This window comes from Epinephelus lanceolatus, chromosome 13 (assembly GCF_041903045.1).
Source record: "Epinephelus lanceolatus isolate andai-2023 chromosome 13, ASM4190304v1, whole genome shotgun sequence".
NCBI lineage: Eukaryota > Metazoa > Chordata > Actinopteri > Perciformes > Serranidae > Epinephelus > Epinephelus lanceolatus.
The window spans coordinates 34,658,968-34,720,050 of NC_135746.1; the positions used below are offsets into that span (position 1 = coordinate 34,658,968).

The window sequence follows — 61,083 nt, forward strand, 5'->3', positions numbered from 1 at the left end:
GTCATTAGTATCCATGCCTCGGGGGTGCCGAAAACAAGCGAGCATTGCCCGTTTAAAATGTCTCTGTCGTCGTGCATGCCCAGCTGCATCACCGTTAAATCCAGTTTAGCAGCTTCCTTAATTTGGTCCTCCATTAACGCGAGTAGTGGCAAAATACCTCAACAGCATCGTTAATGTGGTCTGTAGGATCTGTAGCGGTCGCCATTGTTGCTATCCTCACCAGTTGCCCCCAGCTCCCAATAATAGCATGAAAGTAGCAGGACCTTTACTTTGACAGAATTAAAGACATTTATTTATTGAATAGATTCTGAAAAGAGACAAATTGGTGCTAAAAAATTAACTAGAATGCAGGAAATTATTAACCTGGAAATCCAGATGCCCCACCCCCAGCAAATTCTAATTTGCACTGCACGGGAATCTGGCCCCGACGAGCAGAGCCCGGTGAATCGCCATCGGAACAATCAGGTCTATCTGACAGAGGCGGGCTCTGGGCGGGCGTAACAAAATGAGGACAGCGCTGTGCCATAGGAGTCGAAAAGTAAACAGTCAAGATGGCAGCTGCCGAAGGACCGCATCCATTCAATTTAGTTTTGGAAGAAACGCTAAGCAAACTACAACTATCTTTTTCCTTGAGAGAGGAACAGAAGACTGCCCTAGAAGCCTTCGCTTCCAGGAAGGATGTTTTTGCTGTTTTGGTGACGGGATACGGCAAAAGCATAATATATCAGTTAGCCCCACTGTTCTGCAAACAAATGGGGCTTAGTGCAATGAATACATCACCTTGTTTTTTGCTCTGATTGGCCATCGTGCTATCAAATTGCGTGCAGTGGCATTTGAGATGCCTCAGTTAGTGCCGTCCCTTGGGTAGGAAGGGTGTATCGGTGAGGGCCAGACTCAAAATCTTTCTAGATTTGAGTCTGGATTTCCAGGCTAGGAAATCATGTGTTTGATACTCAAAATTTTCTAGCGGAAGACCCCCCAAAACCCCTTTTCATATGTATTCAAACTCCGCCACTGTTGTGCAGATGGAGCAATACTCTGGCCATACAAGTACAGGATGACTCAGAGCACTGTAGTATCCAATAAATAGATAACATCAAATGCAATTTATAAAATCAGATGTATTCTGTTAAAAAAAGTGACTCAGCAAAGTTAAGTCATCCATTATCTCTACCTGCTTATCCTTAGGAGGGTCTGGAGCCTATCCTCAGACAGCAGTGGTGTACACCTTGGACAGGTCTCCAGTCTAACACAGGGCTAACACATAAGGATTTAAAATTTAGAGTCTCCAGCTCACCTAACCTGCACATCTTTAAGGTGGCATAGCAGTACTGAAACAGGATGTCTTCTCATCTGCCTCAAATCATGTTGACCTTCAGGCATTAGGAGAAATATCTTTCTGAGAGCTGTAAGAGGATTGAAGATAATCATTCTCCTCCATGTGTGGCATCAGCTGCCATTAGCTGAATTGTCATCAAATACAACTTCCTCCTTTATCTGTATCTTTAAACTTAACCTCTTCAAATCCTATTTTAAAATACTGAAAAGGAAGTATGCAAGAGCTCAGCTAAAGAATGTAATCCTAATCTGACCCTCAACCTAATAAATGGTGAACTGGAACCCACAGACTTAACCCCTTAAGTCAAAGAATTGTGGTGACTAATTCCAAAGGGTCTGAGATGTATTTTAATTACTTTCAAATTATAAAAAAAAATCAGATGCCCCCAAATATCATTATATTGTACATGAGGAAAGGACAAATGTAGTTTGTATCATAATATTAATATCATTATAACTAACTGCAATTATTAAAACGAAATGAAATCTTTTTTTAAACACGACAAACATTTGAAAGGATATAATATTGTAAGGTATTTACATACAATATTATTTTGTATTATTACAGTATTTACAATGTATACAGGGGTATATGCAAAAATGGATGAGGCAAGAAACACCATAAAGTGTATTAGTAAGGTGTTTTCACCACAAGCCAACAGAAAAGCGTCAGTGCCAGTGGTGGTTGGTGATTACTGGTGGGACTGCAGGCACTGAAGGCTTCAGCTGACACACTTACAATGCCATTGCCTAGCTTGGTGCGCCAAGCTTTGACTCAGACAAAAGAAGAATGTTACATCAACTACCGAATCAGAAAAGCAAACACACTCCATCCAACAGTTCAGACCGGATACTCTGTCTTTTCTCTCACCAAGCAGAAGGGTCTAGAACATATAAACCGAAACATTTAAAGGGGACCCAATGTGCTGATTTGCAGGTTCATACTGATTATCATACATAATATTTTAGGTTTCTACTAGAATATGTTGTCAGGCTTTAATGTTCAAAAACACTTTCTTTTCCTCATCTTGTCTGTGCTGGAACACCTGTGTTCACTCTCTGTTGTAACACCTGTCTCATTAACCCCCTCCCAAAACAGGCCAGTCTGCTCTGATTGGTCAGTACATCTGGGTCTTCCATATCTGCACTTTTGGCATCTCTGCACCACTCAGTCCATATTCTAAACCATCATTGTAGCTGGAGAATGATTGTAACGGATGTGAAAAATCACCAATAAAAGCTTCTAAACCAAAATCTTCACAACTGGAAAACCAAGATTAGATGTTTCCCTGATGTTAGCATGTCTCTACATGTAGCACTGTATACTGCAATGTAAACACTTGCAGTGGTGTGCCTGAGCAGATGACCATAGAAAGAAATCTGTCATCAGCTGACATCAGTTTCTATATAAATACATATATATACATAGGAGAAGGAGAAGCATCATAGGTTCCCTTAAAATCCAACACAACAGCTGAATTCATTCAGAGTTTTCATAAACACAATAAAATATATATTTTTTAAAGATATATTTTCAGGCATTTTAGCCTTTAATTGACAGGACAGACAAGTGTGAAAGGGGGAGAGAGAGAGAGGGAGTGACATGCAGCAAAGGGCCACAGGCTGGAGTCGAACCCGGGCCACTGCGGCAACAGCCTTGTACATGGGGTGCCTGCTCTATCCACTAAGCAACCAACGCCCCAACACAATAAAATGTTGTCTTGACTTGGTTTCCTTGGTTTGCATTTCCACTTAACAAAAGTTATAACAATGCAAATATCTCTTAACCAAAATAAAAAGTGTCAACAGTCTAGAGTTTAGCCTCACGCTACTGTTGACCACTCATGTTTTTGTCACTTGCTGCCATCTGGTTGGACCAGACCAATGGAGCTGGAAACAGCAGATATTCTTGCCAGAGAATTTTTCCAATTTGTCCATTCTTCTGATTGCTCCTGTTTTTTCACCTGTACACGTTTTTTGTAATGTTGCTGCATGCGGTGATCTCAGAAAATAACTTGTGAGCACATTGTTATCAATACTAGTAGAACTTGCCAGGTAATGCTAATTAAACCGAAATTGTAAAAAAAAAAAAAAACCTCCCTATAAACCAGTTGATGGCCAGGTCTTGAAAAATGTTGGGACATTTAAAAAAAAAAAATCTTATTTTGGCCTCATATAGCTAAAAGATCAGCAGGTCATCGGTAAGCTTCCTTTTGGAACCATGAGTATTATTCAAAACAGAACCACAATCTGGACAGCAATTGGTGAGATATTATGCCCTGGACCAAAGTGTTGGCCAGAGACATGATAAACAACAATGAACATTGCTTGTTCAAAAAAAAAAAAAAAGAAGAAGAAGAACTGTCGAAGAGAAACAATTGAACAACTGGGAGACATTTTTAATACCAGAGAGATTAAAATGGTGAGAGAAATGATAGAAATGTTGCCAACCAATTACACATCATCCTTTAACTAAAAGCACCTCTTCTGTCCTCTTCTGTCAGTGTGTGTGTGTGTGTGTGTGTCAGGCTGAGCTTGTCTTCCTCTACACCATGTGAGAACTGTGGAGCCAGCCAGCGGCATTTCAGACAGATCGTTTGATCCTCAGCCCATAGCAGTGGAATACGTGTGTGTGTGTGTGTGTGTGTGTGTGTGTGTGAATGAGCACACATGCATCACTTAAGGTCATGTGAATCCATTCACTGTGGTTCTCGACTTCCTTCACTTGTGTTTGGGTGACGTCTACGTCAACACAGTGTGAATTTTTAATCACACACATGGATCATCATTTGTCTTCATATCAGCATAATTCAATAAAGCTGTAGCTATTTGCAGCTCTGTGACTGACCCCAGAGCAGCATCTTGACTGCATTTATGTTGGATATCTTTGAGGAAGTATGAACACAGAAACATCAAAACTGTCATCTGAGTTTATAACACATGCTGTTTAACAAGAATGTGCCAACAGGTGCTGTGCAAACGCCTGCTGCATGTTTCATTCAGGCTGACCCAATGAGTTATCTTGAACAATCACACACACAGGCACACACACAACATACATATGTGTACATAGTATCTCAAATATGCAATACTTACCTATGAAACGTGTAGTCCAGTGCCACAAGTGCAGTAAGGGGGCTGGTGTCTAATGTGCTTGTGGTGTGAAAATATTTCTGGATGGTCGACTGATCTATGCCTATTGCAGTCATTGTTGCATGTCACATAACATGGACGTGGAGCTGAAGTCCTGGGAAACTATATCCTTTGAATTTCCACCATTCCCTGTCTGTAAGAATACAGGCCATGGAGGGCACTGGTGGTGGGAAGGCAATGCAATTTCTCTTTTAACAGCTGGGAACAAGGGTTGGACAGGACCTGGTACACCCTGGTGCTACACTTTGTACCAGTCCTAACACCTCAGCCCACCAAGAACCACCCAATCTGTCTCACGCCCTCTCTCTGTCACAGTGCCTCGCTGAGTTTCTTCCCCCACAAAACATGACATCAAAGCAGTCTTCTGATTTGACTGATCTTATATTCCATATGCTATGCTATGCCATTCAACAAATGTGTGAATCTACACCTAGGCTAGACACATGATAATAGACCATTTTCACAGCAGACATGGTGTGTCACTTACAAAAACTAATTATTAGTCCATTCTAATGTGTCCATATCAGCCATTTTACAAAGTTGGGCCACATATACAGAGGCATTTTTACATTGAAAACTAGAATTACTGCCTCAGAAAAATAGTTAAGCAGCACGTACAGTTTACACCATGTCTTTGAAAACATGGATGCTTCACACACATCTTCAACCCCGCAGCACAGAAGATCTATACAATCAGCACAGTTTCATGGTGGACACCCAAGATTAGTGTCACCAATTCAGTATCTGACCAATTGTCTCCCCTTCCATTCCTGAGTTATGATGTTGAGCAATGGCCAGAAAAGGGTGTCTGCAGAACATTATGATGTTACAGTGACCTTGACCTTTGACCACGTCCAAGTGGACGTTTTTCCAAATTTGAGGAAATTCCTTCAAAGCCTTCTTGAGATATCACATTCACAATAATGAGACGGAGACAAGGTCACAGTGACCTTGACCTTTGACTACGTCCAAGTGGACATTTTTCCAAATTTGAGGAAACTCCTTCAAGGCCTTCTTGAGATATCACATTCACAAGAATGGGACGGACACAAGGTCGCAGTGACCTTGACCTTTGACCACCAAAATCTAACCAGCTCATTGTTGAGTCCAAGTGTGTGTTTGTGCCAAACGTGAAAAAAAAGAAAAGAAAAAAAACTTAATGTGTTCTTGAGATATTGCATTCACAAGACTGAGACAGTCACAGTCACAGTGACCTTGACCTTTGACCATGTCCAAGTGGACGTTTTTCCAAATTTGAAGAAATTCCTTCAAGGCCTTCTTGAGATATTGCATTCACAAGCCTGAGACAGTCACAGTGACCTTTGACCTTTGACCACCACAATCCAATCAGTTTCTCGTTCAGTACAAGTAGATATTTGTGCCAAATTTGAAGAAAGTCCCTGAAGGCGTTCTTAAGACAATGCGTTCACAAGAATGGAAGGGGCAGTCATTTAACGTGACATTACAAGGCATGGTTGTACACAGATAGTTTTAACTGTACACAGTCTCATGTCAGCATGATTACAGAGTCAGGCTGAGAGGTCCATGTAGAAAAAGTGGTGGAAAATAGTAACCATTTAAGTGAGTGAATGGCCCATTATGTAGAGACAAGGAGAGGCCACACATGTACTTGCTGTGGTCAGAGCAGAACAGCGTGATGATGTGTTTGTGTCTTAGTGAGCATGAATTGATTTATTTGTGTGCATGCATGGAGTTTGTATTTGATTACAGGCTAGAGAAAGCCTGCCCTGCAAGTGAGCAAAAATATCTGCATCTCGTGGCAGCTTTCTCAGTTTTTGGCTACACCTGTTGGCTGCTGCTGTAATTCATAGTTGTTTACTGGCCACTGGTCAGAGAAGCCTGCAAGGCAAGGTGTTGATCTATGTCAGCAGTCACACACAATCTGTCCCGAATCAGGCTGTTTTCATTCACTGTCCATATGAATTCCTACAAAAACAAATGCACCGGAATTTGTATATAGCCCATGTAACTGGGAAGGCTGATGCTGCACTGATGGGAGTAAAGAAGGAAGTAGTATAAAGAGTGAAAGTCCATGTTAAGAGGCAGGTTGGGCTGGTGGATGGGTCAAACAAACACAGGACTTTCCCACAGGAGACTGATGTTTGTCTTCACATTTGAAAGAAGTAAACTTGTGTTATTTTAAGGTACGTCATCACCATGTTATTTTTTTCCTAAACCTAACCTTTGTAACTTTACGTTCAGTACGTAGCTTTACAATAAATATGTTACATGAAAACACCAACCATGTTTCTTTTCCTAAACCTTACCTACATAACTTTACTTGCCCAAATCTAACTTGTATAACTTTATATTGAGTATGTAATATGATGATGCCATATGTGGGGCACTTAATTCTTTAGATATCATATGTTAAATGTGTATTTTCGCAAGATACCATACAAACTGTTGTATGAGAATATGTTGCACTGATGTGTGTACAACGCAATAGGACTGATGACCCAAATGCAGATGCTGAAGCAAAACCAGTTGAAGAAAAAAAACTTTACCAAACCAGTGTCCAAGTGAACAGGCTCACACTGAAGCAGAATAGGCAGAGAAACAAGCAAACAAATCCAGAGGAGCAGGTTTTAGGAGGGCGGGTCCAGATGTCTGAAACGCAAGAGCACAACATGACAAACTGGCACTAAACTGGTGAAGGACTGATGAGGAAATGAAATGCAGGTGGGGATGATTTGGGAATGTTAACAGATAAGTAGGTGGATGCAGGGGTTAGGTGACGTGAGGCCTGTACTACGAAGCAGGATTTGGAGTTAGCGAGGTAACTTCAGGGTTAACTCTGGGTGTTCAGTACCACCAAACTGGTTCTCTTTTTACCGGGATAAATCACTGTGGCAAGTAATGCTAAACAGCTAACCTGCTCCGGAGCAGGTTAACTTCAGGGTATCGGATCACAGCCTGTCAACACTCCGATCCCTGACTAATCAGATCACTGAAGAAAACCCCCCACAAAAAAACAGTATATATTAGTTAGGAGAATCGGTTTCAAAAGTTTAAAATAAATACAACTTCCGTTTTTCCATTATTATTTACTCCAAGAAAAAGTCAAGTATTACACGTAACTCTGGGCTTTGCACTTCTCACCTGGCAAAAAGTCAACAGTAAATCATTATTATCAACTTGTTGTCATGTTGCAAGGTGAGCTCAGGTGAACCTGCAGCAGCACAGAAAAATCCACGAGAGTAGTTGTCCTGTGTTTCTTGCATTTGAATCACCCGATATAAATGGGCAGAGTGAGCATTTGAAGTTCACTAATGTGTGTGTGTGTGTGTGTGTGTGTGTGTGTTGATGTGAGTCTATGGCTGTGCATATATGTGCCCATGAATACCCCTTTGTCCAAATGATGTAGTATCCCGTGGGTGCCAAGTGTCTGCCCAGTGTTTCAAAAGCCTGGTCAGAGGGCCTCCGAGCCTCATTATGAGCCTGACTGCCATTATGTTGTGGACACACATACACACTCACACATCTACCCATGTATGGATTCTAGTATGAACTCAAACCTGAGACCAGTCCTCAACTAAGACTGATCTTGGTCTAATTCATATCTTAATATTAACCCATGTCTAAGGACTGAAGCTGCAGAAGAACAGGACTTAGGTATGAGAACACCCACTGATCCAAGCACTGATCCAAGCACCCAGCCAAGAGAGTCCTGGTCAGGGTGCCAGTGCCGAGGGCACCACCAGGGAGGTGGCACCCAAACAGCCCAGCACAAACACTGCATATCTTCAGCAGCGAAAGATCCAGCTTAGCAACAGCTTTGTCTCCGTCCTGTTGGCCAAACTCAAACAGCACAAACACACACATGCACAGATGCACAGGGAATACAGACACACACATTATCCATACTCTCAATGATAGGCTTTTCATGTATAAAACATGCAGGGACACTGGGAGCTAGGAGACATCTGGGGATACTGGGGGGTGTTATATAACACTGGCTGTTAAGATGAATGAAAAGCCCTTTAACAGAGCTGAATATCTGCTGCCGCAGGAGTCAGAGAGAAAAGGTCTCTAGTAATTGATTTTCCAAGGAAAACATCTCCCACTCCACTGCTCATTGGAGCGCTCCCGACCCAGCGCTGTCCTTATTTCAGCATCAACATTAACATAAAGTTGAGAATATTTTCTCATTGCTCTCCACCAGGATGTTTCTGGTCATCACAGATCTTTGTGAGTGTCGACCCACGACCTTGGATGTAAAGATCAGCTTGAACATAGAGATTTAACAGACTCTTAATCTGAATAAAATATGCTTTCTGCTCCAAGGCCAAGTGCAACTAACTTGACGTGCCAGATGGTTTGTTACGGAACCATCTGAGCAGCCGTCATTGGAAACTGTTTGGAAAAGGTCAAGCACTTTAATAATACACTTGGCAAGTGATTGGAAGAACTGTCTATTACGAGTTAACTTCAATCAGTCAGATCAACAAACCATAGCGAAGCCAGTTTGTAAATCAAACTCTTAATGAAGCCAGTCAAGAGAAAAGGGACAACATTTTTTCCAACCAGTGAACCTTCAATGCCGTTCTTTGCTCTTCTGTCAATGAGGAAATTCTCTCCAGTTGTGGTATACTTGATGCTACTGTAGCATCAACACTAACCTAACCTAACTAGGAGTCACCGTTGTTGTTTTGACCGAACCGTTGCCTCTCTGTGTCGTCACACACACCTAAACCATGCCCATAGTTGATAGTAGCTCCTCACAGGAAATGAGATTGATTTTTTTGTGATCTTGTGATCTTGTGATTCTGCGATTCTCACATCTGGCTGCCGTGCAAGTTAAAAGTGCACCTGCTTCCCTCTCCAAGCTGCCTGCTCTATGGTAAATCCTCAACACTACACTGTGACCTCGGTTGTACCATCTCTGGATCTCTTATTGGAATCTTAAAATAAAGGGGAAGTCCACCAAAGTCAAAGTCAGTTTACTAGTCTGTGAAAGCGGACGTATAATGTATGCTTTGGCTCAATAAGAGCTTTGTCACTTGAGAAAATAACTCACGTGACTTCACTCTACTATCAAAGCTTGAGCTTGGAGTATGTGTCTTCTCATTTTCGGCAGTTTATTCATGTCCAGGGATGTACAGTCCCTTCAGTATCATCTGTGTCTGGCCCAGGACTTCTCCTTGGCATTCATGAGGCATCCTAATCAGATGTCTGAAACTTTTAACAGGAAGGAGCAGCAGATTTACTCTGAGCTCTTTGTGGATGTCCGATCGATGCGCCTAAGGCTGAGCTCAAAAGCTCAGCTGCTTGTACCAATGATTTTTTTCAGTTACTGTCATATGACCATTGGTGAGTGATGGAATGTTGGATGATGAATTTTGTCTTCACTAACAGTCCCATGACTTTGTTTCTGTCAAAGCCGTACCTTGCATATCTGCACTTCCTGAAGAAAACCTTGAGATGCTTGAATTCCAGTCAACCATTTCCCAGCAGAGTAAACGGAATATCCCTTCTAAGTGCAGAGATTCAGGTTGTAATGTGCTGTGCTTTATAAACAGTAAAAGAAGACATCCCAGTGTCCAATGGAGTGGGTGCTGGATCAAGGATATATCTTTCAGAGTAGACACAAGTAGTTCCCAGTAAAAGGATTTTGATCATGTGTAATGTTTCCAGCCAGCTGCTTTTCCTCAGACTTCTGCTCAACAGCTGAAAGTCCCTGTCTTAAATACCCATGATGCCTGTAAGTCATGTGGCACACCACGCCTATTGCAAAAATTCATCATTCAATAATAGTAAAGACCACATGATATATTACTTGTTATAAGGTTAGATATATAGACAGAGGTGACTCTAATGGATAGTATATATGATGTCTACGAGTCCTTTTATAACACTGGGGGTACATGATTTGTGTATATGTATACTGTAAACTGACTTTATTTATGCATATGTGGCCTTAATACTGAGATGTATTTTCTTGCTGTATTGTGACCAGTGTTGGGGGTAACATATTACTTTTGTAACTTTTTCAGTTATAGTGATACATTCCTTTTTAGCCATAACATAGAAATATAACACGTTACCAACAGGATTTAGGGTAATATTATTACATTTACAACATCAGGTGACACGTGTCCGGTGTGTTTCCACTCATATACCTACAATGTATCCTGTTCTGCTTTTGCATCCTAAGGTTGAAAGCAGCGAGGATAAGTAGTTGGCCTCCAGTTTGGTACACTCCGGTACACTGGGAACCAGCAGGTGTAGTCGTCATAGTGACTTGATCGCACGCCATTCCATTTGTTGTGCTAACCTCAACATTTTTAATTGTGTTTCATATCAATATGCCCACAAATATTTATCCATATCTCATAATTATCAGAGCTTGATACTCTGCCTGAACCTCCCTGTGTCTGAGGCTACTCATTTATTTTAAATCTTATCTTTTTACATCATCATGCTATTATTAATATAAGCAGGGGATTTTAATACAAAGTGGTAACCACTGTATATGAATGCATGAATGGGTTAGACCTGCGCAGCACTGGATTTGAAATGAACTGTAATAAACTGGTGCTTCTGTGCTTTGATGACCTGCTGTGAAACAACATCCATTTAAAATGCCTGTTAGTTCCTCTGAGGTCATTTTGGTGAAAGTAACACAAAAGTTGTGTAATAAGTAACTTTTTACTCTTTACAGAGAGTAATATAAAGTAACTTCTGACTTTAAATTGGTAACTAGTAATATGTTATATAGTATATTTTGAGAGTAACTTGCCCAACACTGATTGTGACCAATGATGTGCAGCAGTTGTGGCATATCAGATGTGTTTTTTATATGCATTTAGTATATTTGTGTTCAGATCCATTTGTTTCTATTCTACTGAGCTGTGCTATCCTATTTAATGAAAAACTAGAGTAGTGCCTGTTCAGAACAGGCCTATTTTTGACCTCCACTGTTGCTACTGGCAGCCATCTTGGCCATAAAATGAAGACAAAGACGACAAAGCTCATTGAACGTTACATTGCTGATGCTTGAAATGTTCAACTTTCCTACAATGTAACATCTACAAAACGTGCAAAACAAAAGATCTGAGTCATGTGGCTGACAATCAAAAATATTGACGATTAGGTTCTAGAGAATGTTTTGACACCAATTTTTGTCATTACAAGTTCAAAAACCACAGACAGGTATGAAAAGGTGGATTTTGCATATTTCGCAGTCAGAAGTAGGCGTGGCCACAACGGACAGAAAGGTAGTTGGCTTTATGTGCCATGAACTTAGTAACAGGTCTGTATGTCTGTGTACGTGCTGTTGTGTACGTGTGCCTGTATGCACTTATGTACTGTATGTGCAGTTTGTTTCTTCCTTCCTTCCTTCCTTCGTACCTTCCTTCCTTCCTTTCCTCCCCCCTCCTTCCTTGTGACCTTGCTTCTTGCTGCCAAACTCTTTATAGTTTTGTGCTTTATGACTGCAGAATGGTGGATAAAAACACAGAACCCAACATTCACACACTGCCAATCTGAGCCTTTGTGGCCGGTGAACAAAGGCCAGAAAAAGTGAATAAATAGAATTTTTCATTACAGCATCAACGCGCTGTCATGGCTTGTTTTCTGTTATCATCTTTTTTCATAGATTTATAACTTTATCTCATATCTGCTTCATATGTCCATGTCTTATTGTTTTACATTGCATTGGCTTTTCTGAAGTCTTCAGTTGTTGCAGTGTGTGTTTATGTGTGTGTGTGTGTGTTTCTTCTCAGGGGGTAAAATGCTTCGAGTTAAATCTACAGGAGATTTGTTGTTTTTTATTGAAGTTGTCTGGTAACTCTGCTGCTTTAGGGCCCCAGGAAATTAAACCACTGTTAGAAAAGTAGTATTTCTAAGAGGAGCACTGCGGGTTCAAAGACTTTGTCTGGAATCCGGAGTCTCAGGGGTGATTTGCTACCACTGCAGACATGTTTTGACTCAAATGAAAACATTGGGTTTGAAATGAAAGGAGTGCAAATATGTTTGTGTATAGTAATTCCTAAATGATTTGTTTTATTTCCTTTTTAAGCTTGGACAACCTCCCCCGAAATATGCACCTGTCCAAATCTACTTGCGTCAATGAAAAGACGCAAGTAGACATGAACAGGTGAGCATTTATCCTCAGCAGTGTGAACTGGTGTAGATGCATTTGTCTGTAAGTTGCAAACATTCCAAATGTGTGCTTATCCTAAGATTGTGTTACTTTAATTTATTGACATATGGAGATAAGACAAAAAGAAAGAAATGAAGGAGAAAGTATTAAAGTGACACTCACATTAACTTATCAGTGTCTGCTGACTCATTCATGCTCACTATTATTGGCTCATTGAGGCATCATCTGTTTGACTATTCAGTCACAGGTTCAATCAAGTGTTCTGGACAGCTTTTATAGACGCTTAGTTTTCAGCAGAGGTGGGAAAAAGTCATCATTCTGCAAGTCACAAGTAGGTCTTAAGTCTTTGCACCCAAGTCCTGAGTCAAGTCCCAAGTCCTAAACTTTGAGTTTGGAGTCCTAAACAAGTCATGATGTGCTCTTTTACATATAAGAAAATCATGAATGCTTTTTAAAATTTGTATTTATTCGTTAAAACATGTTTGTTGGAAGATGTTGTGTCTCCAACAATTTCCCACCCACATGTTTTGCATACTGCAATTCATTTTTGTTGACCACCCATAGTTTTGTACTCAAATGAAATTGTCTTTGGTATCATTTTTTCCAACTGACACTCAATAATGTAAGGTCGGTTCTTTATTCTTCTCTCCTGCAAGTTGATTGGATGCTGTGTTTCAAACTAAGTGGGGAATTAAGTGTCATTTTACTGGGAATGAAAAGCATTAATGTTAGTTGATTCAGGAAATGAATTGGTTCATGGCACACTTTTTAAATATCATGATTTTTAATCTTCACACTTGGGGAAAGGTATCAAGTATTTTCAAGTCAAAAGGCTCAGGTCCAAGTTAAGTCACAAGTCACTGATGTTGAAGTCCAGGTTGAGTTTCAAGTCTTTGATTTTGTAAAGTTGAATCTAAAGTCATATAATTTGTGTCTTAGGTCTGACTCTAGTCCAAGTCACGTGACTCTGTTCACCACCCCAGTTTCCTCCCTGTGAGGTTATGGCTTTGGTATTGTTGACTTGTTACGTCTCTAATATTCTATACAAGTGTCTCTGTCTATCTTAAAGACCATTCATCTAAATCTAACTGTATAACTACAGCATTTGGTAGAAATGGTCAATTCCTTGACATAAATTTCTGTGACTGACCTTGAGTTTCTGATCAGTTCTGAGATCAGTCAGAAGCTGAGCTGTAACGCAAACACAGCGCAGGGACACTCAACTCATATCATTAGGTACATTCTGTGTTATAGCGTGTGCCCTAATGAGTAAAGCTGATGTTTGTGGCAAATAAACAGACTGCTATAGACTTCCAGCAACACAACAATCAATGCAATAGGCCATGTTTGCTGTGTAACAGTATAGACCAGTCTGCACAGCAGCAGTCTGACTCTTTATTAGTTTCATATTTCCACAGTATCACTCAGGTTCTTCAGACATGTGAGCCAGCCATGGGATATCCCGGTCAATAAAACATTTTGAACCTCATAACCTCAACTTCTGTATTCACTTTACAGCTTTCCTCCTGGATCCTTATCATTTCCAATGTTCCAAAAACCCAAGGATCCATAAAGTTACACTGTATATCATGAATGGATCATTAAGAGGATTACTGGGTGCTGGGCATAGGTGGCAGGGCCCTCTTGAAACATGCCTGGGGAGTCTTGACACTGTCTGTGGTCCCTTGTCTGACCTCCAGTCTTTTGATCTAGTCATGCCTTTTCTTAGGTTGGTATGTTTTCATAACAGAGATCCAGGGAAGCATTATTCCAAGCAGAACATGTGACATTCTATTAACAGCAATATGAAATGTTCCGCTTCAGGGCCCTGGAACTTAGTCTTTGGTAGGAGTTCATAAATATTGTTAACAGCCACCTCAGTGTCCATTAAGAGGTGGGACTAAGACACACATGTGCAAGTCACAAGCAAGTCTTAAATCTATATCTTAAAGTCTCGAGCACATCCCAAGTTATTGTGGTGAGAATAAAGCAGGTCAAGTCAAGACAAGTCAAGTCATTGCTCAGGTCAACGATGTTACAAGGCAAGTGATGAAATTCTGATGATCCTGTCAAACAGTAGCTTTTTAGCTAAGTTCTGACCAACCAATAAGCTAATAAATTGCTGTTCAGATACATTTGTGGACCTTTCTTTGTGGATTTTGTGGTGACAGATGAAGTTGGATGTTGTGGTGGTTGTGTCTCTGATTTTTGAGCTGCAGATCTTGCATACCGCTGTTGTCTTCTTACTACCATCAATAACATGATCCTTGATTCCAAATCGTATTGCTTTTTAACTAGTCTGAGTGGGCGGAAGTTCGCTGCATAGATCAGCCTCTCATTGGGCGGAACGAGCCACCCGCTGAAGTCCCACCCTACCACCTCCGGTTGTGTAGGAGTTTTCAACCGTTTTCAACACGTCCTTTACTAACTTTTGCGGGGTTTGATCTTGCAGGGATGTAGCCATTTTTCTGCCATGGTTCTGTCCTGTAGGCGATATTTTTGTGGGTGTGTTACACCAAAACCTGTTTCCCCGGCAATATTTTTGCAAGCGCACCATTGCTGTGGCACCGCCCAGAACGATTGTGATTGGTTGAAAGAAATACAAGCAGCCAGGGCGTTTTTTTCTCCAATCTTAAATTGAGAGTCGGCCCAGCCAGACCTTTCTTTTCTTGAGAAAGGTCTGGTGAGCGAGACTACTTTTTAACTAACCCCCTCTATGGGTGCCATTCCATTGTTCCAACGGCTCATAATTCTTAAGTTCTAATAGTCTGGCTAATGTCCCATTGGACTGAAAGGCCAGTGTCCCAAAAACAAACACACATTGTTCTGAAAGGGCTGCTGCTCTATAAATACCTTACACACTCTCCCAAGCACAAGCACATGGCTAATTATTATGCAAAATGATGTCACTGAATCATCCTACGCAGGCATGACTAGCCCTATTCTTCCTCTGATTAGCTTACCCTGATGCTTTTACCGAAACCAATCTCACTCCTCATGCCTAAATCGAACCAAACCAACCAACAAAGGCAACGAGCCAATCAGATGGAAAGTAGGGCGAGTCATGTCTTTGCTATAGTCAAAGGTCTGATGACATCATTCTGCATGACAATTAGCTATTAGAGATTAGAGATTGGATTGTTAGAGAGAGTGCCATCGGTGAAACAGGCATTTGTTTTTAGGTCACCAGGCTGTTGGACACATGGACTTTTGCTCCGATGGGACATTTTTTGGACTACTGAGGTTTCGGAAAATGAACCACCCGAATAATGGCCAGTCTTAGATAGCTGCCCTGTGCATTTGCCTCTGCTCGTCTACTGCGTCCTAGTAGGTTGTCAGGTTTACACACATGATCTTTGCAGATGATGTTGTCTTGTTGGCTTCATCAGACCATGACCTTTCACACACACTGGGGAAGGTTGCAGTCAAGTGTATGTGGTCAGCACCTTCGAGTCTGAGGCATCTCCACAGTCCAGAGTCATAATCCTGAGTACTGTGTGTTTTTAGGTTTAGGCATGGAAAGCAATTTTGTTCAGGAAAGATCATGGTTTCAGTTATGTTAAGAAAGTAAATCTGCCCTGACCCTCAAGTCATTGGACATAACAAAATCCAATCTGTCGATACACATCTCTTTTCAACTCTTTTTCTTAATTTAATGGTTGTTGGCAAACAAAAGGTCACATAACCATAACCATTTGGTATATAGTAGGATGAGTAAGATTTCTGGTCTGTAACATAAAGCTGAATCCAGAGGGGTTGCTAACTAGTGGTTATTGGCAGAAGTAGATAAGCATTGATGGTGGATTGATAACTGAGTAGGCCATGACATTCAGCCTATCAAGCCAGTTGAGCCAGCCGCTGTAGTTCAACCTGTGCAGACATGATGTAGATATAAGGCTGGGTCATAGTGCAGAGTAATTGCTCTTGCTTGGGTGAGAGCAGGATTTCAAGGCAGTTTCAAGGTGCATTTGGTCAGGGTTAGAGAATGGTGTCGCCTGTCAGAGGGCCCAGTAGATTTATAACTGCACAGCCTGATAACCATTACAAGGCCTAATAACTGGTCAAAACATTTTATAAAAAGAATACTGAACTTCAATAGGAATGCTCACCCAACTTTTGGCATATTTCATTCTGTATTGATAATTGGCATCCAGCATGTGGTTTGCACAATCATTACATGCCAAATACAAAGAATTCTGAAGACCTGAAGAGATCAGTAATAAAGATCACGGCACATTTGTGAAAAGAAATGTAATGAGTAATGGCTATTTCTCATCAAATGACCAAGGAAATACTAACAAATTTAGATTTACTTCATAAAGCAACAGCCAATCGGTCGGCTAAGAGGGAGCACCTCATCAAGAGGGGTAGGTTTCTAAAAAGCCTTTATTTTGTTGTTTGCTACAACAGAAAAGAAAACTGTGCATCACCTTGACATTAAACTCACACACACATACACACACACACACACACACACGCACAGAAAACCTACTCACCAACCCCACCCACCACCACCCCACAGCACACGCACACACACACAAAGCTGATGGGGATCTGTGTGTATGTGTGTTAGTGTGCACTGAAGAACTTTATTGAGCACTGCCTTGACCTCAGTACCTAGTAACTCCCTACGTTAAAGATGATAAAAGAAGGCCCTCTGCTGGACACAAACCCTGGTTCTGAGACCACACACACATGTACACACACACATGTACACACACACACAAACACACACACAATCACATAAGCACAGATTGTGAGGGAGAGGATTAGTTAGAAGCAGAGTGTAAGCTTCTCCAAGACAACCTGGAATCTCTTCTGAATGAACCCAAACAGAGCGTTCCAACACGGGAACCAAACAGACCACTGCAGCGCTGATTATTGGTGTGTATGTGTGTGTGTGTGTGTGTTATGTTCTATAGTTTTGACAATAATTTCTATCAGCTTACTAACCAGACTTCTACTAACCAAATGTAATAGCTGAGATGTGGATACAAGGTGGCAAATATATAGGTCACACAACTAGTCAGACTATGAGAGGAGTTGGAGAAAAGAAAACACAAACTTACTTATAAGAGAAAACATGATGAACACTAAAATTATTAAACTCATTATTCAACCAACAGTTGTAAACATCCATTACAGGCTCAGAGATGGTGCCAAATCATTCCAGTGAAAATTTCTTTTCCACCACATACACCCAAAAAGTTTTGTCTCATCACACAACAGCCCCTTTTTGTGTGAACCCAGTGAAACACTATAAATTCCTTTGAGAAAAGTGTGTATCACCTTTGAACAATTATCATGTCTCACCCCGCACTGTGAGGGCAGACTTTTCACCCCACCTTTAAATTTGCTGGTTCAGAACCATTGTAAATCCCTTTTCCTTCAGATGTGGTCAGACGACCTGTTGGGCACACAGGTTCAGTTCAAGCTTAGCATACTCCAGCCTCTACCTGTGGCTGGTTGGCATGTCTGCGAAGAGAGACTATGTGTGTGCTCGTGTGTGTCCAGAGCACCAGTTCTTTCTTTTATTTTCTTCCAGCCTGTCCTCTTTCTCTTCGTGTCTCTGTACATTTATGAGGATTCATAAAGCCTTAGAATAAGAGTGATTTTCTTTAAAATTCACTTCATGTCAAGTCTGGACACACCTTCCAAAAAGCATAGTTGTCAGTATTTTGTAAATTCCTCTGAATGGTTAAAGGAATACTTTACCGGTGAATGAAGAATCCAAAAACAAAAAAATTCTTGATAAAGTCATAAAAGGTCCGTGTTTCACAAAAGCAAAACTATGGCATAGCAAAATGTATCAAACCAACAAACCTTTCCAGTGGGGAACTGAACTGAAAATGGAACTTTCCTATGCTCTCCTCCAAGCCAGACTCCATTAACAAAAGCAGTAATTTTGCCTCACTCAACAGGGGAGCTGCAGGTCTGCTGCTGCCTCAATCCATCCGTTTTTTTGTGTTATTGTGGTGTTTTAAAGGGTTAGTTTGGACTCACCAGTCACACAATACAAACAACCTACCAGTTGAGGCAGCTGTAGACCAGCAGCTCCCATGTTCAGCAAGGTAAAATTGTTGTTTTTGTCAATAAAGTCTGGCTTTGAAGACGGCATAGATATGCTTCACTTAAAGTTAAATTTAAACACTTCTAGCAATAATGCATGTGTTTGGGGAGTACTGAGTATACAACTGGATAAATGAGACTTGGATTATACTGCAGGATTTGTGTGAGAGTTTGTAAACAAATGTTTTGCTATAGTTTTGCTGTTGTTAAAAACCCTTTCTACTTCAGTTCATCAAAAATCTTCTCAGTTTTTGGATTCTTCATTCACCGTGGGAGCCATGCTAGAAAAACAAAGTTTTTTTCACAAATTCAACATAACACAGGTTGAGTAATTGATATACAAATGGTCATTTGGGGGAGTGAAGTATTCCCTCAAGTACTGTGGAGTGTAGTACCTCCTGCAGCCTTTAGGGGCCACAGTCATGGTTTTATACTTTGAATTATTTCACCTCAGGTGTTCAGAATATCAACACAGCGCAGTAAATTTCTTTGTAGCAAATGTTGATCTGGCTGCTTTATTCTCAGGTAAATGAACAACTCTTTGCTGAAATGCTGCTGCCATTATTCAGCCTGTGAATGCTCGACAGACCCTGAGACAGACAGTCTTCACTGATGGAGGCATAAAGCCCTAGTTTACTTTCAACACTTTAGTTGAAGTTACAGCCTTGCACAGACTGAGCTGCATGAGGTTTCCCTGCAGAGCACAACATTACCTTCTGAATCTGTTGTGTGAGAGGCTTAATTAACATTCCCTGAGTGTTTACAGTCAATTATTCAACACAGTGGCTTTCTGTGGGAGCTACTCATTACTCTAATGCTGTCACAGAGGGAACAAATCCTCTCTTTAAGGGAAAGGAATCCCCAGGGAAAAGATTTTTGAGTGTCATTTTGAAAGCCTTTAAGTTAAGTACTCTTCTGTATGATATCCACTAATCCTGAAAAAATCATCTGAGCAAAAGCAGAAAGAGAAAGTGACCCCGTTTAGTGTTGCGGTTCAGTGCCTCGCAGCTGGTGACAATGTGCACAGCCAAGCTGTGAGATGTGGGATGGAGTGTTGAGCTGTTTAGTATTTAAAGCCCACGTAAATATACAGAAACCATTTAAGGACTCTGCACTGCACCGTTTCCCACACTGCTGAGGGTATACAACCTTCCCTTGCCAAGGTTTACAATTTGATAAGTGCATGCATGTTACAGGGTCATTGTGCATATCCGCTGGTTTGATATAAAACAAACCAACTGCCTCCCTGCCCACACACATGCATACACAACGTACAGACACACTCACAGGGCACGTACTGTATGGACACACAGAGATACACACACATTGAAACCCTCCCACCACTAAACAAGCATGTAGCTCTGCCGCTGCCGAGCAAACATGCAATTACACCTCGTTCTCAGATGCTCCTACTTCCTTTTTTACACATTCACTCTTTTTTCTCTTCCTGTCGGTTCATCTGTATGACCACAGGCGGTGTCACATGTGGCTGAGGAGACGCCATGAGGGTGGATTTACACTGGGACATTAACATTCCTGATGGTTTGCTCTGGTTACTGTGAAGGAGCTGCTTACAACTTAGTTAAAGTCTGGGGTGAGAAGTAATAAGCGAAGAAAGGTTCTTACAACTGAGTTAATAATAGACAGGAACTGTATTACATATTGCAGGCAGATCCAGGATGACCCTCCCAAAGAGTAGGCTACAAGGAGTCTTGGAGCTTACTTAGTCAGATAGGACCTGATCTGTCTGTTATATAGTGTGGAGCAGTATGCCAAGTGATAGAGGCTCAGTGAAAGTCAGTTGGTCATCAATCACGATTTCGAGCAGACTGGATACTAATGTTGTGCTGGGCTGAGGGACTGGCTGGGATCAGCCTTAGCGAGGTGCTGGGTGTCATCAGCATAGTAGTGGTAATAAAAGACTTATTACAGACACATACAGACACACATGGCTGATTATTTACTGCTGAATTACAGCTCACAACTTGTACCAATGGCTGACGCTGCTCCAGTGTGAGTGTTTTTGCTGGCTAGTGAAACATTCTGGTGCAGACTATTTACTGGAGTTTACCAGTCGCTCATGCAGCAGTTCTCGGCTTTCAGTGTCCAATAGTCCACCACTTACATTTTCATCACGTCTCGTCTTGTCAATGAAAATGAAGCATAGATTTGGTTGCTTGGTTACTATTATCAAGATCTATTTTTAGCTTGTTTTTGTCATGGAAAAAAGGTTGCTGACGAAAATTTTTCGTCACACTTCTCATCAACAACACCGGTGCGGACACAAGTATGCTCAGGCAACGTAGCACATGAACCACTAAGCATTAGCAAAATGACGAGAGGCTAGCAGGTAAAAGCTTTCCCTGTGATACAAACACTCTGCTACTGCCCTCCATTGGCCTGTGACCACATTCTCTGTGGGTCAAAAAAAACAACAATAACTCTCAACACATTTTGTTTTAAATGCTGCTCTGAATTGTGCAAAGAAGTGTGTGACATCACCTTCATCCAACTGAGCCCTGCCCACCTGGAAAGAGCACAGAGGAAAAACAGAAATCTGATATGCAAAAAAAATAAAGTTTTTTGTTTTGCTAACACTGAGAGGCCATTTGGGGAAAAATAATATCTCAGAATGGACAGCATGAAGATTATGAAGTGAGCTGAGTGAAGGTGCTGCCATTACATCTCTCACACTGAATCAGAAATCATAAGCAAAAATAAGGAAAGGAATCTGGAAATGCACCCAAACCAAACCTGCTGTCGTCCACAGAGACAGACAGAGTCAGCACATATCCCAAAGCTCCACCAAACCAAGGAAGATCAGTAGCACTGCAGCAATGGTTAGAAAATACAAGGGCTCCATGGGGCTTTCTATATCTGAAGTCCTTTTTTCAGTAAGACTATAATTTACACTGATGACCAAGACGTGACTCAGTACTCCTACTGGATACATGATCATTGCATGTGTGAAGCCTCCTCTCCAGGTCCAGTGCTCCTTGCTACATCTCAAGTTCAGTTTTAACAATCCTGTTAGATCAGTACAAACAAGCAGAGAGGAAGCAGAGGGGATAACATCAGATTATTGACGAAGAGCTGAACTTGCCAAATCAGATCAGCAACAATATGCAATCACTTTATACTATTAGTGCTGAGCCCTAAACTAGGTCCCAATGTGACATTCTCAGTGGTATTTGCTGCTCTAATTGGATTAACACCTCAACACATATGCTGCCATTTAACAGGGAGCTAAATTGGGGGCAATTAGATTCACTTAAAAATAGAAACATTAATGGTGTGAAACAAAACCGTGATTTCTTTAACTAGTTCCCATGAAGTTCTTGCTTCATTTACTGATGCCGATTTAGCCACATTACACATGTATTGTGAGTTTGGGATGTGACTGCCAAACCTGTAAATCCCAATTTATTTGCCTCAGTCTTCTAATCATTGCTGCAGAGAATGGAACATTTGTGCAACAAAAATAAGAGGAATGCTGTACTGAAATGTTTAAGTGTTACCTCACAGTTTTCACATGAATGATGTTCATTTCACTTTATCACTGATGTTTCTAGTTTGTTTGGAATAACTGAAGTGCACACAGAGTTGATTCAAGTGGAGGTGTGTACTTCACACTAAATACAAAGTGAACTTTAGAGGCAGGGCAACGGCCAGCCCACTCACCAGAATAAAACGGTGCCATTGTGCATTTCCACAAACCATTGATATGTTGCATTTGTGTGTTTCACACATAACAGCATTTCTATGGTGACACTTTTCAGATTACATGTATATGTTTCTCACTGGGAGAAGGCGGGGGTGATGTGAGACCTCAGTGAGACAGCCTCCAAACAGCAGACAACAGAAAATGTGTATTTTTTAGAAAGAGTTCAGGATATTTCCAGCTGTTTTTGTTGTGACAAAAGCTGGTATTTTTATGAGAGTTCAGCACAATTAAAGATGCATTTGCAGCAACAAAAGCAGGTAATTTTGACAATAGTACAGGACATTTCCAGTCCTCTTCGTTCCAAACAAACCGCGTATTTTAACCATATGTTTTTTGTGCCTAAACCTCACCAGACGTTAACCACAGCATTGTCACAACATAATGTAAAGTTTCCAAATATCCACCACATATAAAATGTAGAAATGTAAGATCCATGGTGTGCAGAAACCAAGCTGTAGCCACCAAGGCTGAAAAATGAAGCCAGTCCAAAAGTGCCAAAAACTGCAGTTCCTCTAATGGCCACTTGAGGCTGACTCCAAAACAGAGTCAATCCCCATAGACCCCCATGTTAAAATGCCTAATTTCACAGCAGAAATAAACACGTTTACAGCCTGGTACAAAAAAAAAAAAATTTGTCTTCTGAAGCTAATTTCAGTATTTATGACAACTGTATGGGGGAGAATTTTTATACAACTCACCCGTTTACATTTTATTATGGCTTAAAGGTACTTGAAGGGCTGTCTGGGAGGTGTCACAACAGTCTGTGAGTCAAATCCACCCCTAACTCCTCCACAACTCTACCCTCTCGTCTAAATATGATCACTTCTGGCTCCAGAAAACCAGGATGGGTACAACCAAAATGCCAAACTCAAGACTTCTAAACTGTCCACAAACCAATGGCTGACGTCATGACAGCTGCATCCATTATTACAGCTTATGGTTGAAACGTCCCATGTAAGTTATCAGTTATAGGCTGAGCGGTAAAAGAAGTACAGCACATGCAAGTTGCACACATATGGTCTGTGCTTAGACTGATATTCAGTACCTACAGCTGGGGTGCCCAGTAGCTCACCTGGTAGAGCAGAAACCCCATGTACCACAGGGTGTGACCTTGCTGCAGCAGCCCAGTTTCAGTCCTTTACTGCATTTCTCTCTCTCCCTCTTTCACTCTTACACTGGCCTATCAAAAAAAAGCCAAAAAGCCAAAAAACAATAACACTATACCTATAGCTAATATCTGTCTGTAGGCTACACAGAAGCAAATAAACACAGACTCCTCAAACAATAGTTAAGTTTTTGCAAATTAAAGGTGCTGCATGTGAAATTCAGAGCATTAATACAGCAGCAAACTATGTTATGTAAAGATATATTGGAGTAATGGCGTCCTGACCCAAGGTGGTTAGAAGTACTGTATATATTATCAATCTGCAACAGTAAAGACATTTTGAAAGTCACCTAATTCTGCCCTGATATATGCCCTTTATTAAGGGATAGGCTCTTAATGAACATATTTGCAAAGTTGGAAGATGTTCACACTGAATGTATGTATGCAATAAGCTCACTAACAATCTTTTTCATCAGTTTTCTGATAATATTGGCTCCTGGCAGATAAAGCATGATTCATGTTTTTATGGTTATAGTCAACAGATGACCAAATTTAAAAAGATTGGAAGATTTGGAAACAATGACTGTCTGTATTACATTTTGTGCTAATCCATCTAATAGATGCAAAGATGTTTCTGGACTGAACCCAGCTGGTACAGGACATCGATGTGACGTTGGAAACATGTTGGAGTCTAACGCTGGAGAGACGTTAAATTTTGATGTTTTAAATGTCTAATGATGTTAGAATTTTCAAGTTGGTGGCGATGTTAACATTATGACATTTTGCAGACGTTGGGTTTTGGTCTCCATACCTCACAGCTAAATGTCATTATTCTACGTCAAGATAACGTTGGCATGAGACATTTAAAATGCTTGGATTTTGGTTGCTCAACACAACTTAAAACCCACAAAATATCAAAATATCTGTCGTCAGTATTCTACAACAAACTGTCATCGGAATTCGACGTCCTGATATAGGTTGGTGACCCGACGTCACATCCTAAGTTTAACCAAATATCAGCGTCTTATGATGTCACTGGCCAGCTGGGAATCGATGGGCCAATTGACTGATAGACTGACCATCATTGTCATTAATAGAGCCATACCAATAACATGGCTAAAAACTGGTTTCGTTATGCCGATGTTAAGGCCAAACAAATACATTAAAATCACTTAAAAAAATACATTCTTGTCCTTTGGAGTAGGAGTTAAAAAAAACTGTCCATGAAGTTAGCTCCTCCCTGAGTTTTCAGCTGCATATCACAGTCTTTATCACTAAATGGAGATCACTTAGTCATTAAAAGACTTAAGTATGGACCTGAAGTGACAGCTGTGGGGAACATTACATCAGTGAAACAGCAAGAACATCAGCTGTATGCGAGGGACATTGCGCAATAGCCAGTGGATGATCCGACATTGATTCAACAGACCCCACTGGCTAGAAAATAGCACACGTATAACATATATGTTATGTATGTGTATATATATTCATACCTAGGCCCTGCTAGTAGTGGGATTAAACAAGGACAGAACTGTCACATCACTGAATAACTGAATACAGGCCAGAAACAACGGAGCACTGAGCATTTAGGACCCACACAGTGAAAGTATTACAGCAGTGACTGTTTAACATGCTGTAGGCTTAACAAGGCCCCATTAGATTACCACTTCAGCACTGCAACAAATTAATTTGGACAAACAGCGTGATTATCTCTGCTTTTCCTCACGATCCTCTATGCACCTTCAAAGTACTAAATGACACACACACACACACACATGCACACATGGCAGTGAACAGACCCTTCCTTATCCACTGGGAGTATTTATAGCCCCAATAACTCAATCTGCTTCATTAGAAGTCACAATTCTGCTAGAGAGGCCTTTCATGGGGCACAGAAGAAGAGCGCATTGTTGAATTCTTCTTGATCTGAGGCCCTGCCGCAGCCTCCACTGCTCCATCATGCTTCAGCCGTGTTAGTCTGGCTGTAAAAGTCCATCGCAGTGAAATGCAGTGAGTAACTCACAAAGGTTATCGTCTCCTGGGGTTAGAGTGTGTGTGTGTGTGTGTGTGTGTGTGTGTGTGTGGGTGTGTGTGTGTGTGTGTGTGTGTGTTAAGAGAGACTGTGCAGATTGGAGGATGTATCCAGAATGTCTAAGTAACTTCACAATAGGAGGTTGCGCTGTGAAAAGGCCAGAGCAGAGCAAGGACAAAGAGGGAACCTGGCCTCCTGAAGTGCACCCACGGGTGGGGGTGGGAGTGAAGGGAATCTGCTGATTGCAGTGTTTAATGGTACTTTTAAGAACTGAAGGTAAGCCCGTTCTTGTAAAGTGTTTCTGGGCAAAATGGGCTGAAATGTTGATTCATCAAACTAATGACAGAAAGACTGCGTAGGATTTATGAACATGTGACTCTCCCTTCCTTTGATGGTACTTTTAATGACTCTGTATACATAATCATGTGACAGGCGGCCACTGCATGGACTCCAGCAGCAGCTGTTGATTATTCAGCTGACACTGGAACTACATTCCATGTCCTTGCTCAGAGACACTGATGCAGATGTCGTATCATACGGCTTAAGACCTCAGTATGCTCAAAACAATAATTGTCACTTAGATCATCTACCAATGTCTGAAACCTCCCCACCAATGGTGGAGTCCAAACAGACAATCTGACACAACCTGATCTCACAGGACTATGTGAAATGACCATGACCTCTTAATACCCCATTACGTGGTGGTGGCACATAATGTGTTAAACTTACCACGGAAACAATGGCAATGGAAAGTCATTACAACTACAGTAGCAGTTTTAAACACATGGTTAACATTGTAAAATGGTCAGTGTTCATATAAAGGTCGCAGTTTGGTTAGGTTTAGGAGAAAAAATCCTGGGTTTGAAATTATACACTATCGACTGCACAGCCAGTGTGTGTGCTATAGTTTAACACATATTTGTGAGAATGAACAGTAATATGTATCTTTTCAGAGACACTGAGCATTATTGATTTTACAGGACAACATATTCTCATAGAACGGTTCATATGATATCCTACGAAAATGCACCCCACGAATGATGTTACATCCTAAACATATAGTTACATAATTAACGTAAAGTCACGGAGGTTAGGTTTAGGCAAGTAAAGTTAATGTAGTAAGGTTTAAAAAAAGAAACATAGCCAGGACGTACCTTGAAATTACTTCAAGTTCACTTAAAGTTCACATGGTTCCGAACATGCGTCGTTTCCTGGGGAATGTCGCCATCCACCACCCCCAACCCACCTCCTTACAAGGCTGTTCAGGACTGCTTCCTTGTTTACTCTCTTCAGCACAATGGTCACATGATCGCAGCCTTTCAAAATACGTGGGATATATGTACGAATTTGGGTGCATTGGTTGTCATAGGAAAACATATGAACATTTTATGAAAGCAGCCTGTTCGGGGCTGTATTGGTTGCTGTCTGCCATTGTCTGCTATGAACTTTGTCATTTATCGCATTGCAGTGTTCAGTGTTTACATACTGTAATATTTCACCAGAAATAGTGCACTATTGGTTTCATGCTAAGGCTTTGGACATACTAAAAAATTTCACGTACTGTTTTAACATACTAAGTAGCATGTTATTATGGAATTTTAGATGCAGACTTAAGTAAAAGATTGTCCTTTTGGTTAAAATCAGTATGTACAAAATACCATTTTTTACCCGGGGATTGAGAAGGTATACCTGCCCTACTCTGCCTTACTCCGCCTCTGATTAGCTTACCTTGATATTCTTACCCTAACCCCAACCAATCTCACTCCTCTCGCCTAAACCTAATCAACCCAACCAATGAAAGCAATGAGAACTATTCAATAAAACACAGTAGGGTGGGCCATGCCTTCACCATCATAGGGGGAAAAAATGCATACGGGACGTAAGTGCATTGCAACGTGATGTAACTGTGTCACAAAATTTCATGTAACATGATGTATTTGCGTAAGGTATGTAAGTGTTAAAAGTTGAAATAACTCAACCTTGAAGTTTGCTTTTACAGGGGAACAAACAGCCATCTTCAGGGTCAAAGTCCTGTGTTTGGTTGACCTGTCCACCATGCAGAACTCCTCCTTAGCAGACTTTTTTGCTCTTTATACTACCAGTGGTGTGATGTCCAGGGACTTTGTGTGTCCACAATGACAGAGGATCCTAATTAACTTTCCATTGTCATTGTTTCCATGGTGCCTGCACATAATTTTAACACATTACGTACCACCATCATGCAGTGTTAAAAAGTCGTGATCATTTCACAGTTTCTGTCAGACCAGGTTGATCCGACAGTCACAGTCACCCTCTGCTGAAAGTGCACGGTTATCCCCATTTGTATGATTCATGCCATCAAAAATACGAAGAGTTGCTGGAGAGGCAGCAGAATGCAGCCAGGAGGAGGCTGTGACGGCAGGCCTTTTACCCCACCTTCCACTTTATACATCCACGCTTTCATGAGCTGAGAACTTTGGTTCTAACTGCATGAGTCTGTTGCATCTGGACTAAATATGGAGCGAGGACTGGTAGATTTAGAGGTGCCCCCAACCCCCAACTGGCCAGGGCGCCTGTCCATGGGCAGCCCCCTCGCCCTGACATCTCTTCATTTAATGCATGTACAGGTCCTGTTTTTGCATGTGTGTGTATTTTGGGCCTGTGTGTATATGACAACAGAGTAAAAAAATGGAATTTCCTCTCTGGGATTAATAAAGTATATCCTCTTTTTCTCTTCATTATAGCATCCATAGCAACATGAATCACTGGGCCTCCCAGCAAAGCAGCTGGCTCTGTGAACCACAGTTACCTCAACAGGTTAGTGGTGTTGTCATGCTTCAAGCCAGTAATAACTGAGCAACTTGTTGCATGCTGATTGGCTGATGCAGCACATTTGGGTCTTAAATCCAGATGGATCAGAATGGACCCATTACAGGTAAGACGGAACCAACAAGAACGAAGCACACTAGAAATTGCCTTCTATATACTGGTTCAAGCCAGTTTGGACCTCGGGACAAGCAAACATGAGATATGATTATAATGGGCAGCTCCCAGTTCCTGTGGATGACACAAACAAGGAGCTGAAGGTCGAAGTATGAAAAGCCCTACTGTTAGCTATGTCTCTGTTGCATGCTCTGTCTGTGCATGTGTATAATGAAGGGTGATCATTCTGCTGACACATGCACACACACGGACAGGTGCCTCTGTCTGTTTTGATGATAACTTTCTACAGGGATTCAACACATTAAGATTATTATTGAAGAGGATCTTAAAATTACATCTTTAATAATATGAAGCCAGGCAGATAACAGTGGTCACAGGCACTTTGTTTCGGCGACATAAACACCAAAAACCAGGAGCCAAAAACCATCTATAGACTATTTCCCACTGTGGTATTTATAAAACCAGAATGTGCAGTGAAAATGTGTGAATTTCACACATACTTCACACATTCATATCCATAGTTTCTAGAGTAATTTGAGGGCGATATCATAAAAAAAGCTAAAATGGAAAAGATAGAATAAAATGATACAATCAGTCGTCACTGATCATGTGGGTTTTTCCCCCTCTATCTACAAAAGGTTCAGGAAAGACAGTAGCACCCAGTAGCACCCTGCTTGCACCCATCTCCATCGCCAGGACCTATGGTGGATACTTATGTCACAAGGCCTATTATAAGATGGCTGATTACATTTGGTTTCACCTTTAGGCTGATTATGTATTTTTTGTCATGCCATTGTATTAGCCTATAGGCAACAGAGCATAAAAGGGTTAACTTAGATGCCACATAACTCACGACCTCCACCAATAACAGCTTATTTTTCCTGCTGGAAATCACTGTCTGACAGTAAGGTGATTAGTACACTTGTAAAGTGTACACTTAAACTGACATTGATTGTTTAGGTGAGACGTTTTTTAGGTGGCTAAAATACATTTTGCTGCTGACCCCTCCACAGCAGTAGATTTCGTAGCTTTGGTTCCAATACCTACATTTGGTGTGAATATTAAGAAATATACATATATATATATATATAACAAAAATATAAACGCAACACTTTTGTTTTTGCTCCCATTTTTAATGAGCTGAACTCAAAGATCTAAAACATTTTCTATATACACAAAAGACCATTTCCTCACAAATATTGTTCACAAATATGTCTAAATCTGTGTTAGTGAGCACTTCTCCTTTGCCGAGATAATCCATCCCACCTCACAGGTGTGGCATATCAAGATGCTGATTAGACAGCATGAATATTGCACAGGTGTGCCTTAGGCTGGCCACAATAAAAGGCCACTCTAAAATGTTCAGTTTTATCACACAGCATAATGCCACAAATGTCGCAAGTTTTGAGGGAGCGTGTATATATATATGGTTATTTATGGTGGAGGAGGGGTCAAGGAAGAATATTTGTGGCTTCGGGTCACACCCCAGCCATCCCCCTCCAATAACTAAAGAACAGTCCCTAACCTAACTCTATAAGTTACAGATATATGAAAATATTAAGGTTGTATTGTTGGTGTTATTGGTGGAGGACGTATGGCTTATTCAAAAAACCAAACGCATGCTATCATATCCTGATGATCGTCTCTGGTGTACACAGTTCACCTTCTTCTCCAAGCCTGGGACCAGAAAGGGTCAGACGGAGGACACAGGCCCAAGCCTGAAGTTCTGCAGCTAGTCACATTCATGAAGTAAGTTAATGTGTTGTTGTGTTTTGTGTGTAACAATGGAGCCATGGCTTTATTTCCCTGTTAATGATTATTTTATTTCATGCTGTGGAAATTAGTCTTTTGCATGTGCACACAGTTTCACAATGATTGAGATTCATAAAACAGCCTATTTCCCAAAATGTTGAACTATTCCCTTAACTATGCTGCAGTTGCCATGCAGAGATATTGTAAGGATAATTAATGAAAAAAACATTGGCAGTGATCATTACAAATGTCGTCATTGAATGTAATCTGGGGTTTGCTCAGTGGTCCAGTATCAAAGTTCACTCCAGTGAGTGGGTTGGACGGATTGCACGAACCGTTCTTTGATGGTTATTTTTTCTGGTTCGTATTTGTATTTAATTGTTAAATCCTCTCCCACCATCTGCTTACAGGACTGACCTCATTTCATGCAGTGTTGATACCATAGCTGTGACTTCAGCCCTCACTAATGATATCCTGTCTTTGTAGTTCCCCACCTGACTGAGCTTACTTTCAATTGGCAGATGAGAGAATGGTACATTTGGGTGCTTCCATATGGTTTTGCTCTGCTACTTTCACCCACGCATGCATCCCCACCCCAGCCCCCAACCCAACACACACACATAGGTACATACACACAATCAATCAAAGACACATGTCTTTGATTGTGTGTAGACACACTACCGCATCAAGAAGTTACAAGCCATTATATAACCTTCACACCTCTGTGCCCTACTAATACCAAGGATATCCTGTCCAGTGGATGAGCTACATGTCTAACAATGTACCCCCTTTATTGACTGGCCACCTGGGGTTGTTAAATGTAAGCAACTGTGCACTGTATCTTTGTGTCCCAGGCTCTTGTGTACTACAGAAAGCGTCAGTAAAAACAAAATGAATATGCATACGATCAATGTGCGAGGCAGCTGGCACACAGGTTTTAAAGCAATCGTATTAACATTTTATGGCTGTGACTTTTTGTATTGTGTGCTAGTGCTATAACAAGTTTACAAGGATGGTTGGAGCTGGTTGGGAGACTCACAGTTTCACTTGACCCAGCATGGACCTGCTACAGTCCAAAATGAGAGACAGTATAGGGACATATAGTATATTGTGTGAGACATTCATAGTCAAGATTTCCAGTGACCACATGTTCTAAGCCCACTGTATCATTTTGTGGGTATTTGATTGTGCTGTGTGAGTACTGAAGGAATACTTCAATCATTCAGTCCATGTTTAGTTGAATTTGTGAAGAAAACTGTTTTTCTCGCATGCCCCCGCAGTGAACGAAGAATCCAAAAACTGAAAGAATTTGAGTAAAAGCGGGCCACATTTAACAACAGAAAACTATATCAAAACATGTTTGGAAACTCTCACAGAACTCGTGCAGTACAAGTCTCATTTGTCCAGTCGTATGTGTAGTATTTGCCAAACACATGAATTTGCACTTCAACATTGCTATCTAAAACCCTTCCATATACGAGTAGTGTACCTGCCAGCACTCAAAAGCATGCACATAGCCACACGTGCTACTCATCCGTTCTTGAGCTTGTTCAACACATTGTCACTCAGACCTCATCACATGTAAATGTTTTGTCATGGACTTTCCACAACCATATATGACGTGCAAGGAACCCTGGGTGCATTGGTTGCTGATGCTCTGGGACACAGTGTCAAGATCTGCCTGTTACATGCATGGTCTTCTTTCAAAATACACTTATATTTTCACAGGAAATTTTTTTTTTATATATAGTTTATAGGGCGGCATGGTGTAGTAGTGGTTAGCACTGTCGCCTCATAGCAAGAGGGTTCCTGGTTTGATCCCGGGAGGGGGCCCCTATGTGTGGAGTTTGTATGTTCCCCCCATGTCAGTGTTGGTTTTCTACAGGTACTCCGGCTTCCTCCCACAGTCCAAAGACATGCAGGTTAATTGGTGACTCTAAATTGTCCGTAGGTGTGAATGTGAGTGTGAATGGTTGTCTGTCTCTATGTGTCAGCCCTGTGATAGTCTGGCAACCTGTCCAGGGTGTACCCTGCTGGGGTAGGCTCTAGCCCCTCGCGACCCGAAGGGGATAAGCGGTTACAAAAATGGATGGATATAATTTCTCTCAGATGTCATGCAATACATCAGGACAACCTGCAGTTTGACTTTTTTTCCCTTCAACAACAAACACATATGGTTGGGTTTAGGAATAAAGAACAGGGTTTGGCTGTATAATCCTTTGGGATGTGAGCACCGCTCTCACAGGTGAAAGTCGATGTTTGTTGGACCCATCCACCACCAGTCCTGCCCACCCTATTAAAACTTTCGCTGCCTTATTTTTTGCTCTTGCTCTGCTGCAGTCCCCCTGATGCCACCGCCATTAAAGGAAATGGCCACTTTAGAATGAAAATACAGACAGTACTTACCGACAAGACAAGAAGTCCAGTGTAGTTTTTTAATCCACAGAAATCGTTTGGGGTATTGGAGGCCATTTCCTTTAAACTATAACGGTGACCAGCTGCGTATCATGCCGATCGTTAAAGGACAGCTGTTTTTGGAGGTTTTTGGTGTCTGACGCCAAAAGTCACTGCTCAAGTGCCAGATTTTGACAACTTTGGAGTGAGACCAGGTTGGCTTGTTTCAAATAGTTTTGAAATAGTTTTAAAAGTTTTAAATTATGAAGAGTTTTAAATCGTAAGGTTGTAGTGTAAATGCATGTGTTTGGGAAGTACTGATAGCCTGAGTGTCAGACTGAAGCTCCCAGAACCTTCAGTTTGACATGGCTTCCATTGAAGGCGATTTACACGGGGGAGGGAATTTGATTTTTTCCCTAACCAATCAGTAGAGATCAACGACTCACCCAGAATCTGACGTCATTAGTATCCATGCCTCGGGGGTGCCGAAAACAAGCGAGCATTGCCCGTTTAAAATGTCTCCATCGTCGTGCACGCCCAGCTGCATCGCCGTTAAATCCAGTTTAGCAGCTTCCTTAATTTGGTCCTCCATTAACGCGAGTAGTGGCGAAATACCTTGATAGCATCGTTAATGTGGTCTGTAGGATCTGTAGCGGTCGCCATTGTTGCTATCCTCACCAGTTCCCCACCGGCGTACAGCTTGACATCAGCGTTTCGCTGATTGACTAATCGCTAGACCCGCCCCCACCTCTGGCGTTCATTGGTCCGTCCATCGTTTGGACAAGATAAATCGCAAATTCAGTGAAGTATGCCAGACCAGAGATGCAAGCCTACTCAGTTGAGTGGGCGGGGTCTATGGTCTGGAACCAGGCTAAAGTACTGAGCAAACAACTGGATAAATGAAACTTGGACTGTACTGCGCGAGTTGTGTAAGAGTTTGTAAACAGATGTTTTGATGCAGCTTTGCTGTTACTTTTATTCGTCAAGAATTTTCTCTCTTTTTAGTTTCTTCGTTCACCATGAGACATGCAAGAAAAACAAAGTTTTCTTCACAAATTCAACCTACCATGGGGTGTGTGTTATACAATACAATATACAAATGATGATTCTGTGGATGACGTATTCCTTTAATAGCCAAATTATTGCACTGATTTTCACTGATCATTTTCTTTCAGTATATGTAATGGGCTCTCGCTGCATTTTCAAATTATCTTAACTGCCTCTGGCAATTGTTTCTTTGGAAGCCATGGGGGAAAGATGTCATAAAACTTCCTTCAAACTGTCAGTGTAATGCACGATAATCTTGCAGTGAGTGCTCTGTGGTGTGTTTGTCAATGCTCGCCAATGTACTGCCAGCAAACCATTCTGGTCACCACGCTGTATTGTCTTATTGTGCACATCTTTTCTTCAGCACATCTTTCTACTGTAGAATCATTCTGTGGTGCAGGATTAGAGGGTTGTGGCTGAATTTCAGAGTTTACTCGAATTACTACCTATGTTAAACTGAAATAACGCAGTATGTCAAATGTATACGAAGTTACACACAAAAGTTGTTTTGTTGGTGAACCTTGTGAGTTGCAGTGGAACTGAATTTTGTAACCTCACCTCTGTTTAGTGTTGCTGTTGTCCCTCGCTTCATATGATCTAGCTGCTAGGTGTTTTAAATCAACTAAACTTCACAGCACTTCACAGAAACCCCGCTGCCAACTAGCGTTTTGGTTGTGTAACTACAGATTGACATAGACACACCACCGCACACAAGTATAAATGCTCACAACGGCGTAGACGATGTACGTAGGTTACAGAGCCGGCTCTGCGTAGAGCTGATGCGCAAGTATAAATCCCGCTTTACTTGTTGCCTCTAAAATGTCATGCTTGTTTTGTGAGTGGTGCAAGAGGAAATGTCACAAGATCTTTGAAATCAAAGTATCCATTTGGGGGCATTACTGTTATGTGATCAGAAAATTTTATAGTAGCCTACAGCCATTAGATTATGAGGTATCTTTTGGATAGTGTTAACTTTTTGAACCCGAGGAAGGCTCACTTAGTGTCTAAAATGGAAAGAGTTCATGTTGTGTGATGCATAAATGTGTTCAGTAACATTAGAGGTGATCTGTGCCATTAGATTTTGATACTTCTAGTGTACATATGGAAATATTGCTGCAGCTGTGGCACTGGAGGAGAAATTAGGAGTTAGCATTTGTCATTTGTAAATATCCTTTAGTGACAATGAACATCTACACCAAATTTCATGGTAGTTAGTCTGGTAGCTGTTGAGCTGCCTTGCTCTGGACCGCTGTGTAGCACAGAAACACTGCTATCACCCTCCTCAGGCCCCAGAGCCAGAGGAGCAGAAATCTGCGTTGTTGTGGCAATGCAAAACACCACCTGTTTTTGAATATGAGCTGTAAAAAAATTAAATTATAGCTGTGATATGTTTAGTGTGTTTGCAGTGCTTTCTAGATAGTAAATGTACATGGACAAAGAACAATACTGTAGAAGCACACACACACACACACACACACACACACACACACACGAGTATGACATATGGTCAGTGATGTCTTCCAGCTAGTCTTGCATTGTTCTCGATCGCCTCTGGTAACTTATTGTTTCAACCTGTTGAGTTTCTCGCCAGGACTCTCTGATCTCAAGTGCTGAAACATGTGTTGTGGTTGTTGCATGATTCTGGCTTGCAGGTACTTTCAAATCATTCCCAAATCTCCAAAGAAATTAATTTCATGTTGTTTTGAAAAAAGAACTTCCTGTGAGTAAAGAGAAACAAAGACGAAAAGTAATGGGCTTCATAACGTTTGGAAAAAGAACTTCCTGGAAGGGAGGAGAGAAACAGACAGAGCAAAAAACTGAGGAGGTGTGTTTTATTGCTGCGCTACAATACAAAAGTCTTAAAAATAACCACTTTTTTGGTGAGATCATTTATTTTCAATTTTGGGTTTGAAGGAGGGGGGATGAAATACAGCACCAGTTTATAGAAAGAGGCATACCTATTGAGTTACACTTAATCAAACATTGTTTGAAAGTGCAGTAAAATTCATGCTTTGGCAGTCTAGGATGCTTAATACCCACTTGGCCAACTCCGAAACATATTTACCCATTAGGCTAAAAAATAAATCTGCCGAGGTCAGCAGTAATGCCGCTCTTTTTTTTCTTCTTCTTCTTCTGGGTCTTTTTTGTCCTGCTAGACTTCAATATTAATCAAGTAATGAGAGAGAACAACAACTATAAAACCAATGTCCAAGTTCTCCATCCAATGGAAAATGTTTGTTCTTTCCAAACATTCTGTGTTCCAGCTCCACAGCACAGTCGAGTATGCAGCCTCTTACCTGCTCTGAAACCACACACACACACACACACACACACACACAGAGCGGCTAGGTTTAGGTATTAGTCAGGAATGCTTTGGTTCCACTGAACACATTTAAAATGCCAAACAACTCTACATGTCACAGAATTTACAGGAAACCAGGATGAATTATTTTCAGGTTAGGGTGAAAGGTCAGTTATAAAGTCCTGGCCACTTATAATTGTTATCATTGTTCAGTACTCTTGTATGTTAAAGAAGGCGATCATTCTTGCTCAGATCTACATTCACTGTAATGTTCTTTGGCAATGTTATACTCAGCACTCCGTCATGATGTGATGTCAGCTGTAAAGGTTAACGGCTTCATAGCTGCCTTACTGAGCTGCTATATGAGGTTTGATCTGCCCCTAGAGGACGGTGGTTTTTCTGCAACATGGGGGAATATGAAAGAGGTTTTTTTTAATAAAATAATTTACTTTTTTTTTTTTTTTTTAATTCATCACCATGTTGGAGAAAATAATAAACTTCTGGTGTTGTCTGGTTGTCTTGTCGTTGCTGGTTTCAATGATGTAGTGTTCCTCAGGTGTACCAGCAGAGATGTTAAAGGGACAACTCAACCCAAAATCAAAAATACATATTTCTCCCCTTACCTGTAGTGCTGTTTATCAGTCTAGATTGTTTTGGTGTGAGTTACAGAGTGTTGGACATACCGGCCGTAGAGATGTCTGCCTTCTCTTGAATATAATAGAACTAGATGGCTTATTTGTGGTTTGAAAGACTTCTGCATTGGCACCCCTACTGTGTCCACAGACTGACCTCATTCAAACTAATAAGGGGGCTGATTTTCAAATAATTAGGTATCAGATCAATAAAAACACTTTATGAGTATTTAACTTCTCATCCATATGCATCTGAAACTTGAATGGAGATTGCCTAACCCGACTGCATGACAATTGTTAGCAAAGATGCACATATCAATGCCTGAATCCAGCACAAATTAAAAACCAATACATGTATCAATCACATTCAGTTAACCCTTTAACACCCACCCACATGGAGACACCATATTTGAAGCTTCCAGTTGTATGTCCTGCTTTGCATTGTGCCTGAATTAGTGAGTCCAGTTCATTATCAGCACATATATATCATAGTCATAGTCACGTTTGATAGTACTAGCAGTCCCAGAAATTTCTACACAGTGATAGAAAATGCAGGGCCAAGCCTTTCTCTCACTCTCTCACCCTCTCCACCTTAGGAGCAAACATGGTGGTAGTGCGAGGAGGTCGAGATGGATGGCATGTGTGACACTGGAGGCTTGTGTTCGCATCAGGTCTCTAGATTAAGTGTGTAGGACTCAGGGGCATCGTTTGGCAGAAATGGTCTATTATAATTATTGCTATGTTTTCATTAGGGGTAGTGTTGTCTCAAACCAAACCCGGCCGTTGGAAATGATGACCGCAGCTGTTAGCTAGTTAGCAAACTAGCATTAGCATTCGCGTTATTGTTCGAGATACCAAATCATTACAGACTGCTAAATTAACCCAATAAACATACTGCTGGCTTATATCCGACAACAGTATAGTGGTGCTTAGTGCAAAAAACACATGTATATTTGTACAATGCAGCAACGTTCACGGTCGCACAGTCCTCAGCCGCTATTTCCAGTTTGAAAAGTGGTCCCTCCCCTTCTACTACGTAGCCAAGATGGCAACCATTGAGGGTGTGTCCATAGTTCCACACTCAACTTCTTGACCGTTTTGAGTGCACCATCCGGGTACTCATAGTGCACTGCATTTTCCCATACTCCTCAGTGTGAATGCACGTATGCACTCAAAATATTAAGTGTAAGTACAGAAGTACGCAATATGAGACACAGCATAAGAATTGTTGTGTTTTGTTACCTTAGAATGAGCTGTATATATCTACGTGGGGTCCTCTTCCTGAGTATGCCATGTTGTTTTACAGTAGCCCAAAATGTGGACAAATCAAACATTAGCTCTAGATAATGCCATTTGTGTTTTTGTGTCAGCTACTTTAGTTCTCCTATCAGGGGTAGGCAACCTGCAGCTCTGGAGCTCTTAAGCCGCTCTCCAATGGCTCCCTGTGGCTTTGTCCAAAAATTAGGCTACATGGAAATGAATCAACATTTTCATTTTCATTTGTCATTGTCATAGGCCTAAAGTAATTCTTATATTCTCAAACTGTAGAAATGTTTAATCTATAAGCCTACAACAAATTTAAAAAAAGTTTTAACATTTCGTCAACTAAAATGTGAGTCGTAATGATGTCTACTGCCTGGTGCCTTTTCTCTGAATTTGGAGGACATTAAGAGCAATGGCTTGTCTTAAGTCTCTTTTGCAAAGCTAGCCATTAATTCCAAATCCAGAACGGAAAAGTCTTGGAGAGTCTTGCATGGATAGATTTGTTTACTGTCACTGCAAGGTACCAAACATTCATGAATACTTTACTGCGAAGCAGCCACCTAATGGTTAACCATATCATTAGACCTATATGTTGATTAGCTAATTTAGACTTAATAAGGCTGTGTTACCTTTATTATAATGCTCAAATATATTTTTGCAAATCCAGACTGATTTAATTAATTTTTTTGGACCAAAAATGGCTCTTCTCGTAGTAAAGGTTGCTGACCCCTGTCCTGCATGCTTGCTGCATGGGAGACGTTTCAGTTCTGCAACTTCACCACTAGATGCCACTAAATCCTACACACTGGACCTTTAACTGTGACCACAATCTTCCCTTAACATTGACAAAGTTTATTTTACCTAAACCTAACCAAAAGAAAATGTGTCACATTAGGAAATACTTATAGGAATCATTTTTACATTGATTTGTAAGTTTTGTCTGTTTTGAGAGACATTCACAAAACAGCCAGGGCATTAGATCTGAAAACACTTTGGTTTGATTTGGTGAAGCAGGTGAGGTTGGGGTTGACTACAAATGCGGGGTGTACCAAAGTGAGCAATTTCCAAATTCTATCAATAATGACTGGCTTAGGAGAAAAAAAACCACGAGGCCAGTGTTGAAGGCAAACACGCATCTATAAATACATATTATTTTAATTGCCATTTCCATTATAATTATGCAGTACACAATGTCATATGCATGTAATTATTGTGTCTACATGTCTCTATAAAGTTAAGCTGAATTATTTTTTCAGTTTGAAGAATTATGAACTGTAGTTTATGTTCAATAAGCATTCCTTTTATTTTCACTTTTTTGTCTAGAATTCTACTGAAACTTGCATCAGTGTGTTTTTTGTTTAATACAATCATCGTCCCAATTTATATTCAATTAGGAAGTGTATTTACTCTGCAGATAAAAGGGTGTTACCAGTACCACTGTATACTATCAGGACTGTTTATCTTGTGCTTTATGAAATGAATGTGTCACCTGGGTGGTTGTAATGCGCTCTGATTCCCGCTCTTCCATAATCTCCCCTGTGTCCGAGTTAAAGAATGTCCTAATTACAGCCATTTTAAAGGAGCGGGTGACGTCTTTTGATGTAATATTACCCTCCAATCCAATTAGCCCAACACTTGTCAACCTCACTCAGCAGTCATGGCTACTAGCCTGAAAGTTAGGCCCAGCCACTTACTGCTTCTTTCAAATTCAGCACGGCCTGCCTCTACTGAGTCACTACACCGGTCTAACCCTCTCTATCTGCTTAAGTTTTATTTAGGTGTGAATGAGGTTTTGTGAGGAGGCTTGTATAAATGTCTCTGCCCGGCATTCATTTACTGCAGACTAACTTTCAGACAGTGAAAGGAAGAGAGCTTACCCACACCTACTTCTGTCCTCGGGGAAAATCTGTGGATTGTAAGGTCCAAAATTAAGGACAATGGAAATAAAAATAATTATAGTGATGATGATAATTACGCCAGCTGAACAGCTACAAAACTTTTAATGTGAAACAGATAGAGGAAGTGAACAAGGAGTTTTTATTAAGAGCAAACAGCATAAATGGAAACAGACCAGTTAACAGAGAGGGATCTTACAAAAGTATGATCAGATATACTTATATACATATGACTGGGAGGAATTCAGAATCGCAGCCTGCCTCTATTATCCTGTCACAAATAAATGCCCCGGTTTTATCTAAAGTGCAGTGAAGGTAAATAAAGGCTTCAGCCAGTATCTAACAATTTACTGTGTGACCTCAGATATTTGAGTTTTACTTGGTTGTGAAATGTAACATTGCATCAGTCAGGAAAAACATCTCTAATAAACCCACCTGAGTTGTATCCACCAGGATCCTCCATCATTAGGGATCAACATGATGTTAGAGCAAGCTGACAGGTTTAGTAGTACTAAAAGCAGACAGGCAGGACTAACTTTAATTGTACTTACAGAGGACAGGCTGTATAAAGCACTGGCAGACAGATTGTTTACAGCAGAACTGGTAGCACACTGGTTCAGATTAACAGCAACCAGGTTTTGCAGTGAGTAAAGGATTCCATCTAGTGGCAAAGTGGTGACATACACTTTCATAAATGTTTTTACGAACAGTAAAGAGGACCTGTTCTGCTAGTTTTCAGGTTCATACTTGTATTTGGGCTTTGGAACATGTTTACATGCTTTCATGTTCAATGTATTTTCCTTTATCTTTCCTTATTTTCACCTCTACTGCCTGCCTGAATATACCAGATATTTACCCTGTCTGACAGCGCATTCCAGTATCCATACTACCCATTACATAGTATGTCAAATGCAGTATACAAAAAATACCAGAATGTTCTACTACATTCAGTTTGATTTGCAGTATGTAAGTCAGCATGCATTTCTGGCTATTCTGACTCACAATCCACTGTGCAGTGGACATTATGTGATATTGACTAAGCAGCAAACATATGGCAGCTTGACAGCTGTTTGACAGCTGATTGACAGAAGTCAGAAGTCACAATGATAGATAACAGCACATTCAAGTAACTGAAGACCAAACAGAAGTAATAGGATCATTGATTGTTTAAGTGAACAAAATAATCATAAATATTAAAAACAACAAAAAGACATACAGCTATAAAAATAACAATGACAGAGAACTGCAGATGTAATTTCACTGTTGCACATATAATGTGTTAGATGTGTTACAATCTGTGCAGTTGTAACTTTGAAGTTAAACTGCATACATCACAAAGTAACAACAGCAGAGCTCTCTGGGTTGATCTCAGTCTCTAGCAAACTCAGTAAGAGAGGGTCCACCAGGAATGAGTCCTAAAATCCAGAAATGAGTTAACTTTTTAGAGCTTCCAGTTCCCTCATCCCAAAGTTAGTGGGGGTTTTTGAATGGGTTTTGGTGAATTTTGAAGCTTCTATGTGTCTTACAAAAGGCGGTTGCTAACAAGTGGCTGAATGAGACTACAGAACTGTAAAGCTGTGTTGAACACAGCTTTACAGTCTTGTTATGGTGGTGATGTTCGGTCATATGACCATAGTGCAGTTTGCTCATAGCCTAATATTAGCTTTTTACTTCTGGCCATGGCATTCAGACTTAATAATCATGGAAGTGGCGTTCATTTGTGAAGATTATCTTCCATCCATCCATCCATTTTTGTATCCACTTATCCTCTTGAGGGTCACGAGGGGGCTGGAGCCAATCCCAGCTGACATTGGGCGAGAGGTGGGGTACGCCCTGGACAGGTCACCAGACGGACAATTTAGAGTCACCAATCAACCTATCCCCAACCTGCATGTCTTTGGACTGTGTACCTGGAGAAACCCCACGCTGACCACGCTTTTCAGCAAAATTGCTGAAAATAATTCAAGGTCAAATGGAAAAAAAGTTTTGATGAGGGGGCCAGGGTGACGCTGACTTCTGTGTCAGCCTTAAGAAAAACATCCTTGTCATCATCCTTGGAGCACTCTGTTGCTGCAGGGGAATGAATTTAAAGGGGTATAGTGGCACGCTCTGCCATGAAAAACCACCATTAAAAGTTTCTAAACAAAAATCTGCACAACTAGACATCAGGAATCACCAGCAGAACTATCATCCAAAATCAGGGAGAAATGAACAGCGTCGGCAAACAAGATTAAATATTTCCCTGATATTAGCATGTAGCTACATGTAGCAGTGTAAACCCTTGCAGTAGTGTACTTGGAACAGATGACCATATAAAGAAATCTATCAGGTTTTTGCTCACAGGGATTACTTTTACATACCTTTAACTCATTAAATGCAATCATCATTACAGAAGATACAACATAACTTAAACCCCCCTTTGAATTTAAATATTGTGGTAAGGTGAAAGGTGCATGGACTTCATCAGCCACCATGCTCAGCAGTGTTGACAGCAGACAGGTTCAGTAAACAATAGCTGAACAACAAGGTTGGAGCAACAGGTGTCGTCACCAGACGCCTGCTGAGTCAGTCCACCAGACTGAAAGGATGATAATGGAGGGGCAGTATGTTAACACTTGTACTGACAGCAAACAGTAGAGTTAGCATAAGCTTTCCAACTATTGCAGCAGACAGGTTCAGTAGACGCAGGATTTATGCACATATGTCTTTTTGATTTACAAAAAAAGACCAGGAGTAACATAGCTGTGTTTCTTTATTAGGCTTTTCACACAGCTCTTAGCCCCAGGCAAAAAAAGTGCTCACACTGGCACAGTCCTGAGACATTCCAAGTGGACTGACACTGTTTTTTGGTGTTGTTTGTTTTGTTTTGGCCTGTAAACAAGTGGGCAGTTTTTGCAATAAACTTAATTTAGTTACATCTTTTGCTGGCATGCAACTTTTTTTGTATTTTATTTTGTTAGAATTTCACACATTGTACATCACATGTACATTGTCAATTTTATTTTATTTTATTTTATTTTATTTTATTTTTTTTACAAAGTAGTTTGAACTACTCCCAAGTAGCTTTAGTTAACCAAACTAGATTTATCGCGAGGGTTCTGTTGTTATAGTTCAACTTCTTACAGGGTGAAGTAAATGGTAGCTCGCAAAGCTATGCTATCAGAGTAGCTTCCCAAACATGGCCCAGGGCTAGCAGGAGTGCAGTGTGAATTGTGTAGCCCTGGGCTTAGGTTTTCCTGTGTTAACAAAAAGGGTCAAAAGTATTTGTAAATTCAGTTTTTATTGGTAAATCTCAGATCTACATTTGCAGATTTGCATTTCACACACAGTTTTTTTTAAATTATTTTGGTAATGTGTTTTTACAAATAAGTTTTATTTTTGCAAAATAGTCTTGTGAGTCTTTTTTGAATTTGTGGAAGTTGTTTTCTTGTTTACAGATTACACATATACACGGATTGTCAGTCTAGTCACACAGATACTATGGAGACAAATTTATCTCCTTATTTGTGTATTTGCAGATCTGTGAGATATGTGAGTTTACAAATCTTTTTTCTGTATTTGTGGAAGTTGTTTTATATTTACAGATTACACATAGCTGATTGTCAATCTCCTCACACAAATACATTTGAGACTAATCTATCTCCATATTTGTGTATTTGCAGACCTGTTTATATTTGCAAAATAATATTGTGAGGTTACAAATCAGTTTGTGTATTTGTGGAAGGTGTTTCATATTTACAGATTACACATACACACACAGGCTGTCGATGTCACACATGCAACATGGAGATAAATTCCTTTCCATACATGGCAACAACAAATACACAGGGGCCCACTCAAAATATTTGTGTCAGTTTATTAAGAGTCCATCTCTGTATGTTTCTGCACACTGATTCATCTCCAGTCTTTAGATTAAGTAAATGTCTGACCTCTTTATTTTGAATAAAGTGTGCCAACTATCTTTTTGTTTGCATGGAGCTCCACGTGAGGAGTCTTACGTAAAAACAAGTGTCGACCAATCCGCTGGCGTTCACCGGAACCGGAAGTAGTAAGCCTTTGGTGTTTTTCCTCAGAGCAACAGACTTGGCCAGCTGTTCAGTCAAGGTGTTGTTTTCTTTTAATTCGCGAGATGAAACACAACTCCAACGTCCCGGCTTTCCTCACCAAGCTGTGGACGCTAGTCGAGGATGCAGACACCAATGAATTCATCTGCTGGAGTCAGGTAACGCTACAGCTGGAAACCGTTAGCTAGCGTGGCAGTTATTAAAGCTAACGTTAACGCTGAGCAGAAAAACAGCTAGCCTGTGAGATTAGCCTTGAGTTAACCTAGCATGTACAGCACCTCGCCACGCCACGCCAATAACAATGAACACGCAGGGTTCAACAACCTCCCATTTTACGCTAGTTAGTTACGCTAGCTAGTTATTCCCCTTCATTGTGTAACGTTACCTGCTGGCTAGCTAGCATAACGTAACTAAGCCAAATCCAGTCTCTGCGTCATGCCAGCATCAGTTCCTCTCTAAATTTTTGGCACCGAGTCACCATAAAGCTACTTGTGTGTGTGTGTGTGTGTGTGTGCGCGCGCGCGTGCGTGCGTGTGTGCATGCGTGCACAGTTTAGGAGCGTGAAGTGAAATTAGACTAAAATAGATCAGTGGTCCTCTGACTGTCATGGTACTGCTGCTTATTGTTCTCAGGAGGGCAACAGTTTCCTGGTGTTGGATGAGCAGCACTTTGCCAAGGAGATCCTGCCCAAGTTCTTCAAGCACAACAACATGGCAAGTTTCATCAGGCAGCTCAACATGTGTAAGTCTGCATCCATCGCTTTGTCCCACTTTGTGTTAGTGGTTTGTGCAGTGATTTTACGGTGGCTCAAGGTGTCTGCTGGATAGAGCTGTTTGATTCTGGCTTTGCTGGGTTTGTCTGCAGCCACACTCATAACCAAAATGGCTGCTACATAGTGACACATTACCCAGAAAACCAGTACTGTCAGATCTGGTGTTAATGCAACGATGATAAGCAGTTAACCAGCCCAGCAGGTGATTGTCCTAGCACTGACCTACTTCCACATCTAGCCAAACAGCAGTGAAGGATCCAGGTAGGGCTGTGACTACTGATTATTTTCACTATCAAAGAATGTGCAAATTATTTAATTGACTGATCAATTCATTTTGTCTATCAAATGTGAGAAATGGGTCTTATAATTGCTTATGGTATGAGCAAACGTTTGACATTTTTACGTGAAAAGAACAACACAAATTTAATTGCTATCAAAATAGTTGCCAATTATTTTCCCTGCAGCTGTAGAATCAGAGTTTATTTAGTGTAAATCAGAGCTGGATAGATGCACAGGCAAATGCCATGCTAACCGTGGTAACCACAAGGCACAGTGCAAACATTTAATCATCTCTTGGACGGAGTTACTTTCTAATCATCAGCAGGATTCACAGTTGAGAGGTCCGGTGCTGACTCTCTGGTTTGGCTTTAAATATGTGATTAAGGGTGATTTTAAAGTGACTGAATAATGGCAGCCAGAGGTAGAGCTTTGCAGTACGTATGACCTGACACAGATATATATCACAGTGTAGCAAAAATGTTCAATATTACCTATAATTAAAGCAATGTTCAAATCCATTAACTGTGCTCCACAGTTTATGCATTACATGAGACCAAATTTACATGATTTCACAGCGGAGGGCAATATGGATGAAATCCTTTATCACAGTATCCACCTTATTCCTGAGGGCACTACTGTATTAATGATTATGGACGCAACTTACAGTGAGATAGTGGAAGTAGCAGTAAGCTAGTTAGTCCCATAGACTGTTTGCGGTTTGTCCCGGTGGCTACTCTTGGTGGCTAACCACCAACGCTGGTTCTTTTCAAAAGTTATTTGCCTTCAGTTTAGCAAATACTGATGTTATTTTTTAAAAATATTTAACTAATGTTAACCTAGCATTTTCTAAAATGTCTTTGCGGAGCTCTGGTACCTGTTGTACTGTCGGTGTCTGTAACAACTAACAACCAGTCTAAGCTAAAGTTTTGTCTTCAGCAACTGTGTGTTGAACATTTAACCAGAACAAAAAGGGATTGTTCCTGTTGCTAAAGGTACCATTGATATGAGAACTAAAAGAGTTTCACGAGACATCGAAAAAATATTAAATCAGAATTATTAGAACATCGCATTTATTCACTTTACATGGAGCTTAATGCTGAATTATATTAAATATTTGCCGAATGTGTTAGTATCTCTTAATAAGTCATCAGAAATCTTGAAGGAGCAGATGTTTACCTTAACCTAGCTTGGGCCATGTTAAATTTAACAATATTTTAACGGAGCAAGGCAAGCTAATTGCTAGCGTGCTTGGTTGAAAATGGAAAAACAAACAGTGCTTTGAGATGGCTGTCAGAGATGGCAGTTATGATCACATAATCCAGTCTGAGCTGTAACAGTTGGTGTGTTCCACCTTTTATTTCCCAATTGCTCTTGGAAAGAAGAACAGAGTACTGTAAACAAACTGTTACCATTGGAAATTTCCAGTTTCGGTTCAACGCCAGAAGTCGCAGACATAATTCACGTAAGGGATCATGGGGGCTAGGAGTAAGGTGGATATGTGATTTTATTTTGCTATATTTATAGATATCATGATGTAAAGTTTCTTCAAAATTATTTGAGAAACAACTACACAGGGATGTTGAAGAACGTTTCAAGATAATCCAGTGAATTAAGCACCTGACAAATGAAATCACTTCATCACACAAATGCACAAACCTAATATTGACATAAAGCAGTCCTATTTAGCAGTTTGAATAACTGTACAAAAAAGTCAAATACAATGAGAAATGCTTAAGTGATAGTTACCATGGTGTAAACAATATGTCAAAGTGACTAATTTACAATATATGGTCTCATGGTACACACCATCATATTGCTTGAACAGAAAGTACGCTGTTCCGTGTAATTCAGTCCAATGCAAATCATCTGCAGTTGTTGTTGACACTGTATTCGAGAGGTTCTAAGACACTTTGATAGTGTCATATTGCACTATACCAAACATTGTTTCTATTATTTCGTTCTTGACAATCCCTCTGGGAGACCAAATACAAGATAATACAAAAATACAGTGGCATGCAGAAGTTTGGGCACCCATACTCAAAATTTTGTTTACTGTTAATGGTTAACTAAGTAGAAGATGAACTGATCTCTAAAAGGCATGAAGTTAAAGAGGACACATTTCTTCAAATTTTTTAAGCAGATTACTTTTTAACTAAGTCTTTTACAGTTTCAAAATAACAAAAAAGGAAAAGGGCCTGAAGCAAAAGTTTGGGCACCCTACATGCATACTTAGCAGCACTCCTTGTGGCAAGTGTCACAGCTTTTAAATGATTTTTGTAGCCAGCTAAGAGTCTTTCGGTTTTTGTTTGGAGGATTTTCACCCACTCTTCTTTTATAAAAGGCTTCTAGCTCTGTGGGATTCTTGGGCCATCTTGCATGCACTGCTTTTTGAGGTCTATCCACAGATTCTAAATGATATTTAGGTCGGGGGACTGTGAGAGCCTCGGCAAAACCTTCAGCTGGCTCCTCTTGAGGTAGTCCACTGTGGAATTTTAGGTGTGTGTAGGATCATTGTCCTGTTGTAGAAGCCATCCTCTCTTCAACTTCAGCTTTTTTACAGATGGTGTGATGTTTGCTTCCAGAATTTGCTGAAATTGAATCCATTCTTCACTCTACCTGTGAAATGTTCCTGTGCCACTGGCTGCAACACAAGCCCAAAGCATGATCCATCCACGCCCGCGCTCAACAGTTGGACAGGAAATTCGGCACAAAGCATCAGGCTTGTTTAGATATTTCTTTGTAAACTGCTGTCGCTGATTTTTGTGGTGAGGACAAAGGAAAGGTTTTCTTCTGGTGACTCTTACATGAAGGTCAAATTTTTATATAGGTGTCACTGCACAGTAGAACAGTGCACCACTCTTCCAGAGTCTGATAAATCTTCCTGCAGGTCTTTTGCAGCCAGAAAGGGTTTTGATTTGCCTGTCAATCCTCCGACCTCCAGGAAAGTTTTCTTGGTCTTCCAGACCTCAACTTGACCTCCACAGTCCCTGTTAACTGTCATTTTTTAATATTACATTAGAAAAACTGAGGAATTGGTTACCTGAAAGCACTTTGCTGTATTCGTATTGCCTTCTCCTGCTTTGTGGTAGGGCTGCCACTAACGATTATTTTCACTGTCAACTAATCTGTCGATTATTTCTTCGATTAGTCGACTAATCATTTTATAGAAAAATGTGTTGAAATGTTGAAAAATGTCTGTCTGTCTCTCCCAAACCCCAAAATTATGTCATCTAATGTCTTGTTTCGTACTCACGCCAAAGGGTTTTAGTTCACCGTCATGGGAGAGTGTGTTAAGCTGCCAATATCTGAACGTAAGAAGCTGCAGTAAGAGTATTTTGGGGTACTTTTATAGTACTTTTCTATGAAAAAAGACTCAAACCGATTAGTCGACTACTAAAATAGTCACTGATTATTTTAATAGTCAATTAGTCGACTAATTGTTGCAGACATGCTTTGTGGGCATCAGTTATTTTAGTTTTCAGAGTGCTAGGCAGCTGTTTAGAGGAGTCCGTGGCTGCTGATTGTTGGGACAAGGTTTCAGGAGTCAAGAGTGTTTATAAAGCTTTGAAATTTGCATCACCTGGCCTTTCTTAAAAATGACTGTGAGCAATCCATAGCCCTAACAGTCATTGTCTGAGAGCTCAAATGTCTTGGGGTGCCCAAACTTTTGCATGGTGCTCCTTTCCTTTTGTTCACTCTGAAATTGTACAAAACAAAAGTAACACACTGATCTTGTTTCAAGTGTTGAAAAGCATCTTTCATCTCTAACTTCATGTATTTTGCAGATCAGTCCGTCTCCTACTCACTTAACTATTCACAGTAAAATTGATTTTGACTGGGGATGCCCAAACCTTTGCATGCCACTGTATCAGTGTACATTACACATCATCACCTTCTCAGTTTCATACCACTATAAGCTCTATGCTACCACTGTAGCAAAGATAGCTCTACATTAGGATATCTTGTGCTGACTAGATACTGAGTACCCTTAAATACATTTGTATGTATGTACATAAATGTTGGAGGGTCTGGTTATTGTTGTTGTGTAATGTTTTCAAATCTGTTTACCTCTATGTGTGTGCATGTGTACGTGTGTGTGTGTGTCTGCAGATGGATTCCGTAAAGTGATGCACATTGACACAGGCATTGTGAAACAGGAGAGAGACGGTCCAGTGGAGTTTCAGCACCCCTACTTCAAACATGGACAGGACAACCTGCTGGAGAACATCAAAAGGAAGGTAAGGTGGAGCCATCTCCACATTCAGTTGTCAACAGAATTAATCATTTAAAATGTAGCCAAAGACTCAGTGAATCCTGGCATTACCAAAAAAAAATGCCTTACCTTGACTTTATGACTCAAAAAACACTCAAAACCCGACAACACCAAATTACATCCATTAGATCAAAACAGTGGTGCAGAACACCAGAAGCAAAATCCAGGAGCTGGCTTATCATTAAAACAAAATTATGACTGGTGCTTTAACTGCATATCAAGCACATGAAGCCAAATTGCCTCTTACCTCACCATATGACCAGTTGCTGATAAGCAATGCAGAATACAAAAGGCGGAGAACACACTCAACATCAAACACACAAGGCCTACATTATATCACTTTCAAAATTTCAGAGAGATCAATATGGGTAAAACAGCATCAGTATCAGTTTTAAACTGAATATTCTCTGATTTAGATTAGCTGAAAACACAGAATCTGTCAGCACATTAGCATAATGTCATTCGCTACCTAGCTTGCTTGTAACCAGTACCAAAAATGTTATCCCCACTTCACCTGTCTCCCTTCTGCTCCACTGCGTGTGTGTATGTATTGAGGCCTAATCTGTCATCCAAAAAACAATCGTTACGCACAGAAACCTTGCACACTGATCCCAGTGCCTTTTATTCAGGTTTCTAACACTCGGCCAGAGGAAAACAAGATTCGACAAGAAGACCTGACCAAGATCTTGGCGAGTGTTCAGAGTGTTCACAGCAAACAGGAGAACATGGACGTCAGGCTGGCAACACTCAAGAGGTTAGTGTAAAGCTCTGTGCAGGGCATCACATCAATGCACCACCACCACAACTACTCCAGCATTGGCGTTGAGTGAACACTTTCCTGATGACATATCAGAAACTAATTCCTGCATTAACACTGAAGATTGTCATTTAACAAAAATGAGAATGAAGCTCAAAGTTGTCTTTGTTTTGTTGTTCAGGGAGAATGAAGCTCTGTGGAGGGAGATCTCAGATCTGAGACAGAAACATGCCCACCAACAACAGCTCATCAAAAAGGTGAGCACTTCCTGGACCTATCAGTTTATACTATCAGGACGTTATCACATGCATGACACCATTTTTTCTGAAAGAAAGTTGCAGTTTGTTGGGGTAGTTGAATCACTTCACAGTTCATTGAACAGAAGAATGTTTGTTATCTAAACAGTGACAGATTAGCAGGGCTCCAATCAGCCAAGAAGAATCTTGGTTTCTGTCTTCTCTTTAACCAGTCTATCAGTCAATGAGGAAAAACATCTACACTCTATCTCTAGAACTAAATCTGCCACAGTGCACTCTACCTGGTAGCGTTATGTGTCCACCAAAGCGTTGTTTTTCTTCCCCACTGATGCAAGTGTTGCAATTGGACATCCGAATTTACGCTATGCTACAATCACAGCACCATGATGAGACACTGAGCATCTATTCTGTGCTGAGCGCTGCACTTATGGCATTTTTTTCTGGTCTGTGTGACCAGCAGTGCTCATTTGTCCTCTCTCCATACATGCTTCAGCCTTACTTTCATCCAGATCAAACAGATGCAACCAAAAAAACACTGCACCAACAAACACCCTAAATTGCTACCTGTTGGGTGTTTTCAGAAGAGCGCATAGCATTTTCAACCAGAAAAAATGCTTTGGTGGACACACGACCTTGTGTAAGAAACACCAGCAATTGTCCAACCAGTGAGATTTGGACATGAGCATATCGACCAGCCAATAGACCAACTGACCACAAGGTGTCAGCCCCATTTTTTTAGAGTATTTATACACTATGCATGTCTCCTGCTTTAGTCATCATGAGCATTTTCAGCTACTTTTGTGAATAGTGCATCCCACCCAGTAGAACCATCTTTGATTATGTGATGAGGGCTAATGTAACCACAGTCAGCAGGTGTTAAGTTCATCGTTGGCATCTGAGCTGCTAACCCTTTTGCGTTTTCTGCTAAATCATGACTCTTCTCTTTTCAGCTGGTACACTTCATCGTCACATTGGTACAGAACAATCGCATCCTGAATTTAAAACGCAAAAGGTGAGTTCACGCTGTGTTACTGCTCCTTTAAATGACTGACCCTCCAAATTTACAGTCCCTGCACCTGTTAGAGCAGCATCGATGGTCAGTACTGATAATTAATGGGTGAGTGTTCCCAGTAAGCCAGTACCAAAGTAGTCACCTTATGAAATACAGAGAGCCGTCAAAGTTATGGTATGGCAGCATAACACTGGCAGATTTTATATATTATCTAACATTGTGGTGTGAATTTGGTAGCTCACACGATCACAATTCAGTTTCAGCACTATCATAATGTAAATTCTATTTTGTATGAACTAATGATTTGTTGACGTGTTCTCGTTCTTTTAACAGGCCAGTTCTCATGAACAGCAATGGAAAGAAGCCCAAATACATTCATCAGATGTATGATGACAAAGTGTGTGTGGAACAGGTCAGTGAATCGCAGTGCCTTGTAGGCTTGGGTGGTATCTATTTTTTCATACCCTCTGAAATTTCACCAGGGTATACGGTATATGACGGTTTTTGTGTGACGCTGCGTTATACAAACTGTGTTTTTCAGTCTAATAAATAAACAATAAATTCACAACATGTCAAGAAAGGAAATATTCTTGTATCTATTTTCCTTACTAAACAGAGAAATACAACCGCGCACCGAACTCAGACTACCTGAACTGCCTTGTTAACCCATCCTAAAACACACTTCATTTAAACTCAGTAGAAACAAAGCTCAGCAAAACTGTCTTAGTTAGTCTTGGTAGTTGTTTGGTTAGTTAGTCCACAACAATCACCACCTCTGGTTTGGCTGAAATAAAACCTTAATTCGAGAAGTTAGATGTGAAAATATTTTGTTTTACCCTGCAGTCTCTCGCTGCTGTTTACAGTCCTGTAACGTTATCCCCATTCCTCATATCTATCAGCTTAGTTGCCTGTTCCACCAGTAGAGACTGACCTGTGACGGCGCGTGATGTGGACTGTACACAATGCATCGTCAGTCCAGCCTCTCTATATGAGTTAAATAAGAAGAGAAGCGTCTGTATTTTTGACAGTATTAAAAATCATGCCATCAGGATTTCTAAATAGCATGATATCGCCTACAGTAATACCACCCAAGACTAGTACATAGTGACATCTAGACATGGTATTCAGTAAGTATTACCTTTGCTGGACACTTGTCAACCAGTATTCTTTTTTTTTTTTGCTGTTGAATTGATGATATTGAATAGGTGATGTGTTGTATGAGAATAGTTCTGAGGAAAAACTTTTTGAAGTCCAGCTTTTGACTGTGCGTCCTGTTTAGTCGTCTGTCAGCAGTCTGAGTGGTGTGAAGAGCTCTGAGATGTCAGATGACGTCATAATCTGTGACGTGACTGACAATGATGCCGAGGTGGGAGCTGAGATCACAGAGGAGTCACCCAGAGCCTACGAGCAAGGGTAAGACTATTTACCTTTGACTCCTTGATTAGGTGACAGTCACTGTTATGCCTTCAGACTGCCACATGTTCTACATGAGGCGAACACCTGTAAAGCCCAGTTCAGACCAAAGATTCGTAACGAGACTAGACTGTTGTAGAACATTGCAGGCAAAAGTTGCAGCAGTGCGAATTGGCTAATCTGAGCTTGACTCACCTGCAACTCTGTTGGTCAAATCGTTGGTGGCTGGTTTTAGAATGTAAAGCACTTCACCTGTTCCAACAGCAAATCAGCTTGTAGCGAGGTCAGCTGGTCAAGTCAAAATGATGGCAGACGGCGTGCTGGCTTGATGTGGCAGTTCCTTCGTTCCCACCGAGCTCTCTGTTTTTGTCCTCATGGTGTGCCGGTGTTAGACGGTGCTTACAGATAGTTGTTGCATAGTGATGATACACCGTCTCATCTAGTTGCATTGGTGTGAACCGGCAGCTTTTAGAACGTTGCAAAACGACGCATTGCAGGTAGTTGTATGTTCCAGCTTGTTTCGTTATGAATCTTTGGTCTGAACTTAAGACAGATGGAAAGTTTCTGTTTTGCAACGATGCTCTCCTGAGTCAACTATTAGTGTTTTGATGCCTAGTAAAATAGCAAGTTGTTGTGAGAAAGATTCCCATTCCCTCAAGCAAAATACAGCTCATGATTATGTCTAACTTGTCAATTCAGTTTAGCTCCGAGTAACAAGGCTTTCTATATGTATAGTTACTTTTGAATAAGTTAGGGAAAAACTTGCACACCTAGTATTTCTTAAGCAGGTGTATAAGAGAGGAGCTCCATATATTCCATCTGTTATATTGATTCAACACATTTATTGAATCAGTACATCAAACTAAAGTTTTGGCCCCCACAAAACTCATCAGATTATGAATTCATGGCAAAAGATGTAGAACTTCTAAAGGTGTGTTTGATGCAGTGCATCCATAAATGCAAAAGCAGTGAGAGGGGATCTCATTACTACAAAACCTCTGAATAAGTTGACATCAAATAGTCAGCAGTATCTCTCTTAATGTAATGCTGTTTGAAACTGTTCTCCCTCAGTGATGTAGAAATCGTGGAAGTAGAGTTGGACAGCTGTGCGGTGCTTCCAGCTGAGACGGAGGTGAGCACCACCCGCACAGATGACATCAAACAGACAGAGGATTGTGTGTCAGCAGTAGCAGCAGCAGCTGCAGCAGCAGCAGACGACAGCCAGAGGAGCAGCGCTTCAGATGGCAGTGGACCAACCAGCAGCGCCGTGCAGCTCAATAAACTCTCAGGCCTGAATTTCGAGGACCCCGTCAAGATGATGGACTCCATACTGAACGAGAACGGAGCAATATCACAGAACATCAACTTGCTGGGCAAGTAAGTGCCAACCACAGTATAATTCTTTTATTCTTTTTCTAATCATTCTTTTGCCTTTTCTTATAAACTAGTCCATACCCATTGGTAGCTTTGTCACCTTCTACCTATGCCAATCCTCAATGCCTATGTGCAGTTTCACATAGATTGACCACGTCAGTGAGTAGAAAAACGTGGGACAGACAGAATGACTGACTGACAGAATGACACACTGACAGTTTCCGTGATTATGTACAGCATACCATACCATGACTTAGTCATACCAAAAATTTGAAAAAAAACAAAAACATTCATCCACAGGGGGAGCCACAGTGATTGGTCGCATTTTAGCCGTTTTTAAGCATTTTTCTGTTGTTATAGCGCCACCCAGTTGCCAATTAGAGTTCAATTTCTCCAGTCACCTTGAGGTGTCCTGTTCTACATATCTACCAACTTTAGTAAAAATCAAAATGGGGGTTAGGCCTAGATAAGAAATTAGCTCTCTAGCGCCCTCGTTTTGTTTGATGGGGTCAATAATGGAGGGGTCCCCTCAGATTATGTGTGGTCATATGCCTACAAAGTTGCGTGGTGATCGGTGAAACCCTTGAGATGTTATACACCTTTATGTGATGAGCCACGCCCTCCGCATTATTCATTGCCTTATAGAAGTTCAGTTTTAGTAAGTTTTCCAACTTTTGCCAAGAGGGAACTTTAGATATTGGTCCCTAGATTATGTTCACCGAGTTTCATGCAGATCGGTCAAACTTCCTAGGAAAAGATCGATTTTAAGTGTTTTTCAAAAAATGCAAAATGGCGGAAAATGTATATAACCGGAAGTTATAGGTTCTTGAGGCAGATTTGTTCCTCATGAGGAGAGGCATCTCTGTGCAAAGTTTCATGTCTCTACGACATACGGGGCATGAGACATGCCCATTCAAAGTTTGCAATTTCAATCGGTTGCTATAGCGCCCCCTTTGGCCAATTGATGTAATATTGCTTCATTCACATCCTCCCATGACCCTCTACCACTGTGCCAAATTTCACATGGATTGACTAAGTCAGTGACAAGAAAAATGTGGAACAGACAGAGTTTCCATCATTACGTAGTAAGATTATAATTTTGTACAAAAACAAAGAAATTAAATTTTAAAGAAGTGATAAAAGTTAATGAGAAAGCCAAACCTTATTTAAGCTGATATAGCCTTTGTTCATCCTCCTAAAACCATCATGCCTGGTGACATGAGAGGGATTCTGACCCATAGTATTTGGTTTTTCTTAACTTCTATTTTACAGTTGTTTATGCTGTGGTTGTTGCAAAATACATAATGATATGAACCATAGTAGTAAGACTGCCTCACACCGTGTGTGTGTGTGTGTGTGTGTGTGTGTGTTGTCAGGATGGAGCTGATGGACTATCTGGACAGTATTGACTGCAGTCTGGAGGACTTCCAGGCCCTGGTTTTTGGAAAACAGTTTGGCATTGACGCACTAGAGGTAAAACAACATCACTTACACACTAAACCAAAGAACACTCACCTGATCAACAACATGACATTTCTAATGGTTTTTATTTCAGCACTGTGGATAAGCTGACAAACATACCACTCATAACAGGGTACACAGATGTCACGGTTCAGTCTGAGTGGGGAAAAAAGACAAGTCCATAACGATCTGTTTATTCTCATTTATTCTGAGCAGACAGTACTCCAAGTATCAAAGACAGAAAAAAATCTTCTTTCTGGGCACTGAGGGAGCATTGTGCTTACTGGCAACTTTGATAAACTGTTTTCATTATAGAAATAAGTATCACTTCAACACACTTGTATCACACTGTACAGACACTGAACAGACACTTCCCCACAAGGCAACATGGCAGAACTGGTTATAAAACCACATAAGTAAGGGATTTACTTAGGACCAGTATGGACAGAAGGAATGATTTTGGTGACCAGTTACTCTTTTAATGTACATATGGCCATGTGTGTAAGAAAGATAAATCCATCCTTTAATCCACCTCTGTATTTTTAATATTGTGTGTTATGTTTTGTTGTGCTTGAAGCTATTTTTTAACTCATTTCCTCTGTGTGTGTGTGTGTGTGTGTGTTCAGGAAAGTATTTCCTCCAAAGAGAACCCCACACAGTTAAACAGAGGCAAGACAGAGGAAGCCAACACAGGTGAGTAGAGCATGCTCAGACAGGTCAGATTCACCAAAGTCACACAATAACACAAACAAACTAGCTGATGGAGGCAGCCGTAGACCAGCAGCTCCCGGATCCAGCCAGGTAAAATGACTGGTTTTGTCAGTGGAGTCTGGCTATGAAAGGATTCAACAAAATATCAAAGGAAGTGAATACATTCATGAAGGTGTGTTAGATTGGATACAGTCCAGGCTGACGCACTGTGTCTTGTGTTCAGACAAGCAGTTGATCCAGTACACCTCCTGCCCCTTGCTGGCTTTCCTCGATGGCTGTATTTCTCATCCAGAGCTGGAGCTGGCCGGCGGCGGCAGCAGCAGCAGCGCCGCCTCCTCCTATAACACCCACCTCCAGCCCTCTTCCAGCTGCAGTGCTTCTGTGGAGGACGAGCCACCCTCAGAGCTGCTTGAAAACAGCCTGGAGTCGAAGCAGCTGGCTCGCAGCTCCCTGATCCGCCTGGAGCCTCTGACGGAGGCGGAGGCCAGTGCCGACACGCTCTTCTACCTGTGTGAACTGAGTCCTCCTGCAGTGGAGGCCGACTCCACCCTGCTGGACAAAGTGTGAGCAGGAAGGGAACTGGTGTGGCAGTGATGTTGGTTCACCTCCATCCTCCAGACAATACTGACATTGTGTGTTAATGTGCGCGCACCTCTGTGACCTGAGGTGTGTGTGTAAGAGAAGTGACGAAAAGCACCAGGCTGGTGGAAGAACAGCTGCAGTTTGTACCATGTACACATTTATACATTTTAAGACTTTTGCATTGAAGAGAACATTTGAGTCACAGAAAGAAGCCACATTTTCATCAAATATAACAATAATAGTTTATCAACCTCTGGCAGGTTATTAACCCTTTGAACCTAACAGATGCAATCTGTGTGGAAAAAATGGTTACTCTGTCAAAAGAGAACACACATCGTACACATGCTGTATACAGTATCTCTATGTGTACATTAAAGGGACAGTTCACCCAAAAATCAAAAATACAATTTTTTCTTCTTACCCATAGTGCTATTTATTAGTCTAAATTGTTTTGGTGTGAGTTGCAGAGTGTTGGCGATATCAGCCATAGAAATGTCTGCCTGCTTTCCAATATAATGGAACTAGATGGCACTCAGCTTGTGGTGCTCAAAGCACCAAAAAAATAAAATTAAAAACTCAACAGCAATGTCTCTTTCTGGAAATCATGACCTGGTTACTCAAGATAATCCACAGACCTTGTTGTGAGCAGCTTCATGTAGGAGCTATTTTTTTATTTTGCCAATCTACACCCATTAAGGAAGAAGAAGGAAGAGTGCATCTACTCATCAACGAGAGACTCGTGAACATGACAGAACATGAAAACACTAACGGCATCCTCCACAGCTAAGCTGTAACGTTAGCTAGCAGTAGACGCTTGCTTCCTTCTGCACGGTGATACGACTGGCGAAGTGTTTTTGATTTCAGGGTGAACTGTCCCTTTAAGAATAAACATCCATAAACCCCTAAGAAATCATAGAATAAGATGATCTGCATATCTTCAGATAACTTTTTTTCTTTTGTATCAACAATGATAATCAAGTGATTATTGCCATGGCAATATCTGTACTTGTTGGCAACATTATACTTCCTGTTTACATCACCCAAAGCATGATGGGAAGTGTACCAAAACACAAAACCCCAACAAATAGCTTTGTGTTTTTTTGCGATACCAATACATTTTTGGCATAACTACAGCTTGAAGTATCTCATCATCACAGTTCTCGCGTCTATCCCTGGAAAATTGTCACTCTCTTTTACCCATTCATAGTAGTAGAACGACTTATTATGAGAATGAATTCATGACATGGAAAGTGAGCAGAGGCGGATGAGAGCTCAGAAGCGTAAACAAGCTTTTCTGGCATGTGTCTGATAGTGAAACCTGTTTTTTAGATTATAAGAGATCTTTATTTCCATGACTTGAATGTTTTCTTCAATGCAATTCTCTAAAATGTATAGATGACACAGTATGCACAAACTGTGGCTCATATAAGCACCAGACAATAGGCCCTGGATTCCCAGCACAGCTTAATCTTCTCCGGTCTCATCTTCTCTTCAGTCAGTGAGGAGGCGTCCTCACCAACCCGTATTAACACACCGAACCTTCGTACGTACTTGTGAAAATGTATTTATTCTGATTTTTTTGTTGGATTGTTTTGTTTTTTTTTGTTTTATCTTTTGCTACATTTCTGTCCACAGAGCTGAGACTCTTCATTAAGCAACATTCCTCAGATAGTGTTGTGTTCAACCGGGGCTTCTCTTTGAGTTCAGACCGGAGAAATTGACTTTTGGTCCATTAGGTTAATGAAAGTGCCATTCTGGAGAACTGGGACAAAATCTAAACTAAAGATTGTTCACTGACCTGTCAAACATCAGATTATTGAAAGCTATTTGCACATCCCTCAGTGGTCTGACAGAGTGAAATCAGACAGACATTATGAAGTAGATGATTGATGGTTGCACTTCCTCAGAACAACAACAACATACAATACTTAAAGGAGCAGTGTGGAGGATTTGGATCACCTGGAAATAAGACTTGTGTTTTTGTTATTGTGGAATGAGCTGTTCATATCTCCACAGGGAGCTGGTTTGCCGTGTTGCACCCATTTGGTTGGGATACCTGCCGCGTCCTTAACCACCTGGAAAATGCCAGGTTGGGTGCTGGGTGCTAGTCTTGCCAACTGCCTAGGTTGTTTCTGAGGTTTCTAAGCAACCATAACCAGCACTGTATTACAGCCTACTTGACTGTAATCCCAAGTGCAGAGCTGATCTTCTTCCTGGTGTTCTTTGAGTGTGTAGTGGGCCTAAGATTATGTCTTTTGGACAGATGTAAAGCCTTGAGTATCCCTGCACGAGAATGATCAACGTCTCCCTCATATTCACCACAGACTTATGTTTACGGAAGAAAGGGAAAATATCTGTTGGCTATGATTGGTTGTCCCTCATCACGTGACATGAGGTGCGCGTTGCTGCATTCCAAAAGTTAATTAGTGTTAGAAGTGTTATTGAATGGATCAAATCCCTACGGGTGAGACAAGTCATTTTGTGGCAGTTGTAAGTCTCAAAAATTGTATCCAGTTTTTCACAATCTAAGTCTATGGCAAAAAGGCTTCTTGGGCCCCAGTGCATCACATTATGGACTCGGAAGTTGTAATTACACTATTTGGCAACTACAAAAATTGGCTTGAAAGCCCAGCACACTTCCTGGGGGCCTGCCGGACAAACCAAAAGCAGTCTTACTGCTAGATGCCACTAAATCCAGTGTACTGCTCCTTTAAGGCATATTGTTGTAAATTTGAAAGCTAAACCTTTAAACATTTCTTAGATATGGAAAATATCTCGACTTGTGTGTGTGTGGGGCTGCATTAATGTTCAGCAGGTGATGCTTCCGTCCAGCAAAGACTGCACTAAGAAAATATGTGCGTCAAGTTATCCTATGTTCTCAGTTTAAATCACCTTTATCAACATACTTGAAAAGTAACAAGACATGTCCCAGTTTTCAAGAATGAAAAAGTTCATCATGTTTTAAAGGAACACATTTTGTTACAGCGCCCAGTTGTTCCTTCAGTTTCCTCCAAGCTTCCTGTTCAGTAAGTGAAAACAACCGAGAACTGAGAGATGTTTAGTGCGTGAGCTGAACTCAGAGCCCTGTTCTCACAACTGTAAATGATTTCACTCTCATGGTATTGACTCGCCTCAATATGTTCATGTTGTGACAAAGGGAACGTCCTCTCCTGTCTCTCTTCACTGATATAGAAGTGCCTGCATCCTTTCTCCATTTCTTCTGGTAGAGCCACTCTTAATACGCCTGATTCGGTTTATAGTTTACTGTGCATGGCCACAGACGTCATGACTTCTCTGTGACCTGCCTGCATCCTACGAGCTGTCTGTCATTGTTGCAAAGCTTTGCAGTTACAATAAAGCAAATGCTACGGTGTATGTTTGTCATTGCATTTATTTCATTTCAAGTTCAGGGGCCGCACAGAATGTTTCTGAGGGCCGCCACTGGCCCACAGGCCACACTTTGAGACACTATGATCTAGGGAAAAACTGGTGCAGTCTAGGACAACAGCTCTGCAATCATTCATCCTTTATAAATGTCCATTTGAGTGCTGTTTTATCATCTTGTCTGTGATTGGTCTTTTTTAGTTAGGACTTCTCCGATTAGGATGGATTTTCAAAATAAAAATCCACAGACTATGGACAAAAAAACTCATGAGGGACTGTGTTGAATGCTGGATTTTCAAAACAAATGTCTCCAGGCACTAACAGGTCCTTACTGTGACATCCAAGAGTAGGCTGTATTTTCAAAATAAAGGTCCCAAAAGGTAACGGATGATTAATTCCTCTTGCATACATTTTTCGGTCAGCTGCTACTTCTGCATACTTTCAGTTACAGAAACCATTCAGATGTCAAAATGTTCCACTCTTTAATTACATTTATGCATATATTCAACTTTTTAAATATGTTTTAAAAAAAAGGGGAAAAAAGCTACAATAGAAGTGAAGTTCTTTTCAAACCCTCTCAACCACAGGTAGGAAACGTGCTGAGGGTGCTGCAACAAACCCCACCCCAAGGACCAGAGTCAGACAGCCTCTCTTGTGTGAAGTTTATTGGCTAAATCATGCAAATTATGCATGTATAAATTAAAAACTGCATCAAAAAATATTGTGAAGTTTACTTTAAGTGTGTAGGATTCAGGGGGATATATTAGTAGAAATGGTATATAGATTTCCTAACCATGTTTTCATTAGTTTACAATCAATGATATTAAGAATTGTGTTTTTGTTACCTTACAATGAGCTCTTAGTTTATATATGGAGCAGGTCCTTTTCCATGGTGTTGGCCATGTTATTCTACAGTAGCCCAGAATGGACAAACCAAACACTGGCTCTAGATAGAATCATATGCATTTTTATGTCTTCACATCACCTT

At 40.8% G+C, this 61,083-nt stretch overlaps 1 protein-coding gene across 1 annotated transcript; it reads left to right on the forward strand.

Annotated features, from left to right (window-relative positions):
- Nucleotides 1-43,792: 43,792 nt before the first annotated feature.
- hsf2 (heat shock transcription factor 2) lies at nucleotides 43,793-60,084 on the forward strand. The gene is made up of 12 exons (XM_033647887.2): nucleotides 43,793-43,978; nucleotides 44,453-44,561; nucleotides 48,982-49,109; nucleotides 49,774-49,898; nucleotides 50,083-50,158; nucleotides 51,109-51,170; nucleotides 51,504-51,582; nucleotides 52,450-52,583; nucleotides 53,655-53,960; nucleotides 55,334-55,430; nucleotides 56,045-56,111; nucleotides 56,353-60,084. Exons 1-12 carry the CDS (start codon nucleotides 43,886-43,888, stop codon nucleotides 56,694-56,696), a joined length of 1,620 nt encoding a protein of 539 aa, XP_033503778.1. The 5' UTR covers nucleotides 43,793-43,885; the 3' UTR covers nucleotides 56,697-60,084.
- The last annotated feature ends 999 nt before the right edge of the window (nucleotides 60,085-61,083 follow it).

What these genes read in the sequence shown, in the direction of transcription:
- hsf2 (XM_033647887.2), top strand. Translation starts at nt 43,886, where the DNA reads ATGAAACACAACTCCAACGTCCCGGCTTTCCTCACCAAGCTGTGGACG. An exon ending in AATTCATCTGCTGGAGTCAG is followed by an intron (nt 43,979 to 44,452) that starts GTAACGCTACAG and finishes TATTGTTCTCAG; the next exon opens with GAGGGCAACAGTTTCCTGGT. An exon ending in ACAAAGTGTGTGTGGAACAG is followed by an intron (nt 51,583 to 52,449) that starts GTCAGTGAATCG and finishes CGTCCTGTTTAG; the next exon opens with TCGTCTGTCAGCAGTCTGAG.